Here is a 72,089-nt window from a genome sequence, read left to right as displayed (position 1 = left end):
TTTAAAAAATATCAAAATATGTTCACAACATTCTTTGCAATAGGCAAAAGGTGAAGATAACCAAAATATCCATCAACTGAAGGATGGATAAAGAAAATGTAGTAAATCTATGTGCCAGAATATTATTCAGCCCTAAAAAGGAATGAAGTGCTGAGACATGCCACAATGTGGATGACCCCTGAAAACGTCATGCTAAGTGAAAGAAGCAGACATAAAAAGTCACATATCAGATGATCCATTTGTATGAAATATTCAGAATAGGTAAATCCACGGAGACAGGAAGCAGACTTGTGCTGAGGGAGGACGAAAGAGGGGGGTGGTTTACAGGTCCGGGGTTTTATCGAGGCATCATGAAATGTTTCAGGACTACATAGCGTGGTGCTTGCAGAACACTGGGAATGTACTAAAATGCCACTGAATTTTGTTCACATTAAAATGGTTTATTTTATATTATGTAAATTTCACCTCAAAAAAATTTAAGCATCAATTGTGTTTAACTAAGTGGAAGAAGAAACTGAGGTTGCAGTCAGGTCCTCCTGGTGATCATTCAAGGACAGCTGCTCTCCACACGAAAACCACCACCAGAGTGGGCTGAGGGACGACCGTGGAGCCAGGCGAGAATGCGTGGGGGTCCAGAGAGTGTCCTCACCCAGTGAGGCCTCCCCGGCTGATGCCTCTGCCTGAGGACTTCCTGTGTTCTGTTTGCTGGTTTAGCATTTTACAAAAAAAAAAATATTTTTTTGGTTTTAGTGTGGTAAGAACACTCAACATGGGATTAACCCTCTTAGCAAATGTTGAAGTGTGTAATACAGTAAACTATTGACACTGTGCCGTGCAGCTTACTATGCACTTATTCATCTCCCATAATTGAAACTTTACGCCCATTTATTAGCAATTTCCCATTTCCTTCTCTCCCCAGCCCCAGGAAACCACCATTCTACTCTCTATGAGATGGGCTATTCAGATATTTGCGTAAGTGGAATCATACAGTATCTGTCCTTCTGTGACTGGCTTCTTTCACTTGGCATAATCTCTTCAAGTTTCATTCACGTTGTCACATATTACAGAATTTCCCTATTTTTTAAGGGTACATGTTGCTGCATTATATATAAAAGAACATATACCACATGTTCTTTCTCCATGTACCCATCCATGGACACGTAAGTTGTTTCCACCCCTTGGCTCTTGTGAATAGCGCTGCAATGAACATTGGGGTGCTAATATCTCTTTGAGATCCTTCTTTCAGTTCTTTTGGGTAAATACCCAGAAATGGATTGCTGGATGATAAGGTAGTTCTATTTTTAATTTTTTGAGGAATCTCCATACTTTTTTCCATAGTGGCTGTGCCATTTTGCATTCCCCTCAACAGTGCACAAGGGCTCCAATTTCTCCACATCCTTGCCAATACTTGTGGTCTTTTGTGTTGGTCTATCTCTTTAGTTCTCAAGAAACAGACACTCTCAGGTGACTTTAAGAAAAGTGGATAAGGACATACTGGCCATGAGGATGACAAGAATAGCAACGGCAACATCTGGCTTCGTGGAGACATGTGTGTCTTAGGAACAGAAGGTCATTCAGGACACCTCTAAGCTTGAGCCACCTAGTGACCATGTTGGCTCAGAGACAACATCCATCCATCCTAGTTGAGGGCCCGACCACTATGGCAACTCGGCAGCTGTCTGCCCCACCCTGCTACACCTGGGCGGCTCTCTCTCCTCATCCATGACTGCTGCTAGCTCCTGGCCCCACCCCTCCAAGGCTCCTGCTCTGTCTTCTTCCTGTTTCTCTTTCTGTTCTCTAGAAGGAACCATTGGCCTACTACTCTCTGTATGCCTTGAATTCCGGCACTCTGTCATAGGCTCAGTTTGTTAATCAACTACTACCATCTCCAGTGGGGAAGGTTGAAGGGCCTCCTAGACATCGGGTCCTCCAGGACAGCCTCGTTGCACACTGCCCTGTTGTGTGTGCACTTCTGAAAAAGCCAGAAGGCACCATGTGGTGTGTTTTGGTGTGACTTTTCCTAAGTCTGTGGTTGTGCAGCCTCTGGACGCCCTACCCACCTGGAGGGGGAGTAGAAACAGCGGCCTAGGGGCCTAAAGTCTAGGCAGGTAACTTTTGTCATTTTAATTTGTTATCCACTGTCTCTGGAGGAAAGCCAGTGTCAGCTTCCTGCTGAGCCAGTGGGCAGCTCGGTGGTGACAGTGAGGCCTCTGTGCAGAGGACGTTTGATTTGGGCCTTTCAAGTCACAGAAACCCAAGAAGACCTTGCTGAGGCAAAGTGGAGGTGGTATTGGCTCCCGGAATCTCAGCAAGTACTGGACAAGAAAGAGCATGGAGTAGCCAGGCCTTGGAGACAGGCTAGAAGCAGATAACCAAACACTGCCAGAACCCTCTCTCCTCTCTCTTCTCTTCTTCTTTCTGTTGAAAACCAGCCCACTCTTTCTCCTTATAGATCTTTTTTCCCAACTAGTTAGAAATATCAACCATGAACACTTCCACTAAGGAGACACCAGCCTGAAGCCCTGTGAGCACCCAGGGGAGGTAGTCGTCAGGCGAGCTTGGGCCAAGTGCCCACTTCTAGATGGTTTAGCAACCGCTGGGGACAGGCTCACTGGAGGAGAAAGATGCTTCACAGACAATTCCAAGTCCGCAGCTCAGTTGGGCTTCGGAGCCAAACTGCCTGGTTCAAATCTTAGGTTCACAGTTTATGAGCTGTGCGACCTTGGCAAGTTACTGACCTCTGTGCCTCAAGTTCCTCACCTATAAAATGGACATAATAATGAGACCCTCTGGCATAGGGTTATCAAGAGGATTAAATTCATTATCACACGGGAAGTGCGTGGAGCAGTGCCTGACACAGTGAGAGTTCCATGTTATCTATTGGTATTTTGTCAACTATGACCTTGCAAGGTAAGTCAGGCAAGTAAAGAATGAGGAAGGTAATCCCAAGGTGGGGTGGCCACGATGTGCAAAAGCCAGGAAACATGGCGGAGCAGGGGCCTTCAGAGACTCGTGGGGGATGCTGCAGGGTTGGAGCGACAGCTGCTGGGTGGGGGCAGAACTGATGGAGCGGCCTGGACAGGCTGGGAAGGGGAAGGGGAGGCCGGAGCCCACAGGGGAGAATCCAGCTCTGCTCTGCCTTTGCGGGGACACTGGCACGCACTCAAGACCAAGCTCCACGGTCCCTTCTTCCCCATGTCCCCCAGCCAGGAAGGTCCTCCCTAGCCCCACTGTGCCCCACACTGATCACCACATGGGAGCGAGGAAGAGCCACTGTCACTGTTCCAGCCTGGGCTCCTGGGAGGGGGAGACTGCGGGCAGGTTTTCAGGGGAGTGTTCTCAGAACCAACAGCCATATAGGAGTGGCCACGGCCTGGGCTTGGAGGGAGGAGGGGACCGCGAGTCACCAGATCAGCCAGCCCCACAAGAGCTCTGGAGCCGGGTTGGCCCCACAGAACCTCCCAAGTCGAGCTAAGGGCATTGAGCCTCTGCACCTGCCTGTCGACCATTCTCTGGATGGGGCTGCCCCGGGGAAGGCGCATTACACCTTGGCCTAGACTGCCCCAGTGCACTTCCTGAGAAGAGTTCAAGTGTGAGCTGCCAGCGGTGGGTGGGGAAGGCCGCAGAGGGAAGGGTGGGGATCGGGCAGTGCACCACAATGTCCAGCAGATTTCTCCTTGAAAGGCCAGAGAGTCAATATTTTAGGCTTTGAAGGCCAACAGGCAAAGTCAGGTACTTATGTAATCATTTAAAATGTAAAACACTACTCTTATCTTGCAGACGGCCATTTTGGCCTATGAGCCCTAGTTTGGAGACCCTTTGTCTAGGTCTCTGTTGTCCTAAACAGTTGCCACTAAGGGTGGCCATTACAGCAACAAGTTCCTTAACCTCTTAAAGCCTCAGCTTCCTTGACTATAACTACCCTGTCCCTCACAGGAGGTACTAAATGAGAGAAGAGAGGAAGCACATGGCCAGTGGCGGGCACATCACTTCTGGGCCTCCCATCTCTTCTTATTTCCTCCCATGGTCAGGTTCTTCTGAGCCTGGCTCGGTGTCTTGTAGCCTATACCTCTTTATCCATTGACTAAAGCTCCCACGGCTTGGTAGAGCACGTGTGGAATTGATTCTTTGATGTCCGAAGGAAAACTAACGTGCTCTGAGAGCAGCCCCTGCACAGAGGAGGCTCCCATTGGGCCTCCAATATCTTGGGGTGCATTTTGTACCCAGTAAAGACCACTAGCTATACTTAGAAGTTAAACAGAGCTACTACCGTACCAAATCCACTGATTACCTAATCATTCTGAACACACTCTCTGGAGACCATTAACTTTACAAACCATTTCAAAATCATGTACAGCCACCGGCCAGTTTCACATCAGGTGTGCGGAATTTGGATGGTACGTTCGCATGCCTGATACAGCTGACTCCCTGTCTCCCCAGCCCTCATCGGAGAGAGAAGGGAGGCTGCCATCTGGGATTTAGGTGGCAGATCTCCACCCCACCTGTGTGGGGACCAAGCTGGAATTTCGTGACATCTGGAGGGCACACAGCGCAAAGTCGCCTCCTTTATTCAAGGGACACTGAGCAGTGGCTCCACTTTTATTTAAAAGGGAAAGGGGCTGCAGATTGAAAATAGGACGGAGCTGGAGGAGGGCATGAAGCAAGTTTAATCATCGTCGTTGTTATTTTCAATACCTATGACCTGAGCCCCCGCTGTGTACTTGGTCCTGGGCGTGGCCTACCACTCATCTCACGAGGAGGAGGAGACTTTGGCCTCTTTGTCTCCTCATTAGTTAAGCACTTGAAGAACAGACACCACCACTGCCACCATCCCACGGGGCTCAGCTCCTGGGCTCACATCAAGAAATCTGATCATCTTGTTGTTCACTGATAGAGCCTTATGTATACTTTGTCTCAGGTAGTCAGCAAATGGCCCAGTAAGATATGTGGTGTGTCCCCACTTCCCAGGTGACACTGGGGCCGTGGGCAAGTGACCTGCCTGTGGCCATGCAGAAATCACTCTGCAGAAGTCGGGATTTAAACCCCAAACTCCCTTATTTGAAGTCTCAGTGCTTTCCACTGTACCGTGCTGCCTCAAGAAGTGGGCATTAAGTCCCAAAGAAGGCCAAGAACTGGGTAAAGTTCCAAGGGTTTGAATAACGGGAAAGTCGCCGACACTGAAGTGGAAGATGCAAAGAGAGGCTGAGTGGGGGGGGGGCTGGGGAGGGGATGTCAAATCTGAGATTCCAGTTTCCACTGATCTTTTGCTACAACAACATAGGCTGGCCCCACTCTGGGACTACACCTTCTAAGAAGGCCCCAGCGGAGAAGAACATCCCTGGCCCTACAACTAACTGCAGGTCCCAGCCGCAATGTCCTCGTGGAGACATCAAAAGTTCTAGACAACAAAAGTCTACCCATCTCTGGCCTGTAGACTCCTGTGATTGCAATTCCTTGACTATATTATGGCCTCATTTCTGGCAGTGTAAGGATCCCATTGACACAGTTATTCCTCCTTCGGTAACCACTGATTATGCACCGATTTCGTCTACTAGGCACTGGGGATGCAAAGAGAAATAAAGTAAATCTTTAGCCCTCATGGAGCTCAAACTCTAATTGGAGATATGTATAGATATAGATATTCCAATACATCTGGCTACATTGAAGATGCAAAGATGGAAAAGCTAATTCTCAACTCTCTTTAAAAAGAAATAGACTAAAGAATTATCTGCTGGTATCAGCCTTAGCAGAAACAGTGGTGCTAAAAATACTGAAGGCCCATCAGCTAGGTCTATGTCACCCAAAATGGCTGCAACTGGGGGTGGCAATACAGCAATGAGTTCCTTAGTCTCTTAAAGCCTCAGCTTCCTCAAGGAGAAAATGGGTACACTACCTTGTACCTTAGAGCTGTGGTCCCCAATCCCCAGGCTGAGGGCCCGTAACAGTCCATGGCCTGTTAGGGACTGGGCCACATAGCTCCGCCACCCCACCCGTAGTCCGTGGAAAAATTGTCTTCCATGAAACTTAGGAAGGGGGGTGCACAGCAGGAGGGGAGCAGCAAGTAAGCAAGCGAAGCTTCATCTGTATTTATGGCCACTCCCCATCACTCACATCACCACCTGAGCTCCACCTCCCTCACCCCCAACCCCCACCCCCATTCATGGAAAAATTATCTTCCATAAAACCAGCCTGTGGTGCCAAAAAGGTTGGGGACCACTGCCTTATAGTGTCTATTAAATAAGAGAACAGAGAGTACATGGCTCAGTGTCTGAGACATCAATTCCGGTCCTGGCATCTCTTTTCCTACTCTGACCTATGGTCAAGCTGTTCCAGCCTTGCTCAATGTCTTTCCCACAATGTCTGACCTCACAGTTGGGTGGGGTCAAGTGACTAGTTCTGGCCAATGTGTCACTTCTGGGCTGGAGATAGTAGAGCCAGTAGGCAACACTCTGTCTCTTCTGCTGTGGCCAACACAACATTCCTGATGACGGCATCGTAGTGACCCTGGGGCCCTGAGTGACTGTATGGAGCAAGCCCTTTGATGACCCACAGTGGACAAAGAGCCTGAGAGAAAAATGAACATGTATCACATTAAAGCCACTGAGATTTGGGGGTCATTTGTTACTGAACTATATCCATTCTGTCCTGACTAAAACAAGTAGATTAGAAGCCTAATCGCACTTTGGACAGGAATTGATTTCTTTACATAAAAAAAAACCATGGTTTTAATTAAGCTTTCTTCTATATACAGTCTCAAAAAACTCACTTAGACTTCAAATTGTAAAATCAGTCAGTGCCCAGGCTGATTTCCATTTCCTATAATTTGGAATTCATGCCATTTTTCATGAATTTGTTTTCCAAGTGCTAGAGAAGCAAACCTCAGACAAAAAGAATTCTAAAGTGTAATTGGTAAGCTGAGAAAATAGTGGCATGGAAAATACCCACTTTTAGGAAACCAACAAAAGATAATGGAAATGCAAGGGTTGTTCATTGTCTCGTTGCCATGGTGAATGCAAGACTAGCATAGTTCTGGATGACGCGATGGCAGTGACAGCGATGGCCACTAGCTTGGCCCAGTCCCAGCCCCAACGTGGAGAGTCAGGAGCTTCACACAGCAAGGAGAGGAAGCTGTTGCAGGAATCCGAAATAAGTCCTGGGGTATGGAGCTAATTAACATGAGCTGCAAGGTGAAAAAAACTGAATAAATGACCAACCCAGCTTCTCCCAGAAGACCAGGATGGAGCTGAGGTTGTTTCCCTGGATCCTGGGGAGGCTCATCATCTCTGATGACGAGACACTTCAGCAACGTTGCTTCCTCGTCGGTTGAGCAGCTAAAGAACAGGCACCAGCACCTCTCGGGCTCGGGCTGTGGGCTCACACTGAGACCCGACCACCTTTTTCACCGGCTGGGCAGGTTCATAGGTCAGCCTGGCAGGGGAAGCAGAGCAGGGTAAGAAGGGGTAGGAGAGAAAGAACGAGAAGGTGGGATTCAGCCAAACTTAGTGGGGTTTTATCCCTCCCACCAGTTCTTGTCTGAATGGATCTAACTGGTGACTAAGCAGCAACTCCTAAATGTCTTCAGTTAAACCAACTTTACTAAATGCCTGCTATATGGCAGGAACCATGCTTGATACTGGGGATGGAGGAAACAATCATGGATCCCACCCTTGGGGAACTTCAAGTCTCATTTAATAAGCACCTGCTGTGTGCCTCACCTCATATACTAAAGCAGAGAGGAATTAAATAGTAACAATGACAACACCTCTTCTGATTCTTAGTGGAGTTGCAATCCTTGAGGACCATTAAAGATGGTAGACATTGGATTACTGGGGACTCACACAGGTGGTCACCCCAGTCGCAGAGGTGAGGTAGGGCTTAATGAAGAACCACGGTGGTATCAGCCTCTGCCCATCATCTCTGTGGGGGCTTCTGGTATTCCCCTCAAACCTGGGCAGGCCTTGGCACTCATTTACCCACCCTTTTCTTTGTCTCCGTCTTTGAGGGAGGGTCTCCCTCCCGGTTACGTCTTCAAGCCAAGTTGGAATGACGCTGCCTCTTGGAAAAAGTGCTACTTTTTTAGGACTCAGTCTTCTTTCTGGGCTAAGAAATTCCAATTTTTTGATTCACAATACTTCAGCTCCCACTCAACCAACAAAGATGCCAACAGAGTCCTGTTCAGTCCTAAACTAATTAGCCATGGCAATTGCCTTTTGGTTAGTGTCCTGATCACCCCTATCCGGAGACTGTTAAACACAGAGCTGAATTTGTACCAAGAGCCTAAAAACATTCATACCTTTCGATCTAAAAATTTCACTTCTGGGTATATTCCAAGGAAATAGTTCTAAATACAGTTAAAAATGTTTTTGCACAGAGATGCTGATTGCAACATCATTCACACTAGAAACAATTAGAAATCACCTAAGAACCCACAATGGCTAAGTACATCATGGGCTGTCCATACATTGGGATATTTTTCTAGCCATTAACATGTTGCTTACGAAGAAAAAGCTTTAATAAACTGATGAAATGTTTATGCAGTAATGCTGAGGAGAAAAAAACCAGGGTACCCAATGGTATATAGAGTTTGAGCTCAACTATAAATTGTTTGTATAAGAGGAAGAAATTAAACTAAAAAACTTATCTCTAAAAGGTAGAATTATGAGAGATTTTTATTTTCTTTGTTATTCTTTTCTGTGGTTGGCAAATTTTCTGTAATGGGAATGAGTTAGCTTTATAATGAGAAAATTAACATTTTAAAAGGAAGTGATCAAACCAACTGGATAATACTGGTGTGTCGGGGTCTGCACATGGGGTCTGGTGAGCCCAGCTCAGCTGTTCAAATGTGGGAGAGACACTGAGCCTTTAGGAAATATCACCAATACTCTGTAAACCGTTAAATACATTTTATAATTGCAATTGCTCGCTCTAAATTGGCTGTTTATTTTGTTAATGACTATTTTTGCAAACCACTGTTTACAAATAAGGCAGTTCCTAGAATCTGCTAGCAATTAGGAAATTGTTCTGGCCTCCTAATGAAAAATAAACACCATTAATAATGCCTGTCCCGGCTTATACTCATGTTGGTTTTGTGTCATTTACTTTGGGAACGGATATTAACAACCCTTTAAAAATGTATTTAGCCTACAGATTGTTCCTGTGCATCGTTTGCTAATCTCATGGCAAGAAGAAAACATTATTAAGACGAGGTGAAGGAAGAAGATGACTTTTTCCCTCCTTCTTCATGTTGGTTGTCACAAGCAATGGTCTCCTGACAATTGTTCTTGCTAATTTAGCTATTTCATGATTTCATGCTGGGTATGCACATCAGCCTCACTCACGGGCCTGGTTAAGGCCTCACTCCTTAGACCAGGATCCACAGGCTACAGTTGTCTCAAATTGGGCTGTACAAACACCCTTACCTCCATCCTGCCTGGTCTGCGTGGAAGCCGTGGGAATGTAGAAAGAGAAGTGAAAATTAAGATGATAACATAAAATCACCCGAGAAAACAGAAAGCCTATATTCATGGAAAGACTTGTACGTGAACGTTTGTAGCAGTTTTATTTGTAATAGCTCCAAACTGGACACAAACCAAAGGTCCATCAACAGGTGAGTGGGTAGATAAATTGTGATACATCCTTACGATGGAATATTACTCAGCAATAAATAAAAGAAAGAACCACTGTTACACAGCAGTAGGGACAAATCTCAAAATTATTATGCTAAATGGAAGAAGCCACACCAAAAAACTGAGTACATGCTGTATAATTCCTATTATATTAAATTCTAGAAACTTCAAGCTAATCTATAGTGATAGCAGGTAGGGGTGCAGGAGGAAGAGGGAGAGGTGACCACAGGGGAGACAGATATGTTCATTATCTTGATGGCAGTGATGAACTTACAGGTGTGTACAGATGTCAAAATTTACACTTTAGTGTCAATGTAGGGTCATCCATTGTATCTAACGTGCCACTCTGGTGGGGGGTGCTGATAGTGAGGGACACTGGGGAGGGGTGGGGGTATGAGAACTCTCTGTAGTTTCCACGCAATTTTTCTGTGAACCTAAAACTTGTCTAAAAAGTAAAGTCTATTTTTTAAAGAGGAAAATTTATAAATAAATATAGCAATTACAAAGGGAGTAGGAAAAAAAACCTTACACTTTAAATAGGGGCAGTTAATTGTTATGTCAATAAACCTGTTTTTAAAAAACTATTGAACTATTTTTCTTATAAAATTAATCATAACAATTTTATTCATAGCAAAATTCTTCTATCATTAATAAAGAAACTTCATTTTTAAAATTTAAAAAAGTAAACAAAATAGAAAGTGGTGAGGAAAAACTGCTCATGCACATGGGACGAATCATTTAATCACTATTCTGGCTGAGTGGTTGATTCACGTGTCTTCCAGGTATGTTATATACTATTTTTCATGTCAATTATTTCATAATACAATTTATAAGAGAGAGATCCTGACCTCTCCATCCATCTATCCATCCATCCACCTATCTATCCATCTATCTCTCTCTATTTTTCTCTCCCTCTTAAAGGCAAACAGTTGGAATCACATAAAGTACAGTGCATAAAGTATAATAGCCCACTACACTTACATATTTATGGTGATGGTCGTTTTATATGAATTCCTTTTGTGAAGAAAGAATTCATTAGAAGCCTGTTTGCACCGTCCTGCTGTAGAACAATAATCCATGGAATTTCTACACTCCCCCTGGCAGCCAGTTGAGCACCTACCTAGCCCTCCACAGGCTGGAAAGTGATTTTTGTCTGTAAGGCAAAAGCCTGTAGCAGCAATAGACAGGTTAATCCAGGCTTTGGGGACACCTGGGTGACGCCGCACACCACCTTGTTCTCCTATTTTGTAAGCAGTATCCCAAACAGCTGGGCACTCTTGGTGCCTCCTTAGCTAGTAACTAAATTCTCAAAAGGGCTGCTTGAGTGATAGCTAAACCCACTGGTGCTGCAATTTACAATCTTTTTCTTAGGGTCATGGCTAAAATTTAACTACAAACACATTATTTTGTGGACTTTTGAAATGAATTGGAACCTGAGCTCTCAGCAGCACCCTTTAAACTCCGTGCTGCTTCTGTGCTGGGGTGGAGTGAGCAGCTGCTGTGTCGCAGCTGTTTCCCTTCCAGCTAAAAGCACTGCAGTGACTTTCATAGCTGTAACCCAGCTTTGGATCAAATGCATCACTGACGTGTGTTTGTGCAGTTTCTGAGCAATCGGATGGATTTTATGACAACAGATATTGAGACCCAGGAATGCAACATCAGGGCTGTTGGAAAAGACATTCATCATCAAACTCCGATTGCGTCCTACGTGCCTGGATGATACTGAGACAAATTCCCAGCTCCCTGCATCCCAGCCACTCTGTTTCTGACCTGGACTGCAGGTTCAACTGATACCCAAACCGGTGACTGTCAGAAGCAGGGGGTGAGCACATCGCTTTGCCGTGACAACATCAGAAATCAGACAGAACTGCTTTTTAAGATGCGCTTTTCATCTAAGTTCAATATCTTTCCTGTGTGCTGTTGATCAATTCCTGAGGACTCCAGAACTCTCAGGCCTCTGAGTGTAACAAGGCTATAATCAACGAATATGATCAAACGAGGACGACTTCACAAGCCCAGCAAGGGACTGCAGCTAGCCAGAAAATTGGAGGGAAAAAGAAGAGAGACAAGGTGACAGCCAGGGAAAATAAATTTGTTCTCCTTCGGTCGACGTTGGGGAGGAATTTGGCCCTCACGTGCAGGCCTCGGGTGAGGAACAGATCCCGTGCAGAATGCAGCCCATGCCGTCGGCCCGCAGTCTGCCCAGGCAGCACCAGGGACGTGCTGTTTGAGTGAGACAGAGCTGAGCAGGCGCCTCCGACCACCTCCAACACTCACGGGTGCAGTGGGGTCCTGGGCTGCAGGAGACTAAAGGGAGGAGCACATCTCAGTTCAAGCAAAAAAAAAATCAGTGGCCACAGGCAAGAGCGTCTGTTTTGTGGGCTGAGGTCACCCTGAAATTCTGGAGGCTTAAATACCATGTACCCCAAGGTCTGGTGTCTGTATTTATAGTGTATTTCTCCATAATTAAAGATCTTACTATAACTTTGGGGTAAGAGTATTTTCCCAGCGTTTCCAAGAGCTTTCCTAGGAATGTTGGCAGATGGGAACTATCCCTCAGGAACTGTGCAGTGAAGCAGTCACTGCAGGGAAATGCATGAGAAACGTGCGCGTGCGGGTGAGCGTTTGCAGCAAAGGCACAGGGGGTGCAGAGGCGATCCCCAGGTCTGGTGCTCACGCTCACCAGAAGCCTCACGAGAGGAATGCAGAAGGCAGGGGACTGGAGCTTCTGGCCAGGGCCAGAGCAGCCTGAGTCCACCGTGACACCTAATTACAGATGAGGGGTGGCTATTCGGCTCTAGAACACAATAGTAAACTGCTTTGCAAAAACTGAAATATTAATAGAATCAGAAAAATATAATAGGATTCTATAGAGTGTAGAAGCTGGAAGGAGGCTTCAAGATCCTCTACTCCCCTGGCCGGCTCCCTCCATCCCCACCACCCCATCACCTTCTGAGAAGCCTGAGTCCCAGACAGATAAGCAATGAGTCCAAGTTCATCCGGCTCAAAAGCAGGAAGGGCTGCAACTCGAAGCCCACTGTCCGTACTCCTGGGACACGGCTCTTTCCGCTCCATCTCATTTGCTTTTAGGGGAAAGTTTTAGGGGACGAATGAACCCTATGCCTTAAAAGAAGTTTTCCTACAATACTTCTTTAAAAAGTCATTGTTCTAGACTAGGCACAGTGCCTCACATCTGTAATCCCAGCACTTTGGGAGGCCGAGGTGGGAGGATTGCTTGAGGCCGGCAGTTCAAGACCAGCCTGAGTCATATAGCAAGACCCCACCTCTACAAAAAAATAAAAATAAAATAGCCGGGCATGGTGGTCCCTGCCTGTACTCCCAGCTACTTCAGAGGCTGAAGCAGGAGGATTGTTTGAGCCCAGGAATTTGAGGTTACAGTGAGCTATGATCTAGCCACTACACTGTAACCTGGGCAACAAAGTGAGACCCAGTCTCAAAAAAAATTAAAAAAAAAAAGAAAAAAGAAAAAAATCACTTGTCTTAATATATGTATGTATTTATAGCAGAATTTGGGTCCTTAAAAAACTGTTTTCTTATCAGACTAAAAGCAAGTTCTATTTGCAGAAAACGAAGACCACTTACATTCTAACTTTGTCTAATGCAAACTTTTTAATTGTGAGATAGAATATCTTGATATTTCACCTCTACCAGGGGTTTCCCATCTGGCTGTTCAGTAAAACCATTTGGGAAGCTTGTTAAAAGTCATAGATTCTTGGACCCAAAGCCAGGCCTGCTGAATCAGAATCTATAGGAGTGAGGCCCAGGAATACATATTTTAGAATCTTCTCTGGATGATTCAGATGCAGTGTGACACTCGTTCAATGACCACTATTTGGGAACTACTATCTATATGATAGAAAACACCAGAGTGACACTAGCTATCGCATTACAGCAGACCGCCCCAGGAGAAGGTGTCCTGTTGACCCAACCAGGCAGGCAAGAGTAATCTGTTATGATGACAGAAGAGAGGGAGAAAAATATCATTGCATCCCCCAAGTGGCCCATTTAGTTTTTGACTGTACCCTATTCAAGATGTTAAACATTTTCAAAACATCATTTATACAACCAGTTTATCTCTGAAACTGGAATTCAGTGCAGAAGATACCAAGGAATTCAGGGCAGAAATATCATTTCCCCCTAAATCACACGTCTTTAATTTCAAGGACATTCTGTGCTCTTCCTCCTTCACCCCCGTCTCTCTCCCTGCACGCGGAGATCTCCCTCCCAGAGCCCCCAAGCCTTGTTGAGGTTGGGAAAGGAACACTGAATGTTATTTTAGATCTCTTTTATCCTCCCTTTCCTTGCCTCAAAATAAAAATTGATCTCTAAGGAGCACAAGTATTGGCTTAACTCGTTCTGAATTACTCTAATCTCAAGTGACTCTTTGTCACTCATCATTTTACAGGAAGCAAGTAACATACCTATTATCCTGTTATCTCCTCCCAGAAAAGAACATTCTAATGGGAACTCACTGTTCTGGTTTGCCAGCTCCCTCAGCAACCAGGCTCAGAGCCCCACCAGGAACTTCACGGGGACTGAAGGTTTCAGACTCCCCTCCTCTTACACAGACTAGGAGAGAACCACGTTTCTCACCATCGGCTACACCAAGGAAGCCGTGTGCCCAGCTCTCTGCGTAAGGGGGCCTGGCCTTGGCAGTCAGGAAGACCTGGGTTCAGATCAAGGCATTGCCCTGGGTCACATGGAGAAGTCATTTATGTCATCTGTCATGCCTCTGGTTCACACTCTGTAAAAATGGAAACAACAGCCCCTTTGATATGAGGCTTATAGGATGCATACGGAGAGATGATGGTTTTGAAAATGATATAGCTCTCTATTAAAAGGCTACGGCATGCCTTATATTTTAGTTAAGATAACCAGATAAAACACAGAACACCCAGTCAAATTTGAATTTCAAATAAACAACAGATAATTTTTAATTATAAGTTTGTCTTGTGCAATATTTGGGACAAACTTATAACTAAAATTGATCCCTTATCAGAAATTCAAATTTGACTGGGCTCCATGCCCTTTCATTTGCTACATCTGGCAACCCTAATGTTCACAGAACATTTTGTTAACAGGAATGGATTAAATTCCTAGACAGAGGAAAGAATTGTTGATTGCCTTTTTCTTTTTTTTTTTTTCAAAAAACGCTTTATTGAGATAAAATTTACATACCATATAATTCACCCAATCTAATGGTTTTTAGTATAGAGTTATATAACCACCACCACAGTTTAAGTTTAGAACATTTCCGTCACCCCAAAAAGAAACCCAAAACCCACCAGCAGTCACTCCCTGTAACTCCACCTGATACCCCAGCCCTAAAACTAATCTACTTTCCATCCCTATGCATTTGCCTATTCTAGAAATTTCTTATAAGTGAAATCATACAATATGCCAATAATTTCTTTCACTCAGCATGTTTTTAAGATTTATCTACTTGATAGTATGCATCCATATTTCATTACTTTTTATTGCCAAATAATAGTCCATCGTATCATTAAACCACATTTTGTTTATCCTTTTGTCACTTGATGGACACATGAATTGGTTCTACTTTTTGGCTATTATGAATAGTGCTACTATGAACATTCATGCACAAGTTCTCATGAGGATTATGTTTTCATTTCTCAGACATATACTTAGAAATGGAATTGCTGGGTCACGTGATGACTATATTTAACTTGGAACTGCCAAACTATTTTCCAAAGCACCATTTTACATTCCCACCAGCAATGCATGAGAGTTGCAATTTCTCCACATCCTCATCAACACTTGCTATTATCTGTCTTTTGGCTCTAGACATCTTGTGAGTATGAAGTGGTATCATATTGTGGTTTTGATTTGTGTATATTTAATGACAAACAATACTGAGCATCTTTCCAAGTTTGGCTATTTGTATGTCTTCTTTGGAGAAATGTCTATTCATATCCTTTGCCCACTTTTAAGTTGTATTATTTTAGCTTTTTATTACTAAGTTGTAAGATTTCTTTCTATAGTCCTTATCAGATATCTAATTTTCAAACATTTTCTCACTGTATACATTATCTTTTCCCTTCCTTAATGATACCATTTATAGCACAAAAGTTTTTAATTTCTATGAAGTCCAATTTGTCCATTTCTTCCTCTTTTTGCTTGTTCTTTTCGCTTCATAGCTAATAAGTCATCACCTAACCAAAAGTCATGAAGATTTACTCCTTTGTTTCACCTGTTGACATGCTTGCAAGATCTCTCGCTTACACTGGATTGGGAAACCTCTTTGTTCCTAGATTCTAGGGAGGAAAATAAGGGGTGAGGTGGACCGAGGAAGGGGAGGTCTGCGTGACTTACAAATAAAAACAGATGTTGTAATCTAAAGTGAAATGTCCCTCCAACTTGTCAGCCCTGCGATAAGCCTCCGTGTGATTTCCCAGTGACCTTTCTACCACAGAAATTAGCCATGAAAGTACTACGAACCGACCTCTCCCCGCCCTGTGTCAGCCCCTATCCCTGGAACTGGCTGGACCAGGCACCGGCAGAGGCAGACTGAGCGCCTGGCCCCAGGACAAGGCTGGTGCAAGGACCTTCTGGTCAAGATAGCAAGAGCGGATGAGGCTGGAGAGATTAAGTCAGAGCCCGGGAGAGCTGAGGTCCAAATACCAGCGAAGCAAGCGTAAGGCTCGTGGAGATGAGCAGAGGAGGAGATAGGCTGGAATCAGTGGTGGAGAGATGAAGGATGCTGAGAAGAAAGGCATGAGTAGCTGAAGTAATGATTCAGAAAAGCCCAGCCTTTGCGGCTTCCCGGAATCCAGCTCATCGAAAAGTGGAGGGGAGGGGAGGGAGGTCAGTTTGCCTCCGGGAGGCAGGGGTAGGGGGAGCAGAGCAGGGATCGCTGGCAGCCACCTCTCTTGAGAGCCAGAGCTTTTTAGAAAAGTTACTTTACCTTCTGAACAGTCTCATGAAGGAGTCAATGTTGTCTAGCCCATTTCCTAGATGTGGATGCTTCATCCCTGAAAAATGCATGCATCTTTCCATGCATCTGGACCTCTGTTTCCAGCAGTGTGGAAGCTAACATCAGCTGAAGGGCTGTGCTGCTGCATTTATTGTGTTGCTAGACTTATAAGAAATAAGGATGATGTCCTAGGATCTCCTTTCCACCCCCAGAAAGCAAACCCAAGCCAAACAGGATCTGCATTAAGCAGATAGAAAGTTAGGTTGCACTAAGAGCAAATGCCAATATTATCAGCTTTGCAACTAAGATACTCAGCCCTGGGCCATCAGCAGGGTAGGAAGCTAAGCCTAAGACAACCATATTAAATTAGGGATCCTACACAGATTCTAAAGTGGCCTCATTCATATCCCTTCTTAGCTCCCAGGAAAAAAGCTAATACAAAGCCTTTTCTGGAGGGATAGCATTCCTGCCAATTAAGCACATGCCAATGTGACCTCATAAAAAAAGACCACTAAATATACAAGGAAACAAGTCACCATGATTTGAAGTTAGCAAATATATCAAACAATAAGCTTAGACTACCAACAGCTCAGAAACTGGAAATTAGCTAGATAATATGAAATAATTATGCACTAACTATTTAAGAAAACTAAACTTGGAATTACAAAACTAAGCAAGCAACAAAAGACCATCAAAATAACCAAGGATATCTGAGAAATAACCCAATAGAAGCTTTAGGAATAAAATTATTTTTGATATCAGAAATACAATAGGTGGGTTAAATAACAAATGAGACACCACTAAAGAGAGATTAGTGAACTGGAAGACAGAACTGAAAAAAATTACCTATTAATGTAGCATGGTAGTCAAGCAAATGGAAAATATGAAAAAGAGATTATGATCTATGAAGGCTAAAATTACAAATTCTAAATCATGTCAAATAAAAATCCCAGAAGAAAAGAATACAGATAAGGGAACTTTTTCAGAGAGAATGGCTGAGAAGTTTCCCAAACTGATAAAAGACATAAATCCAGAAAGCATACATTCAAAAAGAAGATATATCTAGACGCATTGTATTGAAACTACAGAACACCAAAGACAAAGGGACAATATTAAAAACAGACAGAAAGAAAAGACAGACCACTCACAAAGAAATTAGACTGATTGCAGACTTACCAACAATGATAGAAGACAGTGGAATAACACCATTTCAGTACTGAGAGAAAATAACTGTTCACCTAAAATGTGTACCCAAGAAAACAAATTTTAAGACCACAGCTTGAAATAAAAGTCAATTTCATATAATGTTATAAACAAATAATAAGAGGCTTGCCACCAACTGATCTAAAGTCATTAAAGGAACATCTAAAAGACATTCATCAAGAAAAAAAATTAAAATATAACAGAAAATTCTACAGGAAGAAATAGTGAGCAAATAAAATAGCAGACATACAGATAATCTAAAAATTTTCTATTTTAACTAAATACTGAACTAAAATCACAGCATGTAAGTCATAAGTGGGAGAGGGAGGGTTGAGTTAAAAAATTTTCTAAAGTCCTGTGTTTTTCACTAGGCATTTTGTTAAAAATGCACGTACATGGTAAACTAGGATTGTCCTGAGAAAACACCTGTTATCCCAGCATATATGTTAATAGCAGCCCCTTTTACTCTCAGAAGTATCCTAGCTTAAACAATAAGTTACATTGTCGCCCCATCTATGACACACTGATCCTATGTACATGTCCTAGGGAAACTCTTATACACGTGCACCAGGAGATGTGCACAAAATGTTCAACAACACGGAGATTATTTAACGGTGCTTTGTAAACTGTTCAGTCTTCTTACAAAAGGAAGCAGTGATGACAAGGACAGCACATAGAGCCCAATACAGTCACGACCCAGAGTGTGAGCTGGAAAGTGAACCCGCCTGGCGTTTCTTCCCAACAACACCATGCCCCAGCCCTGAGCCCTTGGTCAAGGTGCCAAACCTTCTAAGCCTCAGTTTCCTCACCTGGAAGCTCTGAATACTAATCATTCCGACCTGCCTTACAGGGTTGTTGGGAGGTCCATCAGCATCCATAACAGAAACCGCTTATCAAACACTTTCTGTAGCCAAGTGCTCCACTAGGAGTTTTATGAATATAGCTTTTTAATCCTCACAATGACCTTTAAGGTGGGTTTTGTTATTATTCCCATTTTATAGGTGAGATAGCCGAGGCTTGGCAACATTAAACAACTTGTGCAAGGTCAGAGCTAGCCAAACACGAGCCAACACTCAAAACACAGGCCTCCTGACATGAACCCCCAGCTCTCTGCCACGACCGCCCAGGCCTGGGCACAGAGCCGGCGCATCGCGAGCGCCCAGTACCTGAGTGAGCAGTTGGTGGTGACGATGATCGTAGCAGCGTTGTCATTCCTGTCCAATCAACAGGGGGTGGCAGGTGACAGAGGGCCTGGAGATACTCCATAAAAGGTGACACCGTCGCCCTGTGTCACTCAATAGGTTCTCTAATGCTGCCGGGGTAGAAGCACAGTACCCCCTCCAGCCGGTTGCTGGTGGCCATCTGTGTTCCAGCTGTTCTTGGAAACACCTTCCAGGAGGCTTTCCAGACGTTGGCACGCTGCCAGGATCATGAACCGGTTTCTGCCTTCACAGACCGTGTGCGAACCTGAAGGAAGAGACAGGAGACGCGCTTTTGGCTTGTGTTTTTCCCGACATGATTTACCGTCCAGCTTCAGGCAGGGAACAAACAAAAGAAGCAGGTGAGAGTCCAGACAAAAATATTCACACCTGCTCCTTCAGGCAGAGCGAGAGAACAAGTTTCGAAAGACCCCTGATTTAACCCCGTGATAGGACAGCTCAGACCCACCTTTGTCCCGACCTGCCCGGGGCCTCACTTCTCTTTGGGTCTTTTCAGTTCTACAGTCCATTGTGATGAGAGAAGAAATGGGCTGTCATTTTTACAGAGGAGAAAACAGAGCTTCCTCCCGAGGCCGAGGAGCCACGAAGAGAGAGAAGTGGGCGCTGTGACCGGTGGGGGTGGGGGCCTCGGGGCAGGTGCCTTCGCCCCACCCCAAGGGCGGTGGAGACGCAGCGGGGTTTGTGAGCAGGGCAGAGGCAAGAACACTCATCACAGTAAAAGTGGGCCTGGGAGACGATAAGGAGCCTGCCTTCCCTTTTCCCTCCTTTCTTCCCTCCTGTAAGTGTTTATTGAAGGCCCACGGTGTGCTGATCTGGGCCCTGAGGACGGGTAGTGAACAAGCTAGCTTGTCCTGTGCTCTTCAGGAATGGAAGCGTCTGTCCCACAGACCCTGGTGGGACCCACATCAAAGACAGGCCCTGGCTCCGGTGTGGAGCCTAATTAGGCCCCGGCAGGCCTCCCCTGCTGTGGGTCCAGCCCCCATTTTAGAGCCGCCAAGGCTCCATGCCCGCGTGTGCCACACACACAACTCCAAAAACAGCCTCACTGCCCCAGGATCCAGGATTTTCTGCATCTTCCAGGTTTAGATGGACCCGGAGTCCCGACCTATGTTTTTCTTGCTCTTTGGCCTGGCTCCACTTTCCTCCCCACCAGGCTATTTACCAGGAGCTAAACTGAAATGATCTCTCCAATTCGCAGCCCCACTGCCTGGCTTTCTGATGTTAAAAGGCCTGATTCATTAAAGCTGCAAACAAACCTATTGCCTACCTGGCTTTGGCTCCCAAAAGCTCGTCCTGTTCTCCCAGGCAGAGGCGACGACAAGAGGAGGGATGGGTGCCCGTTCTGCCACCAGCACAGAGGAGCTCCATAAATTCCATGTGCTGCCTGACCTCAGGCCATTGGCAGAAGGAGCTCCACGGCTTTGCCTCCAGCCCTTCCCTGTGGTCCCACCTGCTTCATCTACCTGGTCTCCCGTAACGCCCCAAAGCATGCATGCACCTCCCAGGCTGGACCTCACTCAGCCAACCCTGTGTGTCAAGGGCCTGCCTTGTGCTAGGCGTGTGCTAGGAACTGGGGCTTCATTGCTCAGCAAACTGGACATGGGCCCTGCACTCTCTGTACTCCCTTCAGGGAGAGAGAGCAACGTTGCTCAAATCCTAACCAAATACCTCCAATTATAACATACGACACATAATAAAGGAAAATACAGAATCAGGGGAGGAGGTAGCATAGCAGAGGGAACTGACGGGGTCAGGGAGGGCAGAGCAGGCTTCTCTCACCTTTGAGCTGGAGTGGAAGGATGAGTGAAGAGGGCCACACTGCTGGGGGTGGGGTTTCAAGCGGGAAGAATGTTCCACAAGAGGGAGCTGCATGTGCAAAGGTCCTGCAGCAGGAGGGAACATGCGTATGCAAGGAACACACTGCCCAAGGGCCTGTAGCAGAAGCTGAGGCTGGAGAGGGGGCACCAGCTGCTCCAAACAGGGCCCCTGCCTATCTCACCGGCTTTGCTCACAGCACGCTCTCCGCCCGGCACACCTGGCGCCCCTCACTCCGTGCACTTCCCTTCCCTTCCTGCTCAACTCACTTATCGAAGAAACCTGAGTCCTCCACTGGTGGAGAGACACTCCGGCAAGTCCACACACCTGTGCCGGTCTCCTGCTTCCCTGACTCTGTGCCAGGGAGATGCCGAGACAAAGGGGCCTAGTCCCTGCCCCATGGGGGGGAACCAACACATAACAGCTGCCAGCAGGTGACTTGTGCTAGCTTAGAGGTGCTTGCAAGGTGTTCTGGGTCCACAGAGGAGGCACCAAATACTCCCTGAGCCCCTACATCATCCAGGCACTGGCATAGGGACTAGGAGTGCAGCAGAGAATGAAAGAGAGTTCCTGCCTTTGGGGGTCTTGTGCTCAAGAGAGAGGGACAGAAGTAAACAAATGTGCATTATGTCGGTGTAGGTAGGAGATATAGAGGAAAAATAATGCAGGTTAGAGAACTAGAGTGTTAGGTGAGCATGGACAAATGTACTTTTTAATAGAGCACTTGGGGAAGTCCTCTGAGAAAGCACCAGTGAGACAAAAATCTGATGCCAGTGAGGGGCTGGGTCATATGAGGACATCTGGGGGAAGGAGAGTGGAGGCAGCAGGAATGGCGCATGCAAAGGCCCTGTGGCAGACCACATGTGGCATGACTGAGGAGCAGCAAGGGGCTGAGCATCTGGAATGAACTGAACAGGGGTTAGGAGATGGGGCTGGAGAGGTGATGGCAAAGTGGTTCATGACTGTACCCCAGATTTAATTTACAGGGGTGACTGACAACCCAGAGAGGTCAATGCTATTGAAAAAAGTGTTTACTTCTGACATCCAGCAAGGGGGGCAGGCCACCGTGCAGGGCCACATGGGGAAGCACAGCTGTGGGGTTGGAGGCAGAGGAGCAAGGGAAGCCTGGAACAGAACCTTCATCGAGGTTGGGGGGGGCAGGGCAGAGCAGGGGAACAGCTGGGGATGGCTGGGCTGGTTTGAATGACGTCACCAAGCTCTGGGCTCCAGTCTGGTCTCCAGGTGTTAAGTCCCTGGCCTGGGGGTGATTTAGGGCGGGGGAAATATTGTCTTGGCGTGTGAGTTAGACCCGCAGAGTGCCCACGATGTCAAAGCATCATAAAATATAGAAAATAACAAACATGACTAATACAAGGACCAGATCGTGCAGGGCCTCAACACCACCAGAAACATGTGAGATGCCCTTTGAAGGAAATGCAAGCCTTTGGCTGCAGCCAGGGGCGACAGAGACCTTCAGAGAGAGGCTGCCCTGTGAGCTGAGTCCAAGGACAAGGACGAGTTGGAGAAGAGGGAGCAGTGGGAGCGGGACTCACAGGCGTGACTTGTGTCCGGAAGAGGGAGTTTGTGGTTGGAGCAGCCGCTGGAGTGGAGGCAGGAGTCTGATCGTGAGGCCTTGGGGCGGGGGGCATGGTTGGGGTAGACGCTGTATCTCCGAAGCCTGAGAATCAGCCATCAGATGTCCTCAGGCTGGGCAGTGCCTGGTCAGACCTTCCCACGTTGCATTTTGATCCTTTTATGTTCTATAATTAGGTCTACGCTTCCTCCCTCTAGGACCCTGTGACATTCCTGAGCCCAAAGCCTGCTGTTTATAGCATTATGTGGCTTCATCCCCCACCAGCCCTGGGCATAGCCGGGTAGGTGCAGTCTCTACCTTTGTACAAGTGCAGCTAATGTTCAGAGAGTTCAATAATGTGCCTGTGGCCACCCAGCCAAGGCAACACAGAGTCAAGATTCAAATGCACCAGTGGTGCACTGGTGGACGTTTAGCCAGTTCTCTGGGAAAAGAGAACCGATTACTAGTGTTTGCCGATTTCTGTGGTGTAAATTCTCCCACCACGGCTGATTTCAAGCTCCCCACACAAGGAGGTGGAGCTGGGAAGAAAGGAGCAGTCGCTATCACTGGGCAGTGTTCCCTCCAGGAGGAGCCCACAGACACAAACAACCTCGAGGGCATGGACTGCGGGTTGGCAAACGTGGCCTGGGCTAGGGGCCAAGTCAAGTGCTACCTGTTTGGAAAATAAAGTTTTTGTGGAGCACAGCCGTGCCCACTCACTGAGGTATTGTCTGGGGCCACTTTTTCCCTACAGCAGCAGAGCTGAGCAGTGTGACAGAGACCAGCAAAGCCTCAAGTAGTTACTACACACACGTTCACAGAAAAACTTTTCAAACCTTAAACACGGACAATAACAAAATGTTATGAGATAATTAGGAAATGAAGAGTTTTGAATTTTTTTGATATAATTTATCTAATTATATATAATTCAATTTTTAATAATGGCTGTGTTTGAGGACTGGCTGATAAAATGCCTGAATGTTTAGCAGCCAGCTTTTGCGGAGTGGTGAGACCTGTCTCCGGCCCACCACTGCATTCCGCCTGCCTGCACGTCGTGTGCTCCGTTCTCCAGGAATGAATGAATGAATCAATGGAGAAGTGGTCTGGCTGAAAGGGCGCTCGGCCTGCACACTGGGTCAGCAAGAGCAGAGAGTCTTTGGTAAAGGCCTGGGGACAGGAAGGATGAGCTGCAGCTGATCCATTTAAAGTGGTTAGAGGAAGCTTGGTCAGAGAGAGAAACTCCAGAAGGGCCCTTCACGCTGCAATCAGGCCTAATTCGCACGAGCAAAACCCAGACCAGTGGGGCGCCACAAAAGGTCTGTGTCCACTGCGGCGGAAGGCCTGTGGCCTTGGTATCCATGGAAAGGAAAATCTAATTAATAGACACTATTTTGCCCCATGCTGAACACAGACAATCTAACTTGGCTCCTTAAGAAGTGCAGGATGTGGGAGCGGCCAGCGTCTTGTGTGAGGCACTTTGTAAGTTTTCTTCAGAGAAACCTGTACGCCTAACGGGAAATCATTTGGAGTGAAAACCACATGGGCAAAACCTCAGGTCTGAGAGGATATGGGCTGAGCCTGTCTTCAGCAGAGGATGTCTCAGGGATAAAGATTCCCATACTCGAAGGGCTACCCTCTCACACTCATGCACACGTGCACAGACACACATGCACACACATGCCTGTGCACACACAGACACGCATGCATGCATTCACACACACAAACACATCCATGCATGCACCCACACCAAATACGCACACACCCCACGTTAGTGATGGGTTCACCTCTTCCCCTTAGTCGTGGTAGCTCCTGGCACCTGTCATCCAATTCTGTCCCCTGAGAACTACCCCTGACACAGGGCAAGACCCAGGCCAGGGGCTGAGCACACACAGCAGAGGTGTGGAAGGGGATGGGGTCCACAGAGGAGAAGGCAGGGCGTTTGCAGAGCCTGAGCGTGCTGGAAAACCGTGGCCTCATCACTCTTCTCCAAGATTGTTTGATGTGGCTTTTCTGGCCTGGTCCAACCAAGTGGCTCCAACTGAGAGAGGGAAAGAGGATTTCTGGCTTTTTCTTTTTGGGCAGGACACTTTTTGCTTGCCCTTGAGCTGCCATTTCCTGTTCTGGATAGGGCCACTCCCTGGCTTTAAGATTTGCCTCCTCTCCGTGGGCCTGCACTGCCCCCTTAGATGGGACACCTGAGACTGCTTGCTCCCAGACAAAATGCACGTCACCTTGTCTTCAGGAGATGCCCTCAACCAAGCTGGCCTGGTGCCCAGGGACCATTCAGGTGCCACCCTGCCATCCTACCAGCTTATCCCTGGGCACCCCTTGCAGGAAAATCACACAGGGAAGGGGCAACTCAGCTCCCAGGCCCTGGACTGCAGAGCTTCTCATCAGCCAGACAGAACAAGAGACTGACCCAAGGTCACCCAGTTGGGTAGGAATAAAACCAGACCAAGAATCCAGGTCTGCTGTCTCCGGGAACTCCCAGAAACTGAGCAGAACCCGCTGCCAGGAGGAAATTGTTCTCTTCATTTCTACTTTTAGACTATCCACTAATGACAGAAGTTATCAACACAAGCTTCCAAAACAGCACGAAGGGCACTGTCATTGTTCTTATGGAGGGGGGACAGAAGGAAAGAGAAACTTTATACATAATAATTTTTGCTATCAAATGAGAAATGCAGGTGACGGGCAGAGGCCAGAGCATGGCACGTTTAATTTAAGCCGTGGCAGCGAGGGGCAGGTTCCATTGCAGCCATAATAAATTACATACAAGTGCCACCGAACAATAACAAAAAACTGCGGGCCATCTATTTCAGTTCCATTTACAAGAAATCAATATCAATACTTAATGCAATACTGGTGAAAAATGAGCAGAGATACAGAAAGCATAATAAACCAGGAATGGAAGGCTCGCAGTGTTTCACTTTGGAAGAAAAAACTAACTGTCTATATTTTCATGTTGAGGGATATTTCACTGCAGCCATGTGCTGGAGGTATGAGGGTTTTTTAGATCTAAGTTTAAAATAAACTCTTTATTAAATTAAGAAAGTTCTTTAAGCTGTGGGTGACTAGCTGGAAAAACTCAGACATATGGAAAGAAATATTTCATCTTTCCCAAGGTGCTGGGCGTCTTTCTTCTTTCTGGGCATCAAATGTTCTTTCTTCTAGTAGCCTCAGTTTTGTTATGCACATGTACAGTGTTTATGCTGTAATTAACAGCCTGGCTTTGTGTTTGGGGCAGACAGGAAGAAATAATCTCCACCTATTCTTAGTGTCAAACACGATACATCCGGGCAGCTCGGTCAGGTGTGTGGCAGGCAAGCCAGAGCATCCAAGAGCTCAACCCAAAATGCAGGGTGCACCCGTCGCTGTTCCTTCTCCTGGACCCGTGACGAGCGGACACCGGCCATCTGGCTTTGGACTGTCTACGGCCATTGTTTGACCATCAGAGCCCGCACTGCTCGCCACAGCCCTCGTTTCCCCAGCAGCAGGTCCCAGTGGGAGGCCCCTGTGGTCCAGGCGTGGGCAGGGGCCAGCCCGAGGCAGAACAGCATCTCTCAGCCACAAGCGACAGTCAGTGGGCCAGTCAAGTGGAGTGTGGCTATGAAGTCATTTTATTTCTCTGAACACCGCCCCTGCCGTGCAATGCCAGCTGCCCCTTCCTTGTGATCAGTATAGCGTAGAAGGGCCTTTGGGGCAGATTCTAAAACTTTCAGGTTATTTCAATTACTAAAACTGTGCCTGGTTTAAACTCCAACAGATGGCCTGGCCCTGCCATCCAGATCCTTCCTACCCCACTGGGGAGCATCCCGATGCCACCGCGGGGTCGCCCACTGCGCGAATGAGGTGGAGAGCTGCCCATGAGTGTCTGCGCGTGAAGGCACCACGAGCCCTCAAAGGATGACAGTAGAGTCTCTTTGTGCCTAGTAGGTGCTGCCTTAGTGTCAGTGGTTCAGAGACTGATGGGCAGAAAGGATTGCGTTTCCTTCCCACAGTCTGTGGACTTGGCTGGCTGTCCCCCATATGCCACACCCACCGAGGGAGCCTGACCCACCGGAAACGCGACATGGTGAGGTTTAAACTTTCGGAAGAGGTTCTGATGGCTGGTCTGGGGGTGGATAGGAGGGAGGAAGTCCTGAAATCGAGAGATGGGGCTGGAGGCTCGAGGGGTCCAGGTGAGGGACGCGGGGCCCAGCAAGGGGCATGTCCACGGGGACAGAGAGGCGGGTGGATGAAAGATCCTCAGCAAGTGGCATTAAGAGGGCCTGTGCCCAGGGAGGGACACAGGGAGTCTATGGAGACGCCCAGACGTCTGGCTGCACATCTGGGTGCATGACTGCATCACTAACCAAGACAGGGAGGAGGTGTGTGTTTGAAGCGGTGCAGAGAAAACATTGATGGGTGTCATAAGGGACAACGAGGCTCTGAAGAGCCTGCGAGACATCCAGGTGGAGACGGCCAGGATGTTTGGGGCTGGAGATGCCACCCTGAGGTCTCCGGTGTGGCAAGCGTGTGGAAGTCGCCGTGTGGATGGACAGGCGCAGCTGGACCTCACGAGGGCTCTGCAGCACTGGCGCCTTCTACACTGCCTGGCACTCTCTCCCGAGCCCCCAGGTCCAGACCGCCGCCCTCACTGTGTCCTGTCTCTCATTCTCTGTGTCCTGCATGTGTCACAGTGCCCAGATTTGAAGAGGGGAGTTAAGTGAGCTGGAATGTGGCCCTCCTCGCTCCCAGCCGTGGCTTCTCATCATAGTGAGCCAGTGCTTTGGTTTGTTCCCTTTGTTTCATTTGCGTCTTCTGTGCTACTTACAGCACAAGGTAACCTTTTTTCTAGTAACTAAAAACATTTAAATTAGTATTAAATTTCATTAATATAAATTAATATCCAAGGGGGTCTGGCAAACAATATGCATTCCAATGCCTCCTCGGTTTGTCTCTCTTGCAGGTTAGGTAATTGGGTGTTCACTCGCTCATTCGCTCATTCGGCGGTGCTCCCCAGCGAGAGGCGGGGGAGGTACGAGAGGATGTGGTTAATTCTACCCAGGAAACAGCAGCTCAGCTGAGCTGAGACTTGAAGGGTGTGGGGAGTTCCTTAGTCAGGTGATGGGGAGAGAGCACAGAGGGACCACACAGAGGGAACAGAGTTGGGGGCAGCCAGCCCGTGGCACACTGGAGAACTGTGTGCAGTTAGAAGGCTGCGGTGCATTGGGTATAATAAAAATGAGATGATCACATTGCCAGCTGCCCTTCCCCCTGACAAACTCCTATTTACCCGTTTAGTCCCAATGCAGGCATCACCTCCTCCCGGAAGCCTTCCTGCCCGTCAGAGTCAGATGTTCCCTTCACCCTATCTGCACAGCCCACACTTGTCTGGCAGGGTGGGAGATGGGCTGACCTCTGCTGGTTGAACTATGAGCTCCAGCAAGGTACAGACTCCATCCTACTCTTTTTAGCAGCCTTAGCCCCTAGCTGAAACTGAACCAAACATCACAGCCATGACCTCTCGGGCTTGTCAGGAGGATTACGGGAAGCCAACTTCGTAAAGGGTTTAGCACGGCCACAGTAAGTGCACAACAAATGTCAGCTGCATTCTTACTGTTGAATAGACAAATTCTGTAATGGTCTCTTCTTATGGACAGAGATTTCAGAGCCGCACTGGATGAGGAAGAGGGGAGAGGTGGGGGTTATTTTCTGCTCCCCTCATTCCTAAACCCATAGAAAGACTTGGAAGAGTAATTGGGGAGGGGAAAATAATTTTTAAACATCCCTCCTTTTGTGCTTTTATTGTTAAGTGATAGCATTATTCGCACTTTTTGAAATGCTCTGAGCAAGTTGCAGGGCTCCTGCTGCAGGCAACAGTGGGAGGGCCGGGCCTGTGAGCGAGTGTGCTGTGTGTGAGTTCTGTCTGTTCCTCCACAATTAAGGGGCCAGAAGCAGGTGGCTTCAAAGGTGAATTAATTCGCTGCTGGAAAAGTTGGGCTAGAAAAATCTAGTAATTAGGAAGCCAGGTGAGCAAGAAATGTAACTTCTGCTTAATGCAAGTGAACTGAATTTCTCTTGAGTCCCAATTTCCCTGAAACTCATTTTCAGCCAATTCAGCGCCCTCTCTGCCAGTCCCGGGGCTGTCCGTGGGCCTGTGCTGGGGCTCACATGTGCCACGGTGTCAGGCAGTGGGGCCTGGTCCTGGCTGTGGTCAGCTCACCACCTGGCCACCGACATGTCCTCAGTCCCTGCGGGTCCTGGCTCCTGAACCAGTCCCGCTGCTCCGCGAAGGGCCCTGCCCTGCCCCTGCCTCCCAGCTGCTCACGTGTCTCCCTCCCCCTGCCCCCATCTCCTCCCATCTCCAGCCCCTCTTCAGCACCCGGAGCCATCTGGCTGCTTCTGCACCACTCTGGGGTCACTCAAACTCCTGCACCGTGACACCCTCCGCCTGCTGTTTCTACCCTATGGCTCTGGACCCATGATGGGCCGAGGGCACTTCTGGGATTTCACCTGCTCTGAGGCCTTTCCCTGGGGATGGGAGGTGAGTGTATCTTCCCCTATCAGCCCCTAAACCCAGGGAAGGGTCTGTTTCTGTTTCCCTTCCCACAAGCACCAAAGTTCTCTATTCCTCTCTCACTTCTTCTTTCATCCTCCCGCCCCCCCACCCACCAGCAAAAGTTATCCAGCCACAGCATAAGAAGAACTGGCTCCGACTGATTTGCATTCTGTCAAATATTTTCCTGTGCTAAGACCTAGGCTGCTGGAGGACAAAAGCTGATAATTTGACCTTTTGCTCTTCTGCTGCCTATGTTGGGGCATGAGGGGGAGGATAGCAGGAAACGCCAGAGAAAGAAGTGTGATTAACATCACCAAACATAAAACCTCCAGATGGCGTGACAAGTCCGGGCTCCCCAGGTTTAAGCAGATAAGCCGGTTCTATGGTGCTGCCGGAGCACTGTCCCGGGTACTTCTGGCTGGTGCTGGCTCTGGTACGGGCGGGAGGGCAGGGGACCGCTGGGGAACAGCAGTGCCCACACTTGCATTTCTGTGCTGCTGTGTGAGCAGAGCAAGTGTCTCCAGCCCTCGGAACCCTGGCTCCCATCGGGACCTCGGGTGACAGCAATAGTGTGAGAAGCAATCAGGTGCGGGGGACCTGGAGGGAACCGTGGGACCCCCTGTTTGCCCCACATCTGTTCTCTGGGTGGTCTGGGTGGAAGACCAGAGAGAATGGACAGCATTTGCCTGCTCTGAAAAAGTGACTCGAACCCTCCTCCCCGGAACTCAGCTCCATTCTGGAACAGCTGGAGGCATGACGCTCCTCTCAGCAAGGCTGTGAATGACATTAAATTGCACAAAAGAGCTCGTGCTTGTGCCACCAGCTTTCCACAGACAGACTCTTCCTACTCGGCTGCTAATACTTCTTGTTCTCGGAGAGTACCTCGCTCACCCTGACAGCCGGACCGACGGCCTCTGCAACTTCCTGGAAGAGAAAAACACCCACAGTCCAGCTCTTCCCAGCTTCCTTTCTGACACGTCTTCCCCGAGGGCTCCTGTTCCCCCAGGGGCCTCTTGTGGGGTCCTCTTGTCCCTTTCCAGGGGACAGCACCCAACCTTTGTCCCCTCTCTACAAAGCCAAAGAGAGGGCACCCTGGCCAGTGGGCGAGTGTCCCCAGGCGGCTCAGTCCTTCCATTCTGTCTCCAGGAACGGCGCCCACTGTTTCCTCTCTACGATCCCATGTCCAGTCCCACCTGCCTTCTTTTCCAAGAAGGAAGTCCCAGCCAGGGGGTGAACGACAGGGGCCCCCGCCTCCCCGACCGCTGTCACTGTCACCGACTGGCCGCCAGCCCTCGTGTTATTCCATGTCACCAGTGGACGTCGGCCGTGAGAATGCAGGCAGCCAGGGACGTCCAAGAGGGAATTCACCTGCAGCGAACATCTGCTGGTCCCAGAGTCTGCACTGAAAGGTGAATTGTTTCTTGGTCTTTTTTTTTTCTTTGTCATGAGCTTTAGGGAATAAAAGGAATTTTCTTCCTTACACCCACCCCACCCCCAGGCAGGCCAGACTGAATAGAGCCGGTCTTTCTTTATTCCCAGCGGGGTGGGGGTGGAGGGAGAGGTTCTGGGGGTTTAATCTCTGAAAAGGAAAGAACAGCCATTGCACTACTGGAATTTGCCCTGATGACATACACACCTCCACAGAACGCACACTACGGCAGATCCACACGACAGTTAACATATGTACATGTGTGCGCATATATACATATTATACACACATATACACATGCGTGCCCTAGATATTGTAAAAAGATATATGGTTATAATAAACCAAAAACTAATAAAAATGCCTACCTACCAGGAGTCAGTGGGAAAAGGGTGGAGGGAAGAGGTTAGGGGGTGAAATTTCTCTAAATATTCCTTTTTATATGATTTTGACTTTTGAACCATGATTGTTTTACATATTTAAAAATTATATGTCAAAAGGATAAACAAATCCTGAAATCTAATACAAACCAAAGTAAATGATTCTATACACATATTGAACTGATAACATAACCATTCAGAATAAAGGATTAATTCGAGTAATTTTTGAATTTAGTGTTCTGACTCCCTGATGTTAGTGGGATAAGAACTGCTACAAAGAAATCCTGCACTGTGACTTAGTGAGCGTGTTGGTCGTGGTGCTCATGGGATCATAATTCTGACACTGTTTTTGGTGCCTTGAAGATAGAGCCTATTAGCAACGAGACTGATGTTGATGAAAACCACAGTTGTCACTGGGATAAGTACAAATATGAAATGAGGGTGGTGTCAGTGTGCACCTCGGATCTGTAAAAATATAGGGGACATGAAGGGCCCTGCTTCTTGCTCCTCCATGTGTCCATACCCTTTGCCACATGACTTTGCAATTCCTCCCACTAGAGAGGCAGAGGATACCTTCCTCTTGACTTGGGTTGACCATGTGACTTGCTTTGGCCAATGGAGTGTTAGTGGACATGATGTGGCCAAAGGCTGGAAAGGTGCTTGTGCAGGTGGGCTTACCCTTTGGGGTCACTGCCATCCCATGAGAACATGCCCAGGCCAGCCCACTGGTCCTAGGAAGATGCGAGTCACGTGGAGCAGAGATGAACCACCCCAGCTGAGCTCAGCCTAGACAGTCGGATCCCTAACAGATCCCCAGCCAAGATCAGCTGATCTCTAGCCAACACAAAGTCCCATGAAAATAAATGGTTGTTCTCTTAAGACACTGAGATTTGGGGTGATTTGTTAAGTAGCATTTTTGCGATAAAAGCTAACTAATACAATCAGTGGGTTGGTGGAATGGAGCATCAGATAAAAAGGAAAACAAGGACTGGGCAGGTAGACAGCCATCCTGGGCCTGCACAGGACATGACACAATGCAGGAGCATCGCAAAGGACAGCAGCTTCTTCCCCTTCCTTTTGGCAGACACTCTGGGAAGTGCGTAACCCGCTGACATGACCTGCTGAATATAGCCTGCATTTGAATACAAGAGCTGCATTTTCAATTGAGAGCTAAGGCCAGGACTAAGAGGGCAGTGGTGAGCTCCGTGGCTGTGGATTCAAAAGACATAACTCAAATTTGCAGGGAATACATAAGCTCTGAATTTTTAAAGAAATTATACATTAAGAATAAGATTAAGATTGTTACATCATGAAGTTGAATATAACTTCATAGGTCCCTCATTTTGCAGATGAAGAAACTGAGGCCCAGAGAAGCCAAAAAGAGGCAGCTAGGACATAGTAGAGCCAGACCAGAAGGTGGGTCTGGTCCCTGCCTCCTCCCGTCCCACAGGGCTGCCCTCTGAAGGCCACAGTCCCTTCTTCACCAGAAGGGGAAGATGTTTTGCAATACGGCCCAAGATGTCACCTGAGTCTCCAAGCCCACTTCCTGTTTCATCTTTAACTGGACACCCGGCACTGTGTCCACACTTCCACGTGGCTGTCATCGTGAACCCGAAGTTTCTATCGGGCTCTGCCCAGGAGACTGGCTGCCTCCTCTGTAAAAACACTTCATGTTCTGAAGGTGCTGGTGCCACAGGCTGACCCCGAGAGGCGGTGTCAGGAGGCAGTGGCCAGTTGTGTATCTGTTGCATTTATTTAAGTCCCCTTGTTCCACGCCCACAAAGAAGCAAGATGCGGATGATATGACAGGACAAGATAACATTTAAAAAATAAAATAAAAAGAACCTTTTCGGTAGGCTCTGGTCTGGCTGTTGTTTACCTATGGATTCATCCTCTCGGGAGGTGTCTGATAGTGTCGTGGTGAGAAGATAGTTGAGCCAAGCATTAGGAGAACCTGTTTCTAGTGCCAGTGCTTTGTCATCACTGGGGACCTAGGGGAAGTTACTTGACCTCCCTGGGGACTGCGGCAGCCCTCCAGTAACTTTCATGAAATAGCATGAAGATGCCGTGGGGACCCGCAGGGTAGTTCCAATGATGGTCCTAAAGGGAAAAGTGGCTACCTTTCCTCTCTCCTGTGGCGGCTCCAGCAGCTGGGCCCTCTTCTCTGTGAATGCAGGAAACCTCTCCTGAACGTCACACTGTTCTGCCTCTGTCGGTGGTGTGGTCCTATTTGATCCTTCATTTATTGAAAAGGTAAGTCAGCCATTTACCTTTGATCTCTGGAATCCCCCAGCTCCCTCCACCAGCAGCTCCATGGCCACCCAGCTCCAGCCATCGCCACCTCCCCTCTGTCTTCTCTGCTCCCAGCCCTGGCCTCCAGGACACCCCCCACTGCGGCAGAGAGGCCTTCCTAAAATGCACCGCTCTTAGGACAAAACACACATCTGAAACACAACCAACAAGACCCCATGATCCAGCAGCCGCCGCCCCTCCAACCTCGTCTTGTTCTCTCTCCTTCCCTCTCCTCAGACCCCGCGCTGGGCTGCACGCGCATTTCCTCGAACCTGCCATGTGTGCATCTCCTGGGGCTGCCGTAACAAACCAACACAGAAGGAAGGGCTTACAACAATAGACATTCACTGTCTCCCAGTCCTGGAGCCCAGAGAACAGGGTTGAGTGCCACCACACTCCCTCTGAAGAAGCTCCTTGCCTCTGACAGTCTCTGGGGACTCTGGCAGTCCTCGGAGCCCTGGGCTTGCAGCGACAGCACGTCAGCCTGTGCCACCACCATCACATGGTGTCTGAGTCTTCACACGGCATTCTCTAAGGACACTGGTCAGGTTGGATTTAGGGCCCACTCTACTCCAACATGACCTTATCTTAGCTTGATTACGTCTGCAAAGACCTTATTTCCAAACACGGTCGTGTTCCCAAGTACCGAGGCGGGACTGAACAGGTCTTTTAGGCGAATGCAACTCAACCCACATCTGTGGAGCATCTTCCTGATCAGACCCTTCCCACGAGTTCTTCCATTTGCTCACACCTCTTCCCACCCCCTTCAGCCTCTCTGTCTGCCCCAACCCTGCAGATTTCAGGTCAAATGTCACCTCTCCTGATCTATGAGGTCAGGTCCTGTTGTGCCTGCTGAACATCTGTGTAGTACCCATCACCCTGTGCGTATATACTTGTGGGATTATCTGACTAATGCTTGCCTCCCCCATGAGGTTACATCTTCCATGAGGACAGACGCTCTGCTCACTCATCACCGTGGCTCCAGTGCCTGGAACCAAGTAGGTGCTCGATGCACTCGATGCTGGCGAGTTCCTGAGTGAACAAACTGAGCTGTGTGTGCCAGATGACGAGGAAACACAGACACCGGGAGAGAGGCAGTGTCTCCCCGTGTCTTGGCTCAGCAGGGAGGACAGCAGACAAGTAACTAAAACCGAGGGTGGCACACACCACACCTCAAGGACGAACCGGGGTTAGCCGGACTTGGAGGAGGGAGAGAGTAAGTGCTGGGAGTCAGTGAGGGACTCCACTCGGAGCTGCCCATTGAGCTATGTTTTAGAGGCATTGGGTGGAGAGAAGGGCCCTCTAGGTGAGGTGCCGGCCTGCGCAAAGGCACAGAGGTGAGGAAGGGCCCAGGGTGTGGAGAACAGTGACAGTCAGTCCTTGGCCAAATGGAGCGGCCAGGGCCAAACTTGGGAGCCATTGTTTAAGAGAAGGAAATTCTCCACGATGTAGACATTTTTCTACAGTCAGTAACTTTCATGACTAGAGTGAAGGAAATGCAGAGATTGAGTAGCCTTTTCTATGGCAAAAGGAAGACCTAGCTGTTTTCATCTGCTTTGAGCCCCTCGGTTGTGAGCACGGAGCCATGGCCTCCAGCCCTGAGTTTTCCGCAGCAGTCAGCAACTCGGGCTTCCAAACCCCGGAGGTTTTTAAACAAGTCCCTGGAAAAGCATGGCCAATGCCCTTCAGGAACTGGGAAGAAAGTGGTCACAACAGGAAGGCCTCCTGCCCTGCTGTGCTGGTTCCTTACTGCCCCCGTGGCCCCAGCTGAACCAGCTCGGCCTGGCCTCTATAGAACACATGGGGCCGTCTGTCCTTCCCATCCCAGGGTCCCCAGAAGTTCTAGACTGGCTTCCAGAAACACTCCAGTGACGCTGCGGTGTGATTCAGATTGTGTTACCTCCTGAGCGTGACTAATCCAATTTGTCCCTTCCCTGCCACGTACACAGAGTCCTTCCCACTCTCCTTTGCACCGCAAGAGTGGCCTGTTGTGAGCAAGAAATCCATGCTCATCAATTCGGGGCAGGGTGCATTAGGAAGGCAAATTACACAAATATGAGTTGGGGTAACTATGATTAATCCTCGGCCTGGCAGAGCCCTGATTCCCGTCATGCCCTTGGGCGGCTCAGAGGTGACGGGGCTAAGGACAGCATCTCTGTGGCCGCTACACCCAGCCATTCATTACCGTGATGTCCCCATCACTGAGCCTACTGATGAGATTATTGATCGCAGGAAATAATTATATGAAACGCATCACGGTAAACGCGGGCCATTGTCTTTGTGAGTATTTATCGGCAAGAGATGTAAGCTTTTCGTCATCTTAGGAGAGCCTCGCTTTTATGAATTAATTGATGGCACCTTTTCAAACTAACAATTGTTACTTTCATTGGGAGAAAGAGCAAGAGAGAAGGGAAGAAAAACAGAAAGAAGGGGCGAATCTCAGTGTGCAGGAAAGGCCAAGAAAAATGGGAAGTCTGGTACCCAGTAGATGGTGCTGTAATCAAATTCTAAAACCTGTTACGCCAGCCACTTGGAAAGTGCTGGAGGAAGGAGGGGAAGCGAGAGCGGCCAGTTAAAGGTGCATCGTTCATCGGGCTCAGCCCTTTCCCGACTTAGACAGAGACCGAAGATGGTGAGGAAGGTCAGAGCAAGGCTTCCTTCTAGAAACCACAGGCTCGGAGGGATTCTCATCTCTAAAGGAGTCAATGCAGGGCGGTGGCAGGTGATAGGAGCCCCCCAGAGCCGAACATCCGTGCCCCTGCCCCACCTTGGTCCCATGCAAATCCCAGGAAAATCAGCGGAGAGTAAAAAGGCCCTTTCAACACTGAATATTAAGTGACAGCTGAAGATATCTTTAATCCAACCCCAATGAGAACAATTGTCACTCATATACATTTTCCCCACATGAGGATACATGTATATAAAAAACTCTCCTTAGGTTTTTGGAATAAATAACTGGAGTCGGCCCAATGGGAGCTGAGTGTGCAAATGAACAGCCTCTTTTCCTGCCGGTTGCCCCTGGCTTGCCCCAGAGCCTTTCCAGACCTGTTGGAACTTCAGGGTGGCCGAGGTCCCCAGGCAGAGGTGAGAGGAGCTCTGCAAAACACCTGGAAGAGCCTTTTGTTTTGTGGGCAGCTGTCCCAGGAGTTAGCCCCACCAGGAGGGAGATGGCAGCTGGGACAAACAAGTGTGCCAGTGTGCCCAGAAACTTGCCTATGGCTTTGCACACTCCACAGTGAGCCACTCAGGTATGCAGATGAGATGCTCGCAGACCTCTTCAGCCATGGCCCCGCCCCCAGCAGGCTCTGCTAGGCCCTCACTGGGCGCTGAGGGCATCAGGCCATCTTCATGCGGATGTACAAGGCCTTCCCTGGGCTCAGGCTTGTGGCTGGCTAGTTGACAAAGCCCCTGCACTCCTGAGAAAGTGTCTGCATTTGGGGAAGTATTCTGAAGGTATCTGGGTGGAACTGCGGTAAAGGTCCAGGGCAGGCGCCTGATTCCTGGGACAGGGACGTGCTGGAAATAGACAAGTGTTCAGGTGTCCATTGCATGTGCAAGTCAAGGTGGGGAGGATGCCCACACTGTCAGTTTCCATGGAGAGGCAGCAGCGCTAACTGCCCTCCCCCCCAGGGAGGGATTGAATTTCTGCAAAAGGACTGAATGGGGCGATAGGGCTGGGAGGGTTTCCTGGGTGAGGTAGACCTTGAGCTGAAGGCCCAGCAGAATGTGACTGGTGGAGGCAGAGGGAGGAGTTGGGAAGGGGTTGCAGGTAGGGGAGCCCCGGGCATGGGGAGGGTGGGTACCTCTCAAAGGTAGAGGGAGGAGAAGGAGCTCCAAGCACAGATGACACGGATGGGGCCCAAGCAGGAAGGCTTCCCCAACCCCAAATTCCTCATGGGAGTTCGGCAGGTATCAGTGCCGAACCAAGCACATGGTATCAGTGTCACAAGCTTGTCATTAAAACTATATGGAACAGCACAGGGGCTGTGACCTCAGACACAAAGCCTTGCTATCACCCTTGCTGCGCTCAGCAAGTCTGCTCTCTCCAGGGAGCAATGCAGACCCATCAAGCAAACATTTCCATCCTCATCTTATCAGGTGGGCACTTTCTGCTCACGTGACTCTGCTGTCCCTTCCTGCTCTGTGTGGCATGGCCGAATTCAGCGGTGAGCCGGCCTGGGCCTGCCATGCCTTCACCACCATCTCTAGCAGCCGGGAACCGCACATACCACCCAAGTACTCACCACAATGAACTTCTTTTTTTTTTTTACTGGAAAAAAAAAACAAAACAAAAATCAGAGGTTCAAAACCAGAGGAAGATTTCAGTGAGCCAGCTTCAATATGCCAGTTACCTGGAAACATCCAAATTGTCTCAAGTCAGCCAGAATGGAATCCATTCTTTACTGAGTGCAAGCGGTCAACACCTTAGATGCAGCATCTTCACGCCACCCTGGGCCCAGAACACAGGGTCTCCAAGAACCCTGGTCCAGGGTGGCCCCGTCTTGAGAACTGTGACCTGCCCCACCCTGCTGGCACCTCCTTGCCAGCACTGACCCGCGAGGAGCCTGGGCAGAGCTGGCCCTCGCAATGCCTCTAGCTAGTGGAACAAAGCACAGAGCAAACACCCCCAGGACACAACTGTCTGTTCCTACCCACAGACATTTTTATCAGAATCACACAACAGTCCTTTTAGCTTTGCAACAAAACCATGCACGAAAAGTTTCTCAGGGACCTCTCCTGAAGCTGGGAGGCCCTGGAATTAAAAAGACAACGCGCTCACTGCAAGATTCCGGGTCCTCTTGGGCCTCTCTCTTTTGAGAGGCAGCATTAGGCAGCATTTCCTCAATTGCTCTGCCCGATAGAGGTGGGGTTGGCACGGCCTGGGACCCGCCACAGGCCCCATGAAAGGGTGCGGAGGGAAGAGCCTTCCCGCATCACTGGTCCCGGGGCCACCTCCGGCCCCTCTGGTTCTGGCTTTCCAACATTGTGCTGTGGCAGTTCACTGCCATCAGGTAACTATTTAGACCAGCGGTCCCCAAACTTTTTGGCACCAGGGCCCAGTTTCATGGAAGACGATTTTTCCACGAACGGGGTGGGGGGTGGACCTGGAGCTCTGAACCCGGGTCCCTCAGAGGCCGAGGACTGGTAGGAGTTGGGGACCACAGATTTAGACTATTACCTAAATGTTTTGGCATTTATGGATTCAAGGAAAACTACAGCAAAGTCAGAAAACTTTTTCATAAATCACATTCCCTTGTGTAACACTTCTCATGTGCCTGGTCATTGAGCCACAGATACGTTTCCTTGGGCTACAGAATTTCATTTAATCCACAGTGGGTTCCTGCTAATAAGAGATTTCAGCAGGCTGATATTTTCAATAGCGTGAAAGTCTGTTCTAAATACACTGCATTTGCACCATGAGGGAGGAGGTCGCCAAAAATCATAAATATGCCTGGTTTTAATCATCAGTTTTTACTGATAACTATATTCCTAATACTGATTTGTTATGAATCTACCACTTAGAGAGTGTAACCAGAGCAACTCCATAATAGTTACTACAATCGTGTATTTTGTGTGTATTGACATATTCCTCCAGGCACCCAGAGCCCCAGTGTCAGGGCCTCTGGCAGAGCCCTGCAGAGGACATAGGCTGATTCTCAGCCACTTAGAAATGGGCCAGCCCTCCACCATGCTGAGCCTCAGGCCTAAGTTTGTAAAATTATAGGTAAACCGCAGACCTACTGTGTGTGCCCGGTGGTCATTCCAGAAATACTTCCCAGATGAATGAATGAAGAGAAAGTGACCTGTAAACGGTAGAGTCCTTGACAGTTAGGGAGGAATGATGAGTCATTGTTACTAACTTTTGTACCTAGTGTCCTACAAAGCTTCCCAAGCAGTGATCTAGCTTTGAAAACAGTGGAAAATATGACTTTACCCCTCCATTCAAGCAACAAATATGTTGTGAGGGCCACACCACAGGGATTCCTGGAGTTGAGCTGCAAACAAGACAGACACAGCTCCTGACCTCATGGAATTTGGCCTGGCAGGGACCCAGAACAGCGAACAAGTAATTACACAGATGAGCATTTAATTACACACCTGATACATGCCGGGAGGGAGAAGCATGGGGTCCCGAAAGAAAAAACAATGGGGCCTGCCCAGTACCTGGGGTCAGATGTCCCTAAAATTGTGACATAGAAGCTGAGACCAGAGCCTTGCAGGACTTCAAGGAAGGAAACAAAATCAGACCCAGAAAACTGGGGGAGGTGGGAGGTGAGAAGCGGATGAGTGGGAATTTGACCATGGTCAGGTCTAACAAAGATCTCCCACTATACACCTAGAATCAGGCCTTCATGGGCTGGTGGCAGTGAGGGACAAGAGGAAGGCCGCCACGCCTGGATAGAGACCAGGCAATGCCCTGACTCTCCGTGGCCCCCGAGCATCCCAGCTTCACCTCCTGCAGCCCCCTCCATCCCACAGGGGCCGTGCCACACTTCCCAGAACCCTTCTCCCGTGTGCCACTGGATGAGGGTCGGCCAACGAGCTTGCTGTGCAAGATTTGGAAGGCAGAAAGGAGAGAGAAGCTTCATTATTCAGCTGCAGGCGGATAGATGGGCAGAGGTCAAATCACCCACTTCGGAGCTGCAGGCAGTGAGGCTGCAGCGGGGCCCCGCTGAGGTTACAGAGAACCAAGACGACAGGTAGTTTCTAAGGCAGACACTGTACATCTCCTGCTCAGCAGCTGCTTCCCGGCCCCTCAGCAGCTGCTTCCCGGCCCTTCCGATGGCTGTGCAAACCTCGAATCCCCTGCATTAAATTCCTTTTCTACTTGGAAGACCTAAACGCACCCTCCTACACCTGGAATCTTCCCAGCTCTGGGAGAAAATGGCCCTGGGAAAGTAGTTCACACCAGTGTGTGATGGCCAACTGCAGGATGTTTGCATTTTAAAAGGCACTGCTTGGAAAGGACCTTCACTGAGACAGATCGGAGGGAGCTGGGGGTGGGGGTCTTCGGGGCAAGATCACAGAAGTCACTCCCAGCAGGCAAATGCAACCCTGAGAGCAGGCAGCATAAATGCATTTGGTGACACTACAGAAAGCTGTCAACTGGCCCAGGACAGAAACACAATCGCATTTGATCTGCCCACTGCTGCTGCCAAGACCCACCTCAGCCCTGAGGGAAGGAGAGGGAGGACCCAGCCTAATTAATGCCTCTTGTATCCCTCTGAAGCCAAAGTGAATGCTTCAAAAATGGGTACAGAAAATATTCAAATGCCCTTGCTGATTTCCATGGGTAAGAAGTGAATTTTAGCTCCCTTCTGTGCCTGTCCTTCCTTCCTGGGGGCCAGACCTCCACAGAGTGGGGTCCTCCTAGCACGGTGCTGGCAGCAGGGGCCTGGGCTCCTCACTCCAAACCAGCCAGGCGGAATCAAGGCTCTTCCAAAACAAACAAACCAACCCATGGCCCTGGTAGCACTAAGGCCAATTTCATTCCAAGACCTTCCTTAACTCCCCACACCACCTCTGCCTGTTTACTTCCAAATCTTGAAAGCAAACAGATAGTGAGAATGCAAGTGAAACTAAAACATGAAAGTTTGTTCCTCAAGATCTCACAAGCTAAATTCCAGGAAATTCCCTCTTTTTTGAAGAACTGCCACCTTTTTTCTATGAGGTACCAAAAATTCCATAAACCATCATGCTCCAAGCCAAGCTGAACACACAGGACTGACAGCTCCATCAGTGCTTGTGGCCAACAAATGTGCATCTTCTTTCTTCTTGTGAATTCAATTTTGCAGAGTTTGGTCTGAAATCCTTAATGGTTACACAAATTGGATACACATTTACATCATGACATTTAAATGTAGAGGCTGATTAGAAAAATATAAGCAAGCCCATACATAAATACCAAGAAGAAAAAGGGACAAAGGGGGAAGAACAAGAGCACAGATGAGCGGAATCGCACGGATCCGACCTCGGCACACGGGGACCGAGCGCGGCGGCGGGACATGTACGTCCCCTTAGCAGCGAGCCAGGGCTGACGCTGATTCCGGGCTCTCATTTCAAATAGGCACCATTTGAGAAATGTCCTGTTCTGAAACACGGGAAAATGAGAAATTATAGAGCCTATCTAACAAATCAAAAATAAATGAAGTAACAACATAAAGGTAGATTTACTGTTATTTATAATTTACCATTTTTACCTTGTTTTCAATTGTCTCTCGTCCTCTTCATTTGAGGAGCCCATTACATTTTATTATGCTAAACCCTATCTTCTGTCACATAAATTACAGTTAAAGATCTTAATATTAAAGCCTCTTAGCTCTGAGATCATATTTCAAGCTTTGTTCAAACCAGACGTTAATGCTGGAATTGAACACAGAACGCTTTGTCATCATTACCTAAGATCTCAAAAGTATAATACAATTTTTGCTATATATGGCACAAAAATGCCTCTTGGTATAACACTGAATTATGGAGATATATTGATTTCTGCAGTATTTTGACAAAACAATAAAACTAAACCTGTTAGCTCCTAAACAGATACCCAGACATCAACCCAGCCATGATGGCAACAGTCATGAAGATAAAGGTTTCATTCACCCAGTTAGAAATAGGAAACGCCTTAAACCCAGGTCCATTCCGGCAGTTCCTGCTGCCCATGTTTTTATCATCCTTTTCTCTTCACAGGGGCAGAACAGGAGAGTGAAGAGAGAGCCAGTTTTGCCATTGGGTTGATTCCAATGGGAAACGCAAACCCACTGGTTGGGGCACCTTGGGCCACTAACCTAACCTCTGGAGGATTTGGTCTCTTCATAAGTAAAATGGGGAAATATCAGCCTCATGGGGTTATTGGGGGATTAAATAAGTTAATACATACGCAATACACCTAACCTACCCGCAAGCCCAGTATGCAGCAAGTGCTCAATGACTGTTGGCTGTCAAGACCATCCCTCAAAGGAGGTTGCATGGACGGCACGGGCCTCTTGCCCGCCGCACTCTCCTGCACACCGGTTAGAAGACCTGGCCAAGTTCTCATCCTGCCCTGTGATCTTGGGGAAATCACGTTTGTTTTACAAGTCTCCATCTAGAAAACGGGGATATCACGCCTGCCTGGCCAACGTCGGAGGGTTGTTTGGGGATAAAATCGAATAAAAGATGTGATAGTGCTTTGCAAAGGGAAAAATGCTACACGGGCATAAAGGATTATTACCACAAATCAGTCTTACGGTTTGAAACCGTAAGCACCCTCGGAGTGCTATGTCATTCCAAGCAGGCATTTGGCCAGCACAAAAAGAGAACTTTTCAAGGATAAATCAACGTGTCCTTTTCCCCCTAGTAATGGTGGTGATAATAGCAGCACGACCATACCACTAACTTTTTCCCCCAGTAATGATAAGAATAATGCTGCCCACCACAACTCACATTCATTAAGCTCCTACTATGAGCCAGACACTAGAATAATATTTCCACATAAAACAGTTACCCCATTTCTTCTCACTACCTGGTAATGTCGGCACTACTATAATCTGTGTTTTACAGATAAGGAACCTGAGGCTCGGAAAGCCGGAGCAACTTGTCCAAGTGTCGTGGCAGCTGAGTGGAAGCCCAGGATTGGGGCCGGGTCTGCCTGACTCCGCGTCTGGGGCTCTCTGTGCCACATCTATGAGGAGGCTCCTGCCCGGTTCTGCCCAGCTGGGTGCAGAATAACAGACTTGTTGGGGTACGTTGCCAGTCCTCAGAGAAGACTATCGTTGAGCCCTAAATCACCAGACCCAGTTGTCTAAACAGCTCCTCTGAGCCAAAGGCTCAGAACTGAATCTACAGTGTCACCTTCAACGTGGAAATGGCCCACAGCAAGAGCCCAAGAAAACTTTAGAGCCTGGAAAAGCACTTCTAACTTGGACAGGATTCCTGGTTATGGGTTCTGTTGGAGAAAGAAAGGGGCTTTGGAGCAGGAAGGCCAGGGCCTGAGTCTTGTCACCGTTGCCTGACTGAGTCATCACAAGCAAAGCCTCCGCTGTCACTGATCCTCACGTTCCTCCTCTGTAAAGTAAGAAACCATAAGAAATATAAATAATAATTCCTCCCTGATCAAACTGTTGTACAGTGACATGAGATCACGGGATGAAAAGTCTTTGCAAACTATCAAATGCAGCCCCAGTGTCTGCTCTCCTTGTTCCCCAGGGGGTCTGCAGTCTCACGTTGGTGGTCACTGCAATCGCATCTATTGTAGTTCCTGTCCTAAGTCCAGGTTCACCCACAGTGAAGCTCAAGGTCTGCCCAAGAACCACACCCACCCTCACCGACGTGAGCCTGGCATGTGACTGGGTAGAGCCGAGTGTTCTGCCACTGTCTGTCCTCCCTGTGCAGCAGGAGAAATGTGTGCAAAATGCACACACACACATGCACACACAGCACGCACAGACACACAGAGGCACACATGCATATACACACGCCTTCAAACACTTCAGTGTCTTCCCACCATTCTCAGAATAAAAATAAAACTCTCAGCACTGCCTACAAGGCCCCAGATGTGTGGCCTCCAACCAGACAGGTAAACGTGCCCTGCTCCTTCAACCCACCCTCCTCTGCCTGAAGCTTCTGCCCTCCCCCTCCCCACATTTGTCTAGTTATGTTCTATTTCTCCTACAGATCTCGACTCGACCATGATGTCTTTGTGTCTGTATTGAAAGTCTTCTCCCAATTATATGTGACACTAGGGTCTCTATTTCCTAGTTCCTGCCATGATAGTAATTTTATATTTATTTGTGTAATTCTTTCATGTCTGTCTATCTATCCCCTAGAAAATAAACACCATATGAGCAGGAGACGTGTCTATTTTGCTACAATTATGGAACCCTAGGGCTTAACATGGTGACTGCCACCCAGGAAATCCCCATAAAGGACCAGGTTTTCCTGGCTGTGTAAGTTTCCCAGGGCTGCCATAACAAATGACCACAAACTGCATGGCTTACAATAGAAATTTATTCTCTCACAGTTCTGGAGGCCAAAAGTCTAAAATCCAGGTGTCAGCAGGGCCAGGCTGGAGTTTCTAGGGGAGAATCCTTCCTGCCCTTCTGGCTTCTGGTGGCTCCTGTGTTCCTGGCTTGTGAGTGTGTCACTCTGCCCTCCGCCAGTCTTCACACAGCCTTCTCTTCTTCCTCCTGTGTGTCCCTTCTAAGGACACTTACCTTTGGATATAGGCCCACTTTGATAACCTTGATAATCCAGGATCTCATTTTAAGATCCTTAATTAGCTGGGCACGGTGGCTCCCACCTGTAATCCCAGCATTTTGGGAGACCAAAGCAGGAAGGTCGCTTGCGGCCAGGAGTTCTAGATCTTAATTAATTACACCTTCCAGGACTCTTTTTCCAAATAAGGTCACATTCACAGGTTCTGAGGGTCGGGACATGGACATACCTTCTTTAGGGCCACCATTCATCCCACTGCATTGGCACAAAACCACTTTTGTAGTGGCTCTCACCTTCTTTTTATTTTTTATTGAACTATAACACGTGTTCCGGAAAGAGCCCATATCGCACGTGTTCAACGTTTTCACAAACAGAGCACACCCGTGCAACCAGCACCCAGACCAGGAAACAGACTTTTCCCACCCCGAGAAGCACTCTCACATCCCCGTCTGTAAGGTGGCGAGGACAACTGCAGTCGCCGTCCTGGAACTGCCCGAGGATACCACGAGATCACGGTTGTGAAAAGCTCAGCCCTGTACCGAACTCATAGTAAGCACTCAATGAAAACTATTATTTCCCCCAGAACGGATTACAGAGCGTGGTCTTCCTCTGGATACGGAGGGGCCAAGACAGAGTTAAGCAGGAGAAACATTTGCACAGGTTCAGAAAAAGCCCCGAGAAAGAGCAGAACAACTACGCCCCCAGCTTCCGCTGGTCCCGGACAAACAAAGGGCCTGACGTAACCAGGAGAGCCACGGTTTTCACACCTGTATCAGGCACATCACCTACAGAGGCACCAGGAAAGCAAATTGAGTTTATGTTGCAAATAGAAAATGATGACACTAATTATCTTACATTGTAGCGGCGCGGGATAGTTCCCCGAGCACTTTGCCTTCCATTATCTTGTTTGATCACACTATGAAAGAGAAGACACTTCCATCTCAGGTGTTCATGCTGTATTCTAGATTTTGTGACCACTGCCCTCCCCATCACCAGTTGTTTTTGTTTCTCGGTTTGTGGGGGTTTTTTCTCAGTAAAGGGGAAGACTCACTCCCAGGGCATTGCTTGTTCAGAGTGGACGTCCCACGCTGCAGTGAAAAACGGGCTCTGCGTCTGCACCTGGGGTCGAGTGCCCCGTACTTCAGAAGAAGGGTCACTTGGAAGTTGCTGCGTCTTTGTGATGTCCCAAGCTGGGGCAGCATGGCCAACGTCGGCACAGGGCTGGCCGGGCCCCTCTAACCGTGGACTCCTATGATTAGATGGTTTTACCCACTCTGAGTTTCAAGGGGTCCCTTCCATTTCCAGTACAGCCCGTGAATTATTGGGATAAGATGAGGGACCAGGGTATAACTGCACCAGAACATCACACAAATCATCCTAACCTGACACAAAACCGTTTCCCCACCAAGTATATAGAATATTCTGCCAGGTTCCATTGGCAGCCGAGAAATCACCCCTTCAAAATACCCAAATCGGGTGTTCCCCCCGCCACATCTTGGATTTCATTTTGGCCTTTGAGAGTTCCCCTCTTTATTAGGATAGAGATTTTCTTTTAAAAAAAATTTTTTTTTCTTAAATATATACCCTTTTTTTCCATTACGACTGGAAAAAAAGGTCATGCGCCTCCCCTGATGAAGGTATAAATACTGCATTCTAGAGGTGGAATGGTTTGCCTCCCACTTTGTAGAATCCCCTGGGTGAAATCCTGCCCTGAGCTGCAGTGGCTGGTTCTTTGCACCGGCTTGTTTGCAGGAAAAAGCTCCCGAGGAGAAATGCCGGCCTTTTCGTTCCAAATGCTGCAGCTACTCTTAGGGTGCGCTTGATCCTCCACATGTAGGGAAGGCCCAGGAGAGCCCCTGCGGCTACATCGTGCTCAGGTTTTTGTAGGAAATCCAGGAAATGTAGACCTTTTGCCTACTGGGGGGAACAAAATATTTACCAATATATAAAGAACTTTCCTAGGGGGATACCCCTCCCCCAGTCTTTTAAGAAGTACAGCACAGTTTTCACCCAAGAGATTTTTAAATGACAGCCTTCTTATGTCTTGTCTTCTCTCTCTCTCGCTCGCTCGCTCGATCTCATTTGCAGCTGTCCACATGGACTCCGGGAACGGCTCCTCCAGAAACATCTCCAGCAGGGCTCTCGGCTCTGACAGGGCCTGCCACTCCTGTTACCTTTAGCATGCTAAATGGTGCTGTTTCATCTGGTTCACTTATAGGGCTACTCTTTTATCTGAGGCATGTTTATTAACTGGTTGCTGTTAATTATATAAGAAGATAATTTCATGTAAATGTTGGATTTAAAAGCAGCCTACGTAGCATGCTTACTGTTTAACAGAAAGGCTTTGGGATTTGTTTTTTGTTGTTCTTATGTGAGTAAAGCAATTAATTGATTCAGTTGATTGAATGAAAAATGCATCGTAATTGCTTTATCCCATCAAGGAGCTACTAGAATTATTTAATGCTGGCAGAGGGACAACAGCCTCTATGATACACCATCTCTCTGTTTATTGCCCTAATAAGGCACTGGAACTGGGGCCTCGGTTAACAAAGGGCTACTCAGATGGGTCCTGCTGTCCTTTCTCTGACGGCAGCAAGAACAGCCCCAATGACGTGGACTACTCAGGACTAACAAAAAAGAGAGAGAGAGAAAAAAAATCCACTTTTGTTTCAATTATCCAGGTAATTACCAACCTGTTCCTTTGGTTCTGTTTAGCTGGTCTTGTGGAGTCCAGAGTGTTGCAACAGAGTGCTTCCCAGCCTTCGGGCTTTGTGTCTGCGTGGAGATGGGCTCATTTCATAGGACATGACGCTCTCCATACAGGAGAAAAATGTGGGGGCTCCCAGGCATGTCCCCTAAGGTTTCCAAAAAGGGGCTTAAGAAAGAATTAGGGTAGAGATAGGAGGGTCTTGCCTGGACCCATCTACACATCCACGGACACCATATCTGATTAATCTTTAAGTCTTCAGTGCTCAACCTGGGTGCCTGGGGCTCAACACAGGCTCAGGTTGAAATGCAGTGAGCAAACCCACCAACCCGGACTCTTTGGTGCCACTGCTGCAGGCTCCGCTCGGGGCAGGCCGTGGTCCCATGCCCAACCCAAGCCCTGAGTCCAGTCACATTCAAAGATTGAACTGTGTCCCTCCTACACAGCATCATATGACACTGAGAACCACTGTCAAATGATGGGCTCTGCTGAGGGCACCCACGGCGTGTCAGGTGCTGTGCAATGCACTCGGTTTAAATCGTCTCGTATGCGTGGATTTATATTTGACAGTAACAGCACAAGGAAGATATTATCCCCATTTGTGGAAGGAGGAACTGAGGCTCGTTGTTTGCCACTGAACACAATGGTGGGAAGCAGCGGAGCTGACATTGGAGGAAACTGTCCCTGCCCCACGGACCACGCCCTTGCCGGTAAGGTGTGCAGTGCAGCCTCAGCAGGTGGGAAGTGCCCCTCGTTGTTTGCCGTTGTAGTTGTTGTCATTGTATTTCCATGATGCTAAGGGACTCCATTTAGCCTACACTTTCGTCTAGGATGTGTGTCTCCAGCCGTAAGTTGCTCGTGTCCTATAAAAGTCTTCAGTTTTCCAGGTGGACTCAATGGTTGCCCTCTTTTCTCTTTTCCCTTTTGTAACAGGCTTCCAGCCGGCTGACTCAGATCCACTCCTGAAAGCAGTTAGAGAATGACACTGGGGCCGCCATACTGGGACTTCCTCAACTCTAATGACCTTTCTGGCCTCTATAGCTAGAAATCCTAAAGAAACACTCAAATGACAGCTATAGGATGGCACCAATGAACACACACACTCATACCACCTGCAAACACATAAGTATTATATTGAGGAATACTGACCCAAAGTTTAGAAAAAAACATTGTGTTGTGCATGGTGGAGTTTTCCCAATTTGAACATAATACACCATTGTATGGTGGTATCTGCTGATTTTTCATGTACAAGGGAACAAAAACACCCAGCCATTCCACTGCTCTGTCATACCTTATTCCGCAACACCAGACGACGACGACGAAATTAATACACCAAAATTCACTTTGGCTGAATTAACACAGGCTGGCCTTGAATTTATTTCCTCAGCTGCCAATATGAATTCTTTAGTGTTTCTAAAATTAGGGGGCATTTCCAATACCTGTGGTAATGACCTTCCAGATGAACGTCCATTGCAGATGGAGACGTTTGGCCAACTGGGTGTGGTAATAGTGGCCATACGTCACCGAGGCCCTGCTCTCCTGGGCACCACTATGATGCTTGTTAGAATTAGACAAGAATACTCTGGAGTAATCCCTTTTAGACCTGGCCATTTACGTGTCCCAGCCAATGTTTTGCTGTCATCACCAGGGACTCATACTATCTATGCTAAGAAGCAAGGGACTCAGTAGCAGGACTCCTCCTGAAGTTGGAATGTCTGGTTCTGGAGCATTTGCAGGAGAGGAAGTGGAAGACGGTAGAAGAAAATGGGTCAGCTCCAGTTTCTAGGTCAGGCAGTGGCTATGCTACCTCAATGTCCCTGAGTCTCAGCCATTAATGCAGTGGCTTGAGCTACATTACCATTTGCAACATTAATGAATTATCAAGGCTTTCATGATTAAATATTTTGGGAAATGTTGCATTCTCTATTCCCCTCTTGACACACAATACACCTTAGCATTGTAAAGGCTCTGAGAAGTCCTGCAGCAGAGACACCTGTTGAACAACTTTAGTTAATCTGTCCTTTCCCACTTTCAGGACCACCAAACATTTTTCAAGAAATATCACTGAAGTCCCACAAAGCTATTGCATCCCACTGTCCACACCCTGGGAAGTGCTGACTGGATGACAGCTCTGGTCCTTCCTGACACTGATGCTCTAGGATCCTGAGGTCACCATTAGTGGCCCTTCTGAAGGTGTCTTGTGATGTTGCTCAATGAAAAGGCATTTTCTGTTTTGCAGAGATCTCCCTCCTACTATTAGTCAGAACTCCTTTGTTCTCAAGTGATCACAACTCTCCTCAACCTATCTTGCAAATAAAGAGAATTTATTAGGGTATTAAAGAATATGAGGTTAGGCCCCAATTAAAAATGAGCTGAAGAACCAGCTCCTTTCAGGTTGAGTCTGAGCCCAGTTGCATGCAGGTGGGCAAACGTAGGTGATGGGGGGTCTTTCTCAACTTTTATTTGTCGTTATTTCCACTGTTCTGCCTCGTACCTCTCCCCATCCTTTCAACCAGCCAACTCCTGCTCACGTTCCCTGTGTCCCCTGGTCCCTCACTCTCTCCAGCCACTGACAAGCCTTCCCCACAGGGCAGGGACACGGCTGCCGGCAGCCCCAGCCCAGCAAAAAGAGAGAGAGTTTTTTTCTTCCACCATCCCTCTGTCAGCCCTGGGGCAGGACCCCAGACACCCAGCTTGAGCCACACGCCCACCACTAGGATTCCTCAATGCCTCAGGGACCCCAGGATGGCCCAGCTCACTCCCGTGGCCAGGAGGGGCCAGTGCACCGAGCCCACCAGGACTGCTGGGGTGCAAGAAGGGTCCCCTAAGGAAAGAGGGCTATTTCCACAGAAGGAGCGTGGAGGGAAAGGATGTTGAACACAGCCAAGAGCCCTCCAGACCAGTCCGCTCTCCAGGAGGACACTCTGAGCCGTGAAGCCCTGTGGTGTCACACCACCTCCACTCAGCACAGCCTTTGTCCAAGCTGGACGGCAGGCATCTCGAATCTGTGCAAATCTGGCTACGTAACGGATCACAATGTTAAAGCCATCTGTTAGTTTGCGTCCAGATATAATACATGCTCACGTACAAGGGAAAGCTAGCCTGTGGTTAGATTAAATGGTCCACTCGGACCAGCGGCCATTAGTCTAAGTGAACGAGTCCTTCTCCAGACATTTCCGTTGGTGAGTGTTTCTGTCACGGGACAGGAGGATTTACGATCAAATTAGCCATTCAATGACAATGGGTCAATACTCAATTATTGCCTTTCCTGGAGTTTTGTCCACACCATGCCAAAACGGCTAGTTTAAAAAGTGAATAATCAGGTTCATCAAACAGAGCGCCAGTCCGCGGTGATGGAGGGCCTTCCGCCCAGCCACTGGTTGCTCTGGCGTCATGGTCGAAGGAGCTACCAAGCTCATAAAGGAAAGATGAGGATATTCAAGGGGAAATCTGGACTGCCATTTATGTGAATGAAGGGAATCTATCCTACTCGGGCTTAATTTCTCATTATTCTGAGAAGAAAATTGACTCAGAGCCACACGACAGCTTGGTGGGTCAATACTTCCCAGGGAGATTGAAAAGCTCCCCAAGGTGGAGTTGTCACCGTGAGCCAGGTGTGGGGTAGCTGCTGGGGCAATGCGTGCATCCCCTGCCAACCCTGCCCAGACAGAGCGGGTGCGCCGAGGAAAGGTGTGTATTACGAAGAACTGTGTCACCCCTCTCTCATAATAACCATGACACCTACAGGTGGTGGCACAGGGGGAGAAGTGATGTTTGGGCTGAGAGTTGGAGGATTCTGAGAATTATCCTGAACAGGGGCTAGGGTCAGAGGAGAGAGAAAGTGTCTCTGGCGGAGGGGACAGCATGGGTGAGCCTGTGGGAACCTGAGCTCAAGGGAGCCTATATGTGCAGGGGCAGTGAGTCACGGGTCCCTGTGCAGGAGTCTGGGCCAGCAAGGGCTTCATTGTGGCCACAGACGAGGGCACTCCCAGGCCACAACAGCGATGCCTGTAGCATGTTTTCCAGCCTCAAACTAGCCGCCTCCCCCTAATCCCTGATGGACTGGCAGCTCCCCCAGTTCTCTCTGTGCGACCTCTGCAGCAGGCCTGGCCTCTTTGGGCCCTGCCCAATTCAGGGGAGAAGAGAACCCCAAGAGAGACACTGGACGTGCAATTGATGCGGCCAGTCTGTGCTCGGCCACGGTTCAATTTGAAAAGTTAATGATCTGTCCGTCCCGTTGGTGAGTTAGAGGCAGCAGCTACACTTCCAACAACTGTGTGTGTAACCAGACCTTCTGTACTCGTGATCGGGGTGGGATAACCTATCTGATTACACTGAACTGATAGCATTTCAGCCCCAGCTTTTTTCATAAGTAACATTTTTATTAGTGTGTGACCCCTTATCACCAGTAAATGTGGGCTGGCCACTAAGACACACTGAAATTGTTGCTGTCCTCTCCCTTCTCCTCCAGTCCCATTGGACCTCCCTGGTTTTCCAAATATCTGAGAACCCCAGGCCAGGAGTCATTTTCTGAGGCCTGAGTGGTGCTGAGGACAGAAAGATGGCCAGGCATACAGACCCCGTGCCAGCCCTGGTCACATTTAGGGCTCATTTCTTGCTGTCTTGCTGTTTCTCCTACCACCTGGAAGCTCCTTGGAGTAGGAACTCTCACATAGGGGCTGGCATTCAGTAGGTGCTCAAAAAGTATCTCTGTGAAATGAATGAGTGGGTGAGCACTCCTCAGAAGCAGCAACTGTGTTGGAGGGTTGTTTGGGCTTCACCCCTACACACCAGATGCGCACACAGAGCCTTCGCGTGCAAAGTAGCTGAATCCCACCTGCAGGCAGAAACAGGCCCTACCCGCCCGCAGGTAAGACCCAGGCTGGGTGGTATTTCCTTCTGCTCGTGCTAGCAAGACACTGCCATGACACAGAGATTGTCTCTGCCTAGCAGCAGGTGGTGCATGGAGCAGTATCTCCTTCCCTCTCTGTGGTCAATGACAATTGGTTAGAAATTGCCACCAAGGCCACCTAGCCACAGGGAAAGCCATGTTTTCCGTCCACCAAGATGGCACCCTTGCTCATGACAGCCCAGAGAGAATCTCCTTTCAGAAAACGGATCTCTAAAACCGTTAATTAAAGCATTTTGCACTATAATTACCCAGAGAGGGATTCTCACAACTCAGGCCTAGCTAAGTATATAATTAAATAATTAGCGTATATATCTTACATGTCTAAAAGGCGAAGGGGTGAGAAGCTCTGGACTGTTAACCCCGAGGTCTGGCCCTCAGTCAGTGAAAGGGGGATCCTTGCACCCACCATTGTAGTTTGTTTTCACGCCTCCAGCTCAAGTGCCCTTTGATTGAACATTCCTCAAGGAAGGGAGCTGAGAGGTCACTGGGGAGAGTTCCAGGGGCCCCAGGGCTGTGACACTGCCACAGAGTAGGGACAGAAAGCCATCCAGGTTCAGAGCAGGGACCAGCCATCATCTCCTCCCTGGCTGGTGGTTCTCCTAGGCTGCAAGGGCCCAGGGAAGGCACGGACACCCAGAAGGTGTCAGGTACACCCTGGAAGGCATAAACAGCCAGGTTCAGGGAGTTTGGGAAAAGGCAAGTTCACCTTGAAACCTTGACCCCAGGAAAAAAGAGGCAGATGTTTCCACAAGGATGGGGCTAAAGGTGAGAGGAAATTGCTGTCCCTTGCTCAGTCCCTCAGCTGCGCCTGATCCTTCCTCTGTTGGGGTCTTCCGGCATTCCATTCCCTCTGCCCCGTAGTCCCCTTCCCCAGCCCACCTTTGGGTCCCACCTCACACACCACTCCTCAGGGAGGCCTGCCTGGACACCCCCCACCCACCACGCCAGGCCCTTGTGACTCCCATTGTCACTGAGCCCCCCACTCCCCTCCCCGCCCCATGACAAGGCATAAAGGGTATTTAGTTGCATGATTACTCTTCCCTACGCCTCCTCCCCTGCAGAGGTGAGCGCTGCACCTCTGCTCATTGCTGGGCCCAGCGCCCGGCACAGTACTCCCCATCCCCCACAGCAGATGCTCAGCGTTTGCTCCATGAATAAAGCAGACAAATGGGGGTAAACTGAGCCAGGCCGGGTTGGGTGGGCTGACTCGCTTGCCCAGTTCCCTCCCTCAATCTAGTGTGTCAAGAAGCCACGTGCTCTACGTGGCTGGGTGTGTGCTGAGCCCGGGACAATCAATGGGAGGGGCGTGTGAGAAGAGAAAGGGGACATGCCGGGCCCCAAAGGTGGCTTCTATTAGAGATTCCTGGAGACCACTCCTGAGCTCAGGACATGGATCTCCACTGAGCAGGCGCCGCAGCCAGCCCGGGTTCCAGGCGTTAGGGACACACCATGTTCGCCAGAGCAAAAGCCTACCCTCAGGGAGACTGCCTTCTAGAGAGAAGAGAAGATGAGAAGCCCACGAGGAAGTGGAACTTGTAGTGCGCCAGACGGTGAGAGCACCGTGGAGAAAAGGGAAGGAGAGATGGCAGGTGGGAGGGCTCTCAGATAAGCTGCCAACTGAGCAAAGGACAGAGGAGAAGAGAGGATCGAGCTTCCCAGGCAGTGAGAGCAGCAAGGGCCGAGGGCAGCCACCTCTCCCCTACCCTGTTCACCAGAGATATTTAAGGAACAGACAGTAATGGCCACCCGGTACCCAAGACTCCTCTGCCACATACAAATATGGCTTATATTTATGGCCAGTCAATTAGGCTAAAAGGGTGGGCTGCCGGTGCCGGCCAGGAGGTCAGAGGCTGTGCCCAGGGTGGGTCAGCCCCAGCAGGCATGGGGCCTGCAGGAGGGGAGCAGAGGCCGGGGGTGGGAGGAACGATGGCCCAGCCACTGCTTCTGTAGCTTTCCCCACGCGCAGGGCTCAGCAGCTCAGAGGGACGACCCCAAGCCCAGGAAGTGCCAAAACACTGCTTAAACAGAGGAAAAAGATAAACAGCAAATATTTTCAAAATATCTAGAACTACAAATAGATGACATCAGCCCAAACAACACCAGCCACGGGCCTGGTACAAGAGCCATGGGGAGCTGCCAGTCACTCACTGGTCACCTCCTCCCACCCCGATCAACCAGCCTTCCAGGCTCATGAGCTTCCTAACTGGGAGCCAAGGAACAAGCCATTTCTCAGTGGCACGGAACGATTGCGCCTTGACGCCTGGTTTCTGTTATGATGCTCAGCGGGGCCGTCAATCAGAAATGTCCACTCTGTGTTTTTCAAATCTCTGAACGTTACATTTACCAAATTCACGTTTGAGGATGGCTCCTCCGCCAGTCCCAGTTTTGCTCTGATGCAAGAGCTGCTGCTCTAGCCTAGAGCCTGGGGTGCGCCCACCCCACCCACGTCCAGTCCCAGGGACAAAAGGGTTGTCGCCCTTTCAACCAGGAAGGAGAGGCAAGCATCGTAAGTCAGCATGTTCTCCTGCCTCCCAGATCGGGGCCTTCTCATGGTCCTCGGGCTCCTCTTTCTGGCACGAGGGTCACAGACATACTGCAAGAAGGTCAAGGAGGCCAGACATCTCACTCTCCAGCACTCGCCTATTGGTCATTCTTGCCCTTACCTGGCTACCCGCCCCCAGACCCACTGCCCACCCTGTCCCTAAAGCTCTTCTTGTGTCTGTGTTTGTGTATGGACTTCTTGGGCTTTGCTCAGAACCTGGGCTCTGGGCCCAGCCCTGCTGAGCAGCACCCAAGGGCCATCCCACGCTGCGTGCACAAAGCCTGTTGGCCTTGCATCTGGGAACACGGCCTCGCCTGGCACCCCTGAGTCTCCCAGGGCAGCCCTCTCTGCCTGCCCCCTCCTGATCCTTCCCCCTCCTCCACACTGAACACAGTGCTTACCAAGGAGTAAAGAGAAAAACGATAACAACCACAGCAAACCCTACACTCCAAAGGAGTGTATTATTCAAGTTTCTTTTTTCAACATATTTACTATTTAAATTTTAAGCTTTACATAGATATTAAATGTCATTTTCCATTGACTTTCATTTTCCATTGATTTCCTTAGAAGATGTAATAGGAAGACTTTTCCCCCTACAAATGACATGTTTATATTAAATTATATTGGAAAAATGACCATTTTTATGAGGTCCTAAGTCCATTCACCTTGTTAATTGGCTTAACATAATTTTGCAAATTCTAGTCTTTTAGTAAAAGATTTGATGTTAATGCCTGTGGGAGCCGGGTTGCCGCAGCTCTTGGCCACATTCAGAAAGGCCCAGACTCCCAGCCTCGGGGGTGTTTCCAGATCATGCCTCTTAATTCCCGTCTTCAACCCTCGACTCCTGGCTCACAGACTGTAAGCCACAGTAATGGCCGTGGGAGGCACGGATGAACTTCAGTTATCCAGAATTTTCTCTGACTCACTGTCTTGCCCAGGATTAAGATGGATTTTGTACCTCAGAGATAGAGAGACAGACAGAAACAAATGTTTCTGAACCAGAAACCAGCTGATAAAGGAACGCCTAAATGGGAATCCCATTTGGAAAGTCATGGCATGTAGCAAGTGCTCAACCAATTGTGGCTGAGATGATAACGACCAAGATTAGGACAATTCTGGTGGCAACAGTAGTAACACAGGCACAGATCCTCAGAGGGGGAGGAGGTGGTGACACGTCTCCATGGATGACAGGGAGAAGGTGACCTGCTAGGTGGGGGTCATTCAGCACTACCCATCTCCCACACGAGGGGCTGGTGGCACTGGGCACCAGGTCCCCTGTGGGCAGCCTGCAGAGGCAACCCCCTGGCCCAGTCCTTGGGCCGAACTCCTAGAAGAATGGACTTGACAGGTGTAAGAGATGCTGCCTGTTCCCACGATTCCCGAGACTGGAAAGAGAACTCATATTTGGTCATGGACATATTACCTACCACCTTGGAAACTTCCCTTTCCAAAGAACCTTTGTAAATACCATTTCATGCAAGCGTCATTCACAATGACCCTGATGTCAGCAAGGTACATTATCATCACCAGCCCCCAAAGGGGAAGGGGCTCTCGAAGTCACACGGCAAGTAAGGGGGTGGGATTTGAACTCAAGGTCCTGAGTTCCTTTCACCACACAGCATAGAAACAGGTTCCAAAGTTGGGTTATGCTTGCTATTTGATGAGTGTTTTTAGTAGAATGAGGATCAGCTTCAGTCTGAGTGGTGGACAAAATCATAGAGTCATCCTATGGCCATGCTGACAGCAGCTGGAGGCCTAGCTGCCCTGGCAGCCAGTCAGGGCTGAGTCCCCAAGAAAGGAACCAGAGTTCCAAGAAGCAAAGTAGAGACAGCATAAAGTGGTGAGAGAACAGACCTACAGTGGGCAGCTTGGGCAATGACCGCCCCCACCCAAGTGCTTGACGGTCAGCAGAAGTGAATGGAAAATCTGGAAGTCTGTTCACATAAGTGGCATGTGCCCTGGGGACCCAACCTTTACCCCCACAGTAAGCAAGCTCTGGTGTCACGTAGGCTGGACCCAAAAATGACTCAGCAAATGGATGAAGCCACAGAGAGCACAGACCCCCTGCACTGTCTCTCTGTCCCCAACTACCAGTGTCCTCTGCCCAAAGGTTTCTTGAAGCCCCAGAGCCTCAAGGAGCCTTGAACCTCGAGCACAACCTTCCCCATGAGTGGCCTGGTGCTGTTTCTATTGTTTCTGCTACAGGCCTGGGTCTCCCACTGAAGCCTCCACGAGCCCTCTCCACACCCAGAACGGCACAGGAAGGCCAGGGGCTCACCCAGCCCCCTGGAGTGTCATCAGGCTGAGAATCAGCCTCCTCAGATCTCCTTGAGAAGCAGACAGAGCCCCCCAGCCTCTCGTGTCTCTGCCCCCCGCCCTGCGCCACACTGTCCATCGCGAGGCACAGAGCTCTGCGGCTCCATGTGTCCAATGGAGCAGGGCACAGCCTGCCTGCAGCCACGGATCCACACACGTGGCTCTTTGCCTTTATCTTGTTAGCATAATACGCAGCTTCATTCACCAGCCAGATGAATCCTTTGGTAATTGGAGCTAATGAATTTAATTTTCTATTTTCTATTTTTTATAATAAAACAAAGTCATATTTTACCAACAGGTCAAGGAAGACTCTGCGTTGCTGTTTTGAGTCAATGTTAGGCCAAGAGTACAAGATGGCAGGCGGGACAGAGCAGGTCCCTCTCACAGGCCTGGCCGCTGTGTTTGAAGTTTCTCAGGCGCTGAACCCAACGGCACCATGTTTCTGATTCTACAGAGAATGAAACTAGGGGCCCAAGGGAGAACTGGTTTTTCTTTTTTTTTTCTTTCTTTTTTTTTTTTTTGAGACAGAGTGTCGCTTTGTTGCCCAGGCTAGAGTGAGTGCCGTGGCGTCAGCCTAGCTCACAGCAACCTCAAACGCCTGGGCTTAAGCAATCCTACTGCCTCAGCCTCCCGAGTAGCTGGGACTACAGGCATGTGCCACCATGCCCGGCTAATTTTTTTTTCTATATATATTTTAGTTGGCCAGACAATTTCTTTCTATTTTTAGTAGAGACGAGGTCTCGCTCATTGCTCAGGCTGGTCTCGAACTCCTGACCTTGAGCAATCCACCCGCCTCGGCCTCCCAGAGTGCTAGGATTACAGGCGTGAGCCACCTCGCCCGGCCAAGAGAACTGGTTTTTCTTTCCACTGTAGGATGTTACCACGATGGCAGCAGTCCTGCCAGGTCAGTGTGAAGAGTATGCGTAGCTCCCAGAAAATACACGAGGTCCAAAGTTATCAAGGGAACATCCTGATATCAGTTAGATGTAGGGCTATAAGCAAATCGATTTGTCTTGGGGAGATTTTATCCCCAAGGTCCTTCTCAGCCTCAGCCAAGTGAGCTGCATTGATGACACACACCTCCCTTGTCACTCCCGTGTCACCAAAAGGCAAAGAAACCCAGTGATGAACCAGTACTTGAAATATCAACACGGGAGGAAGGAAGGCTCATTAGAGAGGAGCAACCCGCCCAACCGCATGGCTGACATGCACCGGTTGCAGCCTTCTTGTGGCTTCACTACCCTGAGCCTCGCCCCTGATTAACAGAGCCTGGCTGCAAACTCAAACGCAGTTAATTTATTGTAAGTTTTATTAGGCATATAAAAGGGAAGCAGGAATGACTAGCCTTTCGTTGCTCGAGATACATTTCATCCATGACTCGGAGCAGATTCCTCGCAGATTAAGCTTGTTAATTTCCCTCCCGCCAACATTCTTCTCCGCATTGCTGAAGCAAAAGCCACAGGCTCTTGTCTGAAATGGATGGGATGAAAAAGGCTGGCGGGCCCCCCCAGACAACGGTTACATTAACCACTTTGTCCTTTTAATTCATCTAATTACATGCAAGGAGAAAGCCTCCGCCTTAGCAGGCTGCCCGCCCGCGCCAGAGCGCATTGCCGCTGGGCCATTGCTTTGGGCTTTTTGTTGTCTTATTAGGGGCGCTTTTGTTCAGAGGGATGGTTAAAGCCATTTTCAGCAGCTAGCGAGATGAAGCCGTTTCAATAAGGACACAATGTACTTGTTTAAATTACCTTTCAAAATGCTCCAAACCATTAAGGGGGAGGTGCTGCAAATAAAAGTTGGATTTTTTTTATAATGTTTTACCCTAATAACAGCTTTTATTTTATTATAATCCATTAGTTGACAATATTATTCTATAGATTATTAGGCAGCAATTTTGTTATTTTATCACACTTTCAGCACTCACTCACCGGGCCAGAATCCACAAATCTCAGTATAATATGCTTTCAATTTTGTTAAAATCTCTATTTAACTGGTTTGGCTGCGGAACATCTTGGCAAATGTGTTTTTAATTTCGTTCTAATTAACTTGACAGTTGACAGAACTCGACGGTGGCAGGATGGTGGCCCCTTTTCCAGGGTCCCTGCCGTTCCATTCCTGGGGTCCATTTTTTCTCTCTCCGGTCCTAACAAGCAAGATGTCAGAGCTAACATCCAGGAAAAGGGTCTTTCGTCTCTGTCAAAAGTACATGCTATTTTTTAAAAACCAATTAACAAATCTGGCTTTCCTCTTTATCTGTAAAAAGAAGATCACTGGTTCTGTGGGGTTCTCAAAAAATGGCTTCTTCCTACAGATGTGGGTTCTAAGAGAGGAAATGAAGACAAAGCAAGTAGATGGGAGGGTTTCTTGTTGCCCATTAGGAAGCCAGCTCTTTCCCAAAGAGACACGATGACAGAGCGGCTGTACTCCCTCTATTTCACCCGTACTTAGGGGAGAAACAGCCTTCAATATTCTGCTTTTTGGAGAATAGCCGGAGAAGAGCAGCACTGAATGAACTTAGCCTTGCTCTTTAAGCAATTCCAAGTTCTCTCTCTAGTCTGAGGGGTTTCGCTCTGGTAACTACTCTCAAGGTGCCATCCACACCTTTGCTTCCAGAACCCTGCAGCAGCCCAAGATCCAGCCTTCTTCCCTGACCCCAAGCAGTGCCAGCAGGGGTACAAATGGGCCTGAACCACAAAACAACTAATGTTTTTTTAAGAAGAAATCATGCTTTCCTGACGTGGAGGTAAAGCGAATCTCTGTACAAGTCTGATTGTCCCTATGACTTTCCCTACAAGAACAGAGATGGGCTTCCATGGGACCGCGTGGACACCTTTAGCTGATTTGAGGCCAGGAACTTGAGTGACTATTCATAATGTGCAGGGAATTTGGGGCGCCAGCTTCTCCATCAGTTACCTGCGTCTTCATGCCCCTGCTCGCTCCCTCACCCTCCCTGCCTTGCTCAGATGTTGTGAATTCTGCCCATAACTGGAAATTCCCTGATTCCACATTTGTGCTACTCATTATGCTTCTATTCAATTATTAAGAATGTCAGTCCTGCCAGGACCCTCAGAGATGAATCACTATAACATCTTCCTCGCATTAATGACAAAAAACTCACGGCTCAAGGGACGTGGGACTCACCAAGACACCGGCTAGCAAGGCGCAGACTGTGATTGCGGACAGGTCTTCTGACTCTCAGTCGTGCCCTTTCCTGAAAAGTCCCTTGGAAAAAGTTCTAGTGCTGTCAAAAACAAACAAACCAACAAGAATCAGTATGGTCTTTTTTCTAGTCTAAGTCTGAATTTTGAATTTTCATTTTATTTACAAGAATGTTGCTACACCATTGTTTGGCATAGGCCATTAGAGTAAAACAAAGCATTTGGTGTGCATGTTTTTAAAAGGTACTATGTTTTTAGCCCCAAGCAAACAAAATATAAATGCCTAGACCAATGATTTTCAAATGGGAGCAATTTTGCTCTCCGGGGGACATTTGGCAATGTCTGGGGACATTTTTAGTTGTCAGGGCTGCAACGGGGTGTGCTACTGGCATCTGGTGGGGAAACATCCTATAAAGCATAAGACAGCCTCCTCCCCCACCACAGAGAACCATCCAACCCCAAATGCCAGTGGTGCCCAGGTGGACAAGCCCTGCCCTGCCCGTGCCTGGGAGTAAGCTTATATCTTGCTCAGGGAGAGGAGAGGATGACTACCCTGCAAGGGAGAATGAAGCCAAGTCACCAATGCCCCAGGGGTCGTGACGAAAGCAGGATTTGAACCCACATTACAGAGACAGTGCCCATTTTTTTGGCCCATATTCCCTGCCTCTGCTACATAACTTTAATAATTGTACAATTCCCCTTGGCCAGTTTCCTTTTTCCATTCAATGGCGATATAATGGGGTTATAATGAGATAGCCCAAGTAAAGCACCTAGTAAGCGCCTAGAACGCTGTAGGCAGTCAACACATCGGGCGAGGTGACGATGAGGATGACGTTGGTGACAACAGTGCTGCTGCCCAGTGCTTTGGCTGGGACGGGGTGGGCTTGCATCTTCCCTCTGGCATCTTTTCTACAGAACAGCAATGTGTCTGCTCAAATGCTTTAGGAATCTCACCGAATTGCTCCATGGGGTAAGAAGTTTGCAAACTAATGAAAATTTGGCAAGGAGAAGTGAAAAAGAGGCATGGGAAGAGAAGAATGAGAAAACGATACTGTCCTTTGCCAGATGTGACCCACGTCCCTTTTCCGATACTCCCCACAACCCAAAAGGGCACCAGCAAAGGCTGTGATCAGAGCCAGCTGGTAAACACCAAGTTCTGCTCCCAACTGCCTCTGCCTCCGTCCAGCCTGTCGCCTGAGCAATGATTCTGCTCCAACACTTAGAGCCCGAGCCTCCTTACCAGGTCCCCCGTGGTGACGGCTGTTGCTAGGTGTAGGCAACCAGATGACAAGATCTGAAACCATGCTTTCTGACCGGAATATTAATCTGCACCACTGACTATCAGTCGTGCTCACGGCCCACACTGCTCCCGTCGCTGTTCTTACGTCACATCTACGGATTCGCCGTGCGGGGCGGGGGCGGGGTGCAAGGGCAATCTCAGAAAGACGGCCCGTGCATAAAAAACTTCTTTTTCAAATTAATTGCCAAAGAGAAGTAAAATGTTCTTCTGCTACTTCGTTTCCAAAACTGTTCTCTGGCTCATGAACATCTGTCAAGAATATATATTTCCAGGGCTCCAAATCGCCCAGATTTTAACATCCGGCTTAGTTAAGCCACAGAGTTTAACTAACACACTGCTCCTTACGGCAACGGCACTAGAATAAAAGGGACGTTTATTTCTTCACTGGATGCATCTCATTTCTTCTCGGTGGTGGTACAGTTGTGGGTGTGTGTCGCCTTGGCGTGGCCTCTCGGGCAGGAGCCTCACACAGCATCACCGTCAGCGAGTGAGCCCGTCCGTGCCCTCCTCCACGCCTCCGTCTCACCAGCCACAATTCAGTCTTCCCGGGACATTCTACCAGGGCGTGTGTTTGACCATCGAGCACCATGTGTGGCCATTAGAAAGAAAAGAAAAATCAATAGGGTTTCATTAAAACAGCAGGCAATCAGGGCCCAGCCCTGGCTTAATTACAGTTTCAGTAGCATTTGCTTTAATTGGAAAGAATAAAAGAAGTGAAGTGGAGTGAATGAAGAAATTAGCATATCTATCACTGTTGTCACATTGTACCGTGGCCTTAAAACACTGCTCGCTCTTTCGTATCTCTGGAGCTGCTCCGAACCCTGAAAAAAAATATGGCATGGCAATTAGCAAATCCTCTGGCTCCACCTTTGTGAAATTCTAATTAAAGTCTTTTATAATCTTTTGGAAGTCATTTTTAAAAATCTGCTAGATATGCCAGATACACCATGCAACATGTCTGCTAATTACGCCTGCTTGGTGCGATGCGGGAAGGAGAATGCGATTGTCTTGTGCTGTGTGTACATTTAAGGCAGCTCGGAAGCCGCTGTGGCAGCCCACAAGAGACTCAGACGGTAGCCTCCAGGGAAGCTTCTACCAACCAGATTTCTTTCTACTTTCCAGACATCCCAATAGTTGCAGACACAGGAAATATCAGAGGGTCCTTACGCATCAATTCATCCAAACCCTACCCCCATTTTACAGATGGGGAAACTGAGGCCCAAGGTCCCTAGAGTAGGATAGGATAGAGCAAGAACTTTTTTCCAGGCCTGTTTCTTGGCCAATTCCAGTCTTCTATCTACTATCTCGTAATATTTCATCTGGTGATATTTCAGGAACACCTTTCCTGTTGAGAGAAAATATCAACATAAGGGATTGACTTTTATTCAGTAAAACTCAAACATTTCCTTTCATATCATGTAACCCAGATAACATGTTCACATGCCCCACCTAGCATGTGACATTTCATGCAAAGAGACTCCTCCTTTTGGGATGGTTAATGAGCTAAAACCAATCTATGGCTAGGAGTTTGGTTAGAACACAGCCAAGGAAAGGTTTTCAAGTTCACGTCCACTGAGGAAGGAACAGCAGATGATGCTGGAGGCAGAGCTGACCTTCTCACAGACTTGGATTCTGGGAAAAAATGTCAAATACCTAATTGTTCCCGTGAGTCTCCTGGGAGTCACAAACATGGCTAATCAGAGCTTCCATTTGTGAGACCCTATTTTGTGTTCACATGGAGGTTCTATTATCCCCACTTTAAAGATTAAAAAATTGAGGTTATTTGCCCATGGTCACATAAGCCACAATCTGGGATTTAAACTCAAGTTTGTTTCCAAGAAGCTTCTTTGCATGGCCCTCCCAAGGCAAAAAACCCAGTTCCAGGGTAGGAAAACACAGAAGGTCTGGGCATCCCACTCTGGGAGTTGCTTCTCTTCCCAGCAAATGCCTGGGTGGGACAGAGGCCCAGGTGGGTCCTTCTGAAAATCTAGACCAGGTGCTTCCTCCCAGACCACGAAGGACAGCTCTGCTCATTTGTGACGAGCCCCTGCCCGGAACAGCGGCTCATTGTGCAGGTGAGAAGAAGCGCAGTGTGGTCAGGGTGCAGGGGCCGCCTCGAGGTCAGGGGGATGTGGCCGGGGGACAATAGAGAGACCTCCATGCAGAAAATTACAGAGAGGAAACGATTCATTGTCCCTTCACAAAGTGGTCATCAGGAAGTGCATGATTGGCTTCTCACTGGAGCGTGGCAGGACCTTGTCTCGGGTCAGTCTTCAGGGCAGCCTCACCCTTCGGGCTGGGCGGCAGCGGGAGGAGTCTGCTGGGTGTCAGGGACACAGCAGGTCCGACCTGCAGGCCAGTGCTTAGTGCGGGACGTGCTCCAACTCCCTGAACACTCGTTGCCTGGGGAGGGGGCTGAGAGACACACTTCACACAAATGCATATCAGAATAACCCAGGGAAAGTGTGGCTTAGGGACAACTGGAGGAGAGGCCTTCCAGGCACCTGGGCCAGGTTTGGGTCCCGTACCTGGAGTGCCCGGGAAGGAATCACTCTCTGCCTTGCCTGCTCCCAGCATCAGAAACCTGCCGGGTTCTTTTGGGTACTTGCTCCCTGCTAGGGGTAGGCATACAGCTGCCTCCAAAATCTACTGTGGGAGGGGCCACAGGGTAGCCCCCACTCCCCCAAAACAATCAAGAAGCTGCCCCCCAGGCCTAAGGAAGCCCCCACTAGCCTAGAAGCTGGGCACACTGGTGTAGGCCATGCAGACCCAGGTCTTGCTGGCTGCAGGGAGGTGCCAGGTGCAGCCTGGCCTCCTGAGAGGCCCCCACAGCTGCTGGAGATGAGAAGCCACTTCAGTGATGCTTGGCAGGAGGTGGCAGAGGACCCAGCACCATGCAAGTGTCTGCAGCTGCCCAGGGACGCCCCACCTCAAGATGGCCCTCGAGATGGCGAAGGAGGCCTGGTCCAGCTTTGCAGGACCTTGAGCAAACCATCTCTACCCTGGGCCTCAGCTTCCTTGCCTAATAATGCACCCCTCACTCAGTGCACCCCACCCCACCCCATCCAGCCCCCACCAAGACATCCTCTGCGGCTGTGACCTGAGGCACATATTAGCCCTCTGACCTCAGTGGCCAGAGCTCAGCCTCAGGAGGGCCTCAACTGAGGAAGGAAAGAAAAAAATTCACTCCAAGGCACCAGTCCAGGATCCCAGGGCCAGAGTGGGGATACACTCAGAAACAGGGGCCATGCCAACCGAGGCAAGCACCCCCACCCCACGAGGGGCCGTCCAGGGCCGAGAGTGAGCAGGACAGTCATCCTGCTCTTGAAATGGAGCCAGTCCTCACTGGGCCCCTACTCTGGGCAGGGCATTGTTCTAATTCCTGACTGCATGAACCGTCGGGTCCCCACAAACACCCTGCGCTGCTGGCAGGAGGTGGACACCATGTGACTCTCCCTCTGCAGATGAAGCCACTGAAGCATGGAGGAGAACCGGCCACGTGCCCACAGTTGGTAAGTGGCCCAGACGCGTGCTCTAACTCTCAGTCCCTCTCCCACAGCGTCTGCACCACCCTTCTCCCACCAGCAGGCATGTGGCCTCAGCAGCCAGGCCTGGGAACCAGCTGACACGGTGGTGGGAAAAACTGAAGATGCAGGAACTGGAGGCCAGGAGCTCTGGGAGGCCAGAAGCACCCACAGCACTGTCTGCCCTTTTGCCCCCACATTCAACCCTGTCGCTTTTCCTAAGAGAACACGGACACCGACACCTTACCCTGGAAAGGCCATTGCGTAAGTGGGTCAGCCCGCAGGCTTTGGCTTCAGGCGACTGCCCGAGTTCAAACCCTGTCCTACCGCCTCCCAGCCACAGGCCCACGGCAGTCTCCACTGTGCGGACGCTTGGGTTCCTCCTCTGCAGGCGGGCTCACCACGGCACCCACCTCATTTGAGGCCGGATTTAGTGAGATAGTCCACGTGTGGCAGTCACGACCAGCCCCTGAGCCTCAGGCCGCTGCCACGTAGCCTTGGACGCCCTGGGTTAGCCGCCAGAGTGCCTGGGACGGAAAAGGGTTCCTGCTTGGGACAAAAGAAACATTCATCTCCCAATCAGGCTCCAGCATAATTGCCCTGGCCCAGCCCTTGTGTGACGTGGGCAGGCCCCTTGCCCGGAGGGCCCTCTGACTCCGGCTTCCCATCTTCTAAAGACGAGGTGGAGCGTATCAGTGCCGGGGTGCGGGAGATGGCTGGAGAATCGCAGGCGCTGGACCAGGCATGAGGAAGGGTCCTCCCACGTCCAGCCGCCTCTCGCCCTGTTCACACGCTGCATCTGAAGTCCTGCCGGACCCGCTGCCCGGGGCTGCATCGTGGCCTTTTTGATGGAGGTGGAGGGTGTTGGAGAGGCGACCCGTCTCACCGCAACTGAAATGCAGCCGCCACCATTAACTAGGACAAACACAGCCCTGTGCGTGGCGTGGCCGGGGCGTGCATTCGCCGGGGCAGTAATTAGAGGGGAAATATCCTACAGGCAGCTTAGCTGCGGAAAACCATTTTCATTGAAAATATACATTTGTAATTGTAAATGGAAAGATTACCTGTAATAGCGGTAACAGACCCATTTCCTAATAAGATGAACACTATAGCTGATGACTGAAGCATCTGTAGATGGCTACGTACACCATTTCTGTACTGCAGCCTGCCAATTTGTTTCAGCAGCGAAAAGCGTGATTTAGTGTTTGTAGCATTACCATCTGTTGTCGTTATTACAGAAATTATATATAAACCAGTTAGTAAACACTTTGCCGCATTGTCTGTTGTTTTGATAATCACCCATAATAACATCTAGCATCAATATGGTCTTTAAACCCGATTTGGGAGTTAATGGAATAAGAGGAGGCTGTCTGTATATGCACCGGGGTAATGTCATTAGGAATGTTTGTGAAGAACAAATTAAATCAGTTGTAAATTGTGCTCTCAAGTCAGCCAGAAAACCAGTCTTGTTCAGGAGAAGGGATTTATATTTTAACCTCGTGCAGAAAATGCACTTACGCAGATTAAAATAAAATAGGGACTTTGCCGATGGATGGAAGTGGTAATTGCTAGGGCCTTAATGGCTTCCTGTTGGCTGTGTCATGCAGTGGGCACAGCTATTTTAAAAGTTAACCGGCACTCGGGGTCATACTTTCACTGATTCAGTCATTAAACCAGGCTAGACATGTCACTAAATGGCTGATTATTCAAATGGCGAGCCTGCTCCATGGTTCCCCGGTGTCGTCTGTCGAACACGGGGATTTTCAGGGATGGTTCTCATAAAATCAAGATGAGTTGGATTCAAGTACGAGTCAATGGTAGCACTGGGCTGGGGCCTGGCCCGTCCGGGCCTGCCTCCTCAGACAGGCGGGGCTGGCGCGGCCCTGGCAGCCAAGCCTTGGTGCTCGGATGTCTGCAGAGCTCCAGGGGAAGAGCCAATTTGTGGGTGTGTCCGAAAGGAAGCCATGCCTATGCAAAGAAGTGCCATTGGGATGGGAAGCAGTCAGAGAAGGCGGCAGGGATAGCCGTAATTCCATCCCAAGACTGTCATCACTGTTGTCATTGGCCCCGTTATATAGCCAGGAGGCCATGAGGGCAATTGGATCCCAGATCTGCTCTTCCGCACCCCTGCTCCTTCCTGACGTGCCTCCTCTGACTTAGAGAGCACTCTCAAGGCCTTCCCCTTGCATATCCTTGTCATCTCCCTGGGAGACAGATTTTACCAGTGCCCCCCTTTTGCAGGCAAGCAGACTGAGGCTTACAGTGGGTCCAGCTTGTGTGAGTGAGACCAGGCAGCTGGCAAGAGGCCCAGCTGGTATGAGATGGAAGGTCTCAAAATCTTCCCACAGCACTAAGCTGCTGAGCAGGTGGGACCAAAAATGGACACTTACCTAGGCACTCAGAAGTCAAGAACATCCCTGTATGGAGTGGCGGGTACGGATGGCAGGAAGGATGGTGAGACCAGCTCTAGAGTCAGCCTGATGACCAGGGAGCTAATCTGACTGGCAGCTGGGGACACTGGCTTTGAGGCAAACCAGGGAGGAGATTGGGCGGGGAAGTCTGCTCCCAGCACAGAGAAAGTGGGAACTAGAAATGGTACCCAAGGCCGTGAGGAGAGCTGGACCATCCAAAGGACTCACCTGAGGCCAAGCTGCCGGCCACATCTATGTAACAGCTGGGACAAAGAGCCTAGTGCAATGTTTTCTGAAGAGCAAACATATATGATTCACCACCCTTAAGATGATTTCCAATACTATACATTACGAACTCGTTTTTACATATTTTAATGTTTATCAGTAAAAATATAAATAGCACATCAAACTCATAGTATGAAATAAATTTGGTTTTAAAGGAAATCTTTTGAAAAAAACGACCCTAATTAAAAAGAACAAGTTTATTTTTACAATATGAAGGTAGGCAACAGAAGATACATAGACATGGCAACAGTCACAAACACAAGGGCTAAAGTTTGGGCTTTGGAGTCAGGATGACCTTCGCTCAAATCATGTGATTTGGGGTCAGACTTCACCCCTCCAAGTTACCTTCTTGTGACACCATGCGGCTAGAACACCCTTTGCACAGGGCTAGTGAGGACAGTAAGTGGGCCACCAGATACAACGCTGGAAATGCTCAGCAAAGGGGGCTGTCCCAGAAACAAGAGGACACTGGTCCTTTCTTCCAGGGAGTGTCCTATACTCAGCACATAGTCAATCAACAGCTGCAGAAGCAAAGCAAAACACACCACTGTCCTGCTGCCAATTAATGTGACATTCGTCTCAGAGGGATCAGGTCCCGTGGGGCCGGATGTGTCCCCTAGGTGTTCTAGTCCAAGCCTGGGTTTCTTTGGGGGGTTTTGTTTCTTTTAATAAATGAGGGATCAAGGTCTAGAAAGATCAAGTCACTTGTCCAAGGTCACATAGCAGGTTCTTGCCAGAATCAAAACGAGATGTCCCCTCGGCGAGCACTAACCTAGTGACTGCATGGTGTGCCTGGCACTGTGCTATGTTCTTTCCATAAATCATCACAGCTGGACTGTGAGGAGAGTGCCATTATCATCACCTCCATGCTATACACAAAAGGCTGAGGCACAGAGAAGGTGGATCGTTTGTCCATAGTCACACAGCTAGAAAGTTGCAAGAGCCAAAATAGGAACCCACCAAGTCTAACTCCAGATGAAGAGCCCTGTTCTCAACCTACTACACCAGGGGTCGGCAGACCACAGCCCAAGGACCAAGTCCAGCCTGCCGCATGTTTTGTAATGGCAGGAGAGCTAAGGGTAGCTTTTACACTGATAAATGGTTGGAGAAAAGTAAAAAGAAGAATATTTTGTGACATGTAAAAATTACATTCTGTGACCATAAATGAAGTTTTATGAGAACACAGCCAGGCCACTCACTGACATATTATCCATGGCAGCAGAGTTGACAGTGGCATCGGAGAGTGTGGCCCACAAAGCTCACACTATTTCCCATCTGGCCCTTCACAGAGAAAGTCTGCTGACCCCCGCACTCCACTGCCTTGGAACTTCTGCACACAAGAGCAGAAGGGAAAAAGGAGGGGCCTTTGTCTGTGGAGTGTCATCCCAGGAAATTAAAAGGAGGAGGGGCAGGGAAAGGAGGGAAAGGGAGAGAAAAAGAAAAGAACCGTCGGTGCTGATGAGAATGCTAGCTGTGGACACGCAGTTCCTAATCCTAGATGACAAAGGGAAGGGGAGACAGAGGTCTCAGTTTTGGAAATAAATCTTCCCCCCACTAGCTGGGACCAGTGTGGTAATTGCCAGGGTAGAAGTCCGTACCCAAGTGACAACCAGGAAGGGGAACCCCTGAGACAGGGGCACTGCAGAAATACTTTAGGTGCTTGAGTATTTTTCATAAATTCATGTAATTATTTTAATTAAAAATCTTTAAAATATTAATGGGGGGAGGTCCAAAGCAGAGTTAATTATAGCGGCTCTACTCACCACATGTACTTAAGACTCCGTCAGCTTTTCCATTAGGAACTGCTGCTTTTCAGGGGGTTATAATTCAGCCAAATAAATTGGCCACAGGCTGAAGCTTGACGTGCCAGTTTGCGGGGTGGGAATTAATTGTTTAATTGATTTGAATATCCAAGGCCTACACATGGAGCAGGGAAAAATCATCTATGTTGTCATTTCAGGGAGGGGGGGGGGGTCCTGAAAACACCTGCCCTTTTTGTAGCTCACAGGTCATCCCTGCCCCTATTAAAACCCCACCATCCGTCATCACAGTTCAAAAATATACACCTGCATGCGGCATTGCACCAAAAGGTTCTAAGTACCTTACTTAGCTCTTAAATTCGTGCCTAAGTTTCTCTTCAAATGAGCTTCATTAATCTGGAAAGGAGAGGTTTTTGCCTGTTCATGTGAATGTGTTTTAAAATAAGCCTTTTCATTTTTGGTAGCTTCAATATACAACCAGCGGCAATCGCAGGCTTTCCTTCCGTGGCTGAAATCCGATCATTAAACCAACTTCACTATTAGGGGGAATATCTGGCTGGAAAATGCATTTTATCCCTGAAGAATATGCTATATTAGTGAGAAAATTACTCTAAATGGGAACAAAGCTGACAACTGCTGCTTGCAGACTAATGGCCTAGTGTATATATCGTACCCAAAAAGCATGTCATCACCCGACTGTTGAGCAGATCACTGGCGTGAGGTTCTGGTTGGCACAAATGGGACATTATGATGTCGAAAAGGTTTTAGGGATTTTGGTGGGTTTCTTCTCACCCTTCTGTCTTTTACTTGAAGCCAACGGATGCAGTACCAGCATAACCCGAAAATCCAGGTGAGCCCAATGCTGTGGCCACCAGCAGGTAGAAATGCATCCTATTCTTACTCTATATAGGATTATCCTGTAGCCATTTTATGCAAAATCGCATCCTGTGAATGGCAGAATATTTTCTCACCCACTGCAGAGTTGTTCATCTCAGCCTATTTGGGGACTTGGAAGATGCCCCGGAGACCCCCAGACAACACAAGACATCATGGCAATGACTCCGTTTTCATGAGAGAGAAATTGTATCATTGTCTTGCACAGTAAACGCAGTAGCTAGGAGGAAGAAAGGAAGAATGGGCCCTGAGAAGTCTTCAGGACCAAAATGTGAGTGCTATAACAAGAAAAAAAAAAATACATTTGTTTCAATAAAGTCCTAGAACATTCGTTAATCGAATGCATTTTCCACCCACCTACAAACGTAGTGGAAGCCACGTCAGTGACTCAGGACATTCAGGTGAAGGGCCCCTCCCGCTCCGTGTCTGCCGAGGGAGGCTCTGAGAGGGGTGGTGCCGGAACAATAGCAACCATTAGAACTTTATTCTTTTCTTGTGCTTCTTCGGATCTCCTAATTCAGATATTATAGCCCATCAATTTTTTATTAGAGCATAATTCATTTACTGAGATTGCTCCTTTTGAAAGCGTTTGGTGATAGGATCTTTCTTACTGAAGACGCGTGGCCAAGAGCGGAGGTTTGGATCTGTAGCGCCCGTGGCCACAGGATGGTTCTTTGCAACCTGCAACACCCCCGCACTGAACTAACAAGGCAAATGAGTGGACCGGGGCAAAAAGTGAGGGAGCAGAGAATCACATCCTTCACGGTGCAGAGAGGAGGGGATGCCAGCGGGACCCTGAGTCCTGGGTGGGTCCTCAGACAGGAGCAGCCAGCACCTCCAAGAAAGTCACGTGTCTGCTCTGCTCCCCACCCACGTGCAGCTCTGGGTGCCAGAAACAAGCATTTTGCCTGTGCCTATCTGCCCTGAAAATATAGATACATATCAGACTTTTCGAGTTCAAAGCCTCACATCCTTTTTAGTTCTGTAACAGACGTTTCAAAAGCGAAGTTTTACGTGCCTTAAGAAATCCTTGAATAAGAACCGTATTAATGGTCATGTAGTATTTAAGCAAACAGCAAGTTTGTGATAATTACTCAGGTCACATTTATTAAGCTACAGCAGTGAGCGAGGCACGGTTCTAGGCATTGCCAGGGTGCAAAGGGCATCCAGCAGCAAAGGGTCTACATGAGAAGTAACGCCAGGCACTATGTCATAGGACATCCAAGCTGGAAGGAGGTTTGGAGGCCATTTAGTCCAATGTGGCCATTTTATAGGTGAGGAATCAAAATCAAAGATGTGAAGTGACTTGCTCTGGCAGAATTGTTTCATTGATCATATATTATATTTATTATTCTCTATAAATGCCAACATAATTATTACTATGTGCCATGCATTGCACTTTAGTTGCCATATAGAGCCTTCTAAACAATCCTACAAGGTAGGGATTGTTTTTCTCTCAATTAATAGGCAAGGAAACTGAGGCTCAGGGGGGTTAAGTCATTAGCTCAAGGTCACACAATTAGTGACAGAACCCCCCAGGACCCCAACCCAGCTCCGTCTGTTTCCAGAGCTAGATCTCTCATGCACTAGGCTCTGCAGAACCAGTGTAAAGTATGTTCCATGCCCCCTGCCTGCTTGCGAAACTGCAGGGAACTGATAGTATCTTCTGTGAGCCCTCCCTGACCCTCAGCAGAGGCGACTGTCCCCTCCATGGGCCCCCTGTCCTCAATGTGCACCTCTCTGGCTGCCTCCATCTTGCTGTGCTTGATTTGTGTGTCTCTGTCTGTGCCCACACCAGGTCCTGCCTCCCGTATCCCCAGCCCACAGCCCAGGGCTGGGCACACGGCAGGTCCCCAGACAATATCAGTTGAATGACTCCAATGAGTCTGGCAAACTGTACCCACCCCCGCCCCCCAATAATCCCCCACCAATGGTTGACCAAATATACACGGAGTCCACAGGGGTGACCAGAGCTGTCCTTGTCTTTGGGTTCCAGCCAGACCTTCTGCCCACACAGCACCTCAGGCAAGTGGGGGGTTGGGACAGACCCCTC

This window comes from Eulemur rufifrons, chromosome 28, assembly GCF_041146395.1.
Source record: "Eulemur rufifrons isolate Redbay chromosome 28, OSU_ERuf_1, whole genome shotgun sequence".
Lineage (NCBI taxonomy): Eukaryota > Metazoa > Chordata > Mammalia > Primates > Lemuridae > Eulemur > Eulemur rufifrons.
This window is presented reverse-complemented; position numbering follows the sequence as displayed.